The sequence below is a fragment of the Aotus nancymaae genome, unplaced genomic scaffold (genome assembly GCF_030222135.1).
Source record: "Aotus nancymaae isolate 86718 unplaced genomic scaffold, 86718_ANA_hifiasm-v0.15.2.pri h1tg000028l, whole genome shotgun sequence".
In the NCBI taxonomy this organism is placed as follows: Eukaryota; Metazoa; Chordata; class Mammalia; order Primates; family Aotidae; genus Aotus; species Aotus nancymaae.
This window is the reverse complement of record NW_026988441.1, coordinates 27,381,580-27,443,174: the sequence shown is the minus strand read 5'-3', so window position 1 is coordinate 27,443,174 and position 61,595 is coordinate 27,381,580. Positions and strand designations below refer to the sequence as shown.

Here is a 61,595-nt window from a genome sequence, read left to right as displayed (position 1 = left end):
GACCAAAATGGTGAAACCCTGTCTCTACTAAAAATACAAAAATTAGTCGGGCCTGATGACATATGCCTGTAATCCCAGCTACTTGAGAGACTGAGCCAGGAGAATTGCTTAAACCTGGGAGGCGGAGGTTGCAGTGAGCCAAGATCACGCCATTACACTCCAGCCTGGGCGGCAACAGCGAAACTCCGTCTCAAAAAAAAAAAAAAAGGTGCAACTTTAGGGCTGGGCTCAGTGGCTCACACCTCTAATCCCAGCACTTTGAGAAATCGAGGTGGGAGGATCACTCGAGCCCAGGAGTTGAGGCTAGCCTGAGCAACATGGCTAGACCCTATCTCTAGAAAAAAAAAGTTAGGCCGGGCGCAGTGGTCATGCCTGTCATCCCAGCACTTTGGGAGGCCGAGGCAGGTGGATAACCTGAGGTCAGGAGTTCAAGACCAGCCTGGCCAACATGGTGAAATCTTGTCTCTACTAAAAGTACAAAAATTAGCTGGGTATGTTGACACGCATCTGTAATCCCTGCTACTCAAAGGGCTGAAGCAGGAGAATCGCCTGAATCTGGGAGGCAGAGGTTGCAGTGAGCCGAGAACGCACCACTGTACTCCAGCCTGGGTGACAGAGCGAGACTCCATCTCTAAATAAATAAATAAATAAATAGCTGGGCATGGTGGCATGCATCCATAGTCTCAGCTACTCAGGGGGCTGAGGATGGAGAATAGCTTGATCCCAGGGGGTTTGAGGCTGCAGTGAATCATGGTCGTGCCACTGACTCCAGCCTGGATGACAGAGCAAGACTCTGTCTCCTAAAAAAAAAAATTAAGACATGCAACTTAGTTCTTCCCCACGTTTCATTTCTTAGCCTCTGAGTATTTCATTTCCTGCCCTTCCCTCCCCACTGTCGGCAAAGCCTCTGAATGTCAGTGGAGAAGATCTAATGCAAGCTACCGCGTGGATGAACCCTAATAAACATCATGCTGGCCGGGCGCCGTGCCTCACGCCTATAATCCCAGCACACTGGGAGGCCGAGGTGGGCAGATCACCTGAGGTCAGGAGTTTGAGACCAGCCTGGCCAACATGGCGAAACCCCATCCCTACTAAAAATACAAAAATTAGCCAGGCGTGGTGACATGTGCCTATAATCCCAGCTACCCAGGAGGCTGAGGCAGGGAAAATTAACTTGAACCCGGGAGGCGGAGTTGCAGTGAGCAGAGATCTTGCCATTGCACTCCAGCCTAGGTGACCGAGTGAGACTCCATCTCAAAAAAACAAAAACAAAAAAACCTCATCATGCTGGGTGGATGAAGATGGACAGGAAAGGCACACATTGTGTGACTCCACTTATGTAAAATACCCAAAATAGGAAAATGTACAGAGGCAGACAGCAGATGAGTGGTTGTCAGGGGCTGGGGGGAGGCGGGAGTGAGAAATGACTGCTGGTGTATGCGGGGTTTCCTTTTGGGGTGATGCAAATGTTCTGGAACCAGGGAGAGGCGCTGGTTGCACAACACTGTGAATGTGCTAAATGTCACTGAATCCGTCTGTTTTAAAATGATGAATTTCCGGCCGGGCACGGTGGCTCACTCCTGTAATCCCAGCACTTTGGGAGGCTGAGCTGGGCGGATCATCTGAGGTCAGGAGTTCGAGACCAGCCTGGCCAACATGGAGAAACCCCGTCTCTACTAAAAATACAAAAATTAGCCAGGCGTGGTGGCAGGCGCCTGTAATCCCAGCCACTTGGGAGCATGAGGCAGGAGAATCGCCTGAACCCGGGAGGCAGAGGTTGCAATGAGCCAAGATCACGCCACTGCACTCCAGCCTGGGCAAGAGAGAGAGAGACTCTCTCAAAAAAAAAAAAAAAGGATGAATTTTAGGTTATGTGAGGTGCATCAACTACAGAAAAAAGAAATATTCTCGGCCGGGTGTGGTGGCTCACGCACTTTGGGAGGCCGAGGCGGGTGGATCACGAGGTCAAGAGATCGAGACCATCCTGGTCAACAAGGTGAAACTCCGTCTCTACTAAAAATGCAAAAATTAGCTGGGCATGGTGGCACGTGCCTGGAGTCCCAGCTACTCAGGAGGCTGAGGCAGGAGAATTGCTTGAACCCAGGAGACGGAGGTTGTGGTGAGCCGAGATCGCGCCATTGCACTCCAGCCTGGGTAACAAGAGCGAAACTTTGTCTCAAAAAAAAAAAAAAAGAAATATTCTCAGAGTCCTGGGCAGTGAGGAGGGAGAGGGGGAGGGTCTCTCCTGGGGGTGAGCATCTGGGGAAACTGAGGCCCAAGCGGGCAGGGTCATGCCATGCGTTTCAACCTCCTGGGAAGAGACCCCTCCTCCAAGAAGCCTGGCCCCAAGGGGCAGCTGGGCTGGACAGGGTCAGGCGCCTGGCAGGCTGTGAGGTCAGTGAGTTGGGGACAAAGACTCAGTGTCCTGGGCCTGGCACAGTAAGGACGGGAACCCTGTGACCCCATACAGAACAGCCTTCTCTGGCCCCAGGGCCCAGGCCAGCGTCAGCTGGGAGATGGATGTGTGAGGCCTGGGGGAGGGACAGAGACACAGAGATACATAAAGACGGAGGAGGCCAGGCAGGGCGGCTCATGCCTGTAATTCAGCACTTTGGGAGGCCAAGGCGGGAGGATTGCTCTAGGCTAGGAGTTCAAAAGCACCCTGGGCAACATGGTGAGACCTCATCTCTACAAAAAATAAAAAATTTGCACCAAGTGTGGTGGCTCACGCCTGTAATCCCAGCACTTTCAGAGGCCGAGGCAGGTGGATCATGAAGTCAGGAATTCAAGATCATCCTGGCCAACATGGTGAAACCCTGTCCCTACTAAAAACATAAGAATTAGCTGGGTGTGGTGGCGCGTGCCTGCAATCCTAGCTACTCAGGAGGCTGAGGCAGGAGAATCGCTTGAACTCGGGAGGTAGAAGTTGCAGTGAGCCCAGATCTCGTCACTGCACTCCAGACTGGGCAACAGAGCAAGACTCGGTCTCAAAAAAAAAAAAAAATTGCTGGGCATGGTGGCAGGCGCCTGGAGTCCCAGCTACTTAGGAGGTCGAGGCGGAAGGATGGCTTAAGCCAGGGAGGTCGAGACTGCAGTGAGCTCTAATTGCACCACTGCACTCCAGCCTGGGCCACAGAGCAAGACCCTGTCTCAGAAAATAACAAGAAAGCTGGAGGAAACAGGGAGAGATTAGAGGAGGTCATGGGCCCCTGCTGACCATCCTGAGACCCCTTGAATCCACCAATACCCGGAGAATCCCTCACCTGCCCCATTTCACAGATGGGAAAACTGAGTCCAGGGACACTCAAACCACCTGAGGCCCCAGCTGGAGGTGAAGAGATGGATTCAAACCGCCCTTGAAGGAGCAGAGTTTGGCCCCTTCCAGAGTGGAGACCGTGCCTCAGGGCTTCCCCCACCCCCATAAAAGTCGGCCCCCAGAGGCCTCATCTTCCCCATCTACAAAATCGGCTGCTGTGAGTATGGAGGGCTTGGCTCACAGTGAGAGCTGCGCACCCTCTGACTAGTGTGATTAATCATTGTTTTTCCAGTGGCCTCTGTCTGGCAGCTGCTGGAAAAACTTGGAAGGGAGGGAGATACAGGGCCCAGGAGGTGAAAAGCTGGACACAGATGCCCCTAGCCCCTTGGGATCAGAGACAGGTGGAGATCGGGTGCCCTGAAGTAAAGCAAGGAGGGCTGCCTGGAGGAGGGACACTTGAGCTAGAATTTATAGAATCAAAGAGCATCTCCGGCAGAGGCCACAGCAGAGGCAAAAGTCCAGAGGAGGTGCTTTGGCAACCACCAAGATGGACACAGTGGGTCTGGGGTTCTGTGGGGCAATGGGCTGGGCCCTTCATGGGCTTTCTCCGAGGGCAGTAGGGAGTCATAGCAGGTGTGTGAGCTGGAGGGGTACCCCAGACAAAGGTGAGCTGGAGGGGTACCCCAGACAAAGGGGTATTTCTCCCCTTACCAAAGTTACAACCTGACACTCCCTCTGAAGTTTGCCACGTCCCACCTTCCCCTTGCCACATCTTAGCACACCCACCTCCTTCCCTCCCTCTCCAGGCTTACCAGGAGGCCCTGTGGTTCCCTGACGGCCCCGCCCAGTTGCCCCAGAAGCTCATCTGAGATAAGCTCCCAGGGCTGCCCCACTTTCAGATGCCCCACAGACTGGGGGGAGGGCAAAGCAGGAAGGATCAAGTCACAGGGGCCCCCAGAAAACATGACGGGAGGAACCACAGCACTTCCCCACCTCCTCGGCTTCCGCTTCTTCTCAGGGAGAGATACCTTCAGCCCAAGGAGGGCTGAGCTTCCCTCCACGTGGCCAAGAGACCCTAATGCCACGGAGGATCATCTAAAGAGGGTGTTGAAGGACGCATAGGAGTTAGCCAGGAGAAAATCCATTCATTCCTTTAAAAAACTCACTTATAGGCATCATCCATCGGTGAGAACAATTTTCATCATTCAGCCAGGACTTTCTAATGCCTCTGGGGGATCATTTGAAGATGTTTAATTTTTTTTTTTTTTTTTTTTTGAGACAGGGCCTCACTCTGTTACTCAGGCTGGAGTGCAGTGACATAATATAGCTCACTCCAGCCTCAACCTCCCAGGTTCAAGCTATCCTCCCACCTCAGCCTCTGATACTCTGATATAGCCGAGACACAGGCTTGTGCCACCATGCCCTGCTTTTTTTTTTTTTACTTTTGAGACAGAGTCTTGCTCTGTCACCCAGGCTGGAGTGCAGTGGTGTGATTTCAGCTCACTATAACCTCCACCTCCTGGGTTCAAGCGATTCTCCCGCCTCAGCCTCCTGAGTAGCTGGGATTACAGGCGTGCGCCACCACTCCCGGCCAGATGAGAGGCTGTTTTAAAGAAGACACAAAAGGTTACCAAGAAAAAAATTCATTCAACCACCACACTTCCTGATGTCCCTTATAGACACGTGAGGAAGGTTTTGATGGGTGTGTAGAAGCTCACAAGAATAAAATATATTTTTTCATTCAATACGAGGTTCTCTGATGCTTCTTAAAGAGAATCTGAAGTGGATCTTGAAGACTGTATAGGTGTTGACCTCAGAAAAATTGCATTAATTCATTCACTCATTCATTCAGTCATTCAGTCAGTCAATAAGCACTCCTTCTTGCCCATTGAGGGATCATTTGGGAGGCAGTTCCGTGTGATAGTTCCCAGGTGGAGCAGGGGCATCTGAGACCTCTCTGGTGGCTCTCTGTCCAGCAGGTTCTCATATGCACAACTCAACCCTGGTTCACGGAACCTCTCTTTCGCCAGGATTTCATTTGAAGTCCCAGGGAGGGCTCTAATAGGCTGAGCTTGGGTCACATGTCCACCTTGAACCAATCACAGGCTGAGGTGGATAACAGACTCTGGGTCACGTGTCCATCTTGAACCAATCACAGGCTGAGGTGGATAACAGACTCTGGGTCATGTGTCCACCCCAGGCTGAACTGAAGGAGTACTTTGAGGCAAAACCGCTCAGAGTCAGAACAACTGGATGCTGCAGGACATGAGCTTCTCGTCACTTGGGGTAAGCAAGCTACAGCCTGAAGTTCACTTACTGTAGGATTGCCAGGTAAAACACAGGACTTCCCCACCCACTTGGCTTCTGCCTTCTCAGAGATCTTGAGCCCGAGGAGAGGGGAGCTTCCCTCCATGCGGCCAAGAGACCCTGATGCCCCTGAAGGGTCATCTAAAGAGGGTGTTGAAGGATGCATAGGAGTGTGCCAGGAGAAAATCTATTCATTCATACTCACTTATCATCATCATTCATTAAATAACATTTTAATTAAATTCCCAGTTAAATTGGAATTTCAGACAACCAAAACATCGGTTTGTGTTTTGTTTTGTTTTGTTTGAGACTGAGTCTTGTTCTGTCACCCAGGCTGAAGTGCAGTGGCGCGATCTCAGCTATCTGCAACCCCCATCTCCCGGGTTCAAGTGATTCTCCTGCTTCAGCCTCCTGAGTAGCTGGGATTACAGGTGGGCACCACCATGCCTGGCTAATTTTTGTAGTTTTAGTAGAGACAGGGTTTCACCATGTTGCCTGGGCTGGTCTCAAACTCCTGACCTCAGAGGATCCACCCACCTCAGCCTCCCAAAGTGCTGGTATTAGACATGAGCCACCACACCCAGCCAACCCATTGTTTTTTAATATAACTATGTCCCAAGCACTGCAGGGGGCATACTTACACTGAAAAAAATATTCACTGTTTATGGACATTTAAATTTAACTGGGTGTTTGCTTTGGAAAACAGCCTGGTTGTTTCTTACAAATTTAAAACATAGAGTTGCTGGGCGTGGCGGCTCACGCCTGTAATCCCACCACTTTGGGAGATCGAGGTGGGTGGATCACTTGAAGGTCACAAGTTCGAGACCAACCTGGCCAACATGGTGAAACCCTGTCTCCACTAAAAATACAAAAATTAGCTGGGAGTGGTGGCGGGCGCCTGTAATCCCAGCTACTCAGGAGGCTCTGTGAGAAAAACAACTTTTCCCTGGCGTCCTGTATTTTTATTTGCTCAATCTGGCCACCATAACTTGGTGCCATTCTGCAGTACCTCATGGACAATCAGGCCCAGTGACCCTTCCTAGGTTCCCCTCAAGCCTGAAAACATACTCCAGGGTCCAAACTGAACAGTGGGGCGGCCAAAGAGAACTGTGGCTGCAGAGAAAGTGCCAGTCCCAGGGAAAGAAAAACTGGAGGTGCTAAGCCAGGCGCGGTGGCTCATGCCTGTAATCCCAGCACTTTGGGAGGCTGACGCAGGAGCCACACTTGAGGCCAGGAGTTTGAGACCGGTGTGGGACATGGCGGTACTCCATCTCTACAAAAAAACACAAAAATTAGCCAGGCATGGTGGCATGCACCTGTGGTCCCATCTACTCCAGGAGCTCTGGTATGGGGCCTGAGGTGGGAGGATCACTTGAGCCCGGGAGGTGGAGGCTACAGTGAGCTGAGCGCACCACTGCACTCCAGCCTGGGTGACAGAGTAAGACCCTGTCTCAAGAAAAAAAAATTTTCTTTTTAAATGTGGGTGCTGTTTTGGGACTTTGGGCTTTTCTCAGCCTCAGTTTCCCCTTCTGTAAAATGGAGTGGAACAATTATCTTCAAATATCTGTGAGAGGTGGTGCTTATGAGACACTTAGGGCAGAAAGGCAATTGTCTTCAACAAAGAAACTGACAACTGTAGTGGCTACCTGTTTTTATAATAAAGTTTTATTGGCACCAGGGCCAGGATTAAAGGGAGACAAATGAGGCTGATGGTGCAAGGACAAAGGTTTGATCATGTCTTAAGAGTTTTAGTGTTTTGTTCCAGCACTTTGGGAGGCCAAGGTGGGCGGATCACCTGAGGTCAGGAGTTCAAGACCCGCCTGGCCAACATGGGGAGACCTCCATCTCTACTAAAAATACAAAAAAATTAGCCTGGTGTGGTGGTGGGCACCTGTAGTCCCAGCTACTAGGGAGGCTGAGGCACAAGAATAGCTCAAACCGGGAGGCAGGGATTGTGGAGATCATGCCACCGCACTGTAGTCTGGGTGCCACAGCAAGACTCGCCTCAGAAATTTAAAAAAAAAAAAAGTTTTGAGCTGGGGAAGGTGGCTCATGCCTACAATCTGTAATCCCAGCACTTTGGGAGGCCGAGGTGGGCAGATTACTTAAGGTCAGGAGTTTGAGACCAGCCTGGCCAGCATGGTGAAACCCCATCTCTACTGAAAATACAAACATTATCCAGGCATGGTGGTGTGTACCTGTAATCCCAGCTACTCGGGAGACTGAGGCAGGAGAATCACTTGAACCCAGGAGGCAAAGGTTGCAGTGAGCTGAGATCGTGCCACTGCACTCCACCCTGGGTGACAAGAACAAAACTCTGTCTCAAAAAAAAAAAAAAAAAAAGTTTTGGTGTTTTGGCCATACCTGGTGGCTCACACCTCTAATCCCAACACTTTGGAAAGCCTAGGAGGAAGGGTCATTTGAGGCCAGGAGTTCAAGACCAGCCTGGGTAACATAGTGAGACCCCCCCATCTCTAAAAATAAAAAATAAAAAGTTTGATGTTTTGTTCATCATAAATGTTTTCATTATTTCTGAGTTTTTAAAATATTATTTCTCTTGATGGCTGAGTGTTTTGGGACCCCCTTAACTGTTGCACAGGGGTGAGATCCTCACTCCCCTCACCCTAGAACCAGTTCTGCTGTGTGTACTGGGCACATTTGTTGTTGTTGTTGTTGTTGTTTTGTGTGTGTGGTTTTTTTATTTGTTTTGAGACAGAGTCTCGCTCTGTTGCTCAGGCTGGAGTGCAGCCCAGCGATCTCGGCTCACTGTAACCTCCGTCTCCCAGGTTCAAGTGATTATCCTGTCTCAGCCTCCTGAGTATCTGGGATTACAAGTGTGCGCCACCATGCCCGGCTAATTTTTTTTTTTTTTTTTAAAGCAGAGACGGGGTTTCACCTTGTTGGCCAGACTGATCTCGAACCCCTAACTTCAAGTGATCTGCCCACCTCGGCCTCCCAAAGTGCTGGGATTACAGGCGTGAGCCACTGCGCCGGGCCAATGCGCTGGGCACACTGATTAACCTCTCTGAGCCTCAGTTTCTTCATCTGCAAAATGGGGCTGAATGATGCTCCCTTACTTCTGAGAGAATTCATGCAAAGTATTGACTTCTGTGCTCCGCAGGAGGGGCAGGGCCAGCTCGTCCAATGGGGGCGGGCCCTTGTGGTCTGGCTCCCCGGGAGGGGCGGGGCCAGGCCGCGTCAGCTGACCAATCTGGCCAATGGCACCCGGCGGCGGGGCCTGGCAGGTCGGGGCGGGGCCGGGGGCGGGCCTGGCGGCGAGGACTCCCGGGCCATGGACGAGTCGAGCCTCCTGCGGCGCCGCGGGCTCCAGGTGAGGCCCCTGCGCGGGCGGGCGGGCGGCAGAGGGCGCGGCCAAGTGGACGCGGCCTGAAAGGTGCCGGGGTGGGGGGGGGGGCGGGGCCTTCGCTGACTGTAGGGAAACTGAGGCAGAGGGCGGGGAACGCTCAGATCGCTTCTCTCTAACCACCAGCTTCTCAAAGTGCTTTTCTCCTGGTGGGAAGCGGGAAGGTGTCCCCCTTGGACACCTAGGGAAACTGAGGCTGCAAGAGATTGCGTGGGAGGAAGGGGCTGAGGGCTCTGCCCCTCCCCGCCAGCTGTTCTAATAATAATGCTAGCAACAGCAGCCAGAGAGCTCACCATATGTTCATGGTTGTTTTAATCCTATTACTAGTGATGTATTAATATTAGTTCATATGTATTAATACCTCCTCCGGTCGTCGCTGTCCCACAATACCCCCTCAGCTCACCCTTACGACCACCTGGGGAGGTTGGTGTCAGGCGCCCATTTGTCGGAATAAGGAAACTGAGGCTGTAGTCCCGGCAAGCCATTCTCCAGAGGTCGCCCAGCTGGGATTCGATCCTGCGCTCTTAACCAGCTCTCCTGGGGCACAAGGTGCTGCCAACTAGCAGTGTGACCTGAGGGGAGGCCGCCCTTGCTTATCTGGGCCTCAGTTTTCCAACGGGCCGTAGGGTCCTCTTTTTACCGAGTTTGTGTTTGGCGAAGGCTGTGTCACCAGGAGGTAGGGACACAGGCGTCGGGGACAGCAGAAGCCTAAGTTTGAAGCTACACAGGCTACAGGACCCCGGACAGCCACCCTTCGACTTCTCTGGGCTTCAGTTTCCCCATCATAGGAAATCAAAAATGGGAATTAAGATTTGGCCGTTCCCCTCTGGGACTTAGCGACCAAGTTCTCAGGTAGGGAACCTGGGATTCAGCATTTCCCCAATGATCATTTATGGAGCGCCTGCTGTGTGCCCTGCTCTGGAGAGGCAGCGGAGTGTTCTGCAACCTCTGAAGCCGCCCTCCTAGAAACCCCAACCTGTTGGGAGCAGCGGTGACCCCACGGAGTGGTCAGCTGTGATAAAGGACTCAGAGGAAGAGAAGGAGGCGCCTGACCCAGGCGTTGCTGGGAACCCTGGGGTAGAGGAGGCAGCCGAGGGTGGCGGGGCATTGCAGCGGGCGCGGTATTTAGGGAAATGAAAAAGGTTGACAGAAGCTAGAACCTAGGGAGGACTGCGCAGGTGGGATGGGGGTCGAGGACTGAGGTTAGCTCCGGGCGGGTCGAGGGAGTGAGGGGGATGGGGCAGGCGGGTCTCCATCCTGGAGCCGCGCCGGAGCCCATCACCTGCGGGACTGCGAACTCAGCAGGTGGTGGGAAGCCAGGTTTCGGTGTGGTCAGGGAAGGCAGGGGCTGAGCTGCAGATCAGAGACACCCCGTCTCTGGCGGGGGTGGGGCAGAACTGGAGGCGCTAAGGCCAGAGGCAAGAATGGGGGACTTGGGCGGAGAGGAGGGGGCGGGGCGGGATTGGCGAGCAGCGTGGTGTTGGGGGGGCAGCCCCGCCTCCAGCCCCAGTTAGATGCCAACCCGCCCGCGGCCTCTTAAAATAGAGAAACCGCCTCCGGGTAGGCGAATGGGGGTGCTGCTGACGTCAGGAAGTGGGGCCGGTTCCATCAGGGGGGTCAAACATTTCCTGATGATGAATTCTATGTTACAAAAAGGGAAACTGAGGTTCAGAGAAGCATAGCCATGGTCCGGGTCTCCAGAGTGTAGGTGACAGAGTCAGGCAGGATTTGAACCCAGACAGTTCCGGCTTCCTCTCCAGACCAACCGAGCGCAGGCGTCCATCCGCGGAGGTGGAGGGGTGAGCACGGATTGCCCAGCTGAATGAAGGCATTCCGGCAGAGGCCACAGTGCAGGCAAAGGCCCAGAGGCATGTAGCCTTCCCTACCTATTACATTTGGAAACTAGACTTGAACCTCGTTTTTAGCACTAGAGGCTGATGGCCAGGACTTACTGCTTCCAGGGCCTTCGGTGCTGATTTTGAAAAGGTTAGACTTTCCCCCTAGGGAAATGGGGAGCTATGGAAGGTGCTGGAGCAGGAGAGGACGTGCCCATATTGAGGGGCTGGAAAGACTCCTCTGGAGGGGTGGGATGGCGGGGTGGGTAAAAAAGGGCAGGAAACCAGGAAGGAGCATGGAATGAAAGTCTTTTTTTTTTTTTTTTTTGAGACTGAGTTTCACTCTTGTTACCCAGGATGGAGTGCAATGGCGCGATCTCGGCTCACTGCAACCTCCACCTCCTGGGTTCAAGCAATTCCCCTGCCTCAGCCTCCTGAGTAGCTGGGATTACAGGCATGCGCCACCGTGCCCAGCTAATTTTTTGTATTTTTAGTAGAGACGGGGTTTCACCATGTTGACCAGGATGGTCTCGATCTCTTGACCTTGTGATCCACCCGCCTCGGCCTCCCAAAGTGCTGGGATTACAGGCGTGAGCCACCGCGACTGGCCGGAATGAAAGTCTTAAGTGTACTAGGCATGGTGGCTCATGTAGTCCCAGCAACTCAGGAGGCTGAGGCAGAAAAATATTTTTTTTTTTTTTTTTTTTTTTTTTTTAAGAAGGAGTCTTGCTCTGGCACCCAGGCTGGAGTGCAGTGGTGCAATCTTGGCTCACTGCAACCTCTGCCTCCCGGGTTCAAGTGATTCTCCTGCCTCAGCCTCCCAAGTAGGTGGGATTATACAAGGCTGCCACCATGCCCAGCTAATTTTTGTATTTTTAGTAGAGATAAGGTTTCACCATGTTGGCCAGGCTGGTCTCAAAAGTCCTGACTTCAGGTGATCTGCCCGCCTCGGCCTCCCAAAGTGCTGGAATTACAGGTGTGAGCCACCGTGCCCGGCCAAGAAGGACCCCTTGAGTGCAGGAGTTTGAGGCTGCAGTGAGCCATGATCACCAGACCCTATCTCAAAAATAAAAATAAACGTCCCGTGGGAGAAAATTAAAATAATAATAAAATAACAGCAAGGTGGTAATAACCGTTCATAATAACAGGCTGAGCCCTCTCATGCGTTCAATTCTCCAACAGCCCGAGTACTCAGTGCTATTATTAGTCAGTTCCATTTTTCAGAGGAAGAAACTGAGACCCAAAGAGGGAAGTACCCGCCAGGAAGCCAGAGAACTGGAATTCTAACCGATCTGGCACCTGAAGGAGTTTTCCTCGTCAGCCCCAGTTTTGGGTCTCCTTTGACTGGAAACTTTGTTAGTGGTCCCGGAGCACCCCAGCCAATCAGGGGGCAGGCTGCCGGTGAAAGCCAATCAGATTTCCTGGAGGCCAAAGGCCAAAGAGTCCATTCATAACCGGTGCTGACTAGCCAATCCAGACTGATAGCCCAGGGCGTCCTCTCCCGGGGTGACACTGTGAGGCTTGCCGGTGTCTGTGTGCAGGAGAGGTCTGAAAAAGGATCCGGCCTGGCCCGCGGGCCTCCAGTTTGTGACCGCCCTGGGTCCAGGGAGGAGATGGAGACCTTTCCAGTTTGGGTTAAACTCAGCCTCGTGCCTAGCGTGTGCAGGCACTGGGTAACGTGAGCGGTTATTAATACTACTATTATCTTTTTTTCTTTCTTCCTTCCTTTTTTTATTAGAGACGGGGTTTCACCATGTTGGCCAGGCTGGTCTTGAACTCCTGACCTCTGGTGATCCACCCACCTCGGCCTCCCAAAGTGCTGGGATTACAGGCGTAAGCCACCGCGCCCGGCCTACTATTATCTTTTAACATTAATCATCTCCCACTTGGACCTTTGCTTTACACACGGCCGAATTTCAAAACGTCAGATCCCACAAGAGAGCATCCCCCGGCAGAGAAGGCGGCTAGAGCCTGCATCTGGACTTTGGCTCTGCTGCTACTGGGGTGGCTTCCCTAGGTTCGGTCCTCAAAGGGGCTCCTGCTTTCTCATGGCCAGGTTCCACTTATTTTCCTCCTCCTCCTCCTCCAGGAAGCCCTCGGGCTGGTGCAATGTGGTGCATGCTGACTTTCCTCCCATTTCACTCCAGGGACACCGAGCTTCCCATGAGGCTTAGCGTGCCCAGCAGGCTGAGTCCCATCTCCCCTTGCACGTGCTGTTTGCTGGGCATGGACTGGTGTTTTCTGTGTGCCTGCTGGCTTTGTCTGACACCCCCTACTCCAGGAAGCCCCTTAGCTCTCCTCTCTGTGCCTCCAAACTCTTTTCTCCCTTCAGGTCCCTTTTTTTTTTTTTTTTTTTAAAGAGACGGGGTTTCGCTATGTTGTCCAGGCTGCTCTCGAACTCCTGACCTCGTGATCCGCCCACCTCGGCTTCCCAAAGTGCTGGGATTACAAGTGTGAGCCACCGCGACCGGCCTTTTTAAGACAGAATCTTGCCCTGTCGCCCAGGCTGGAGTGCAGTGGTGTGATCCGGGCTCACTGCAGCCTCCATCACTCGGGTTACAGCAATTCTCCTGCCTCAGCCTCCTGAGTAGCTGGATTACAGGCTCGCGCCACCACTGCCAACTTATTTTTGTTTTGCTTTTTTTTTAAGTAGAGGTGGTGTTTCACCATGTTGGCCAAGATGGCCTTGAACTCTTGATCTTAAGTGATCCTCCTGCCTTAGCCTCCCAAAGTGCTGGGATGACAGGCGGGAGCCAGGGCACTCGGCCGCTTTGGGTTTCCCTTAACCCCTCCCATATGGGGGTCCTCCTGCTGTGCTCTGTCTTCTCCAAACTGGGATTTCCTCAAGGTGGGGCTAAAGCTTGTGGGAGAGGCAGCATCCCCCAGCCTGCAAGCACAGACAGGGATACCATAAATATTACCTTTAAAGGGCAGCTCCAGGGGGTCGGGGCCTCCCCAGCCTCCACTCATCTGGGTGGAACCACTCCCTGAGGAACAGCAGGCACAGAGGGGGCTGTGGGCGGAAGCAGATGGTGCGGGGAGTGAAGGGTCCGGGAGCGGTGCCAGGAGAGTTCCGAGTGGTCCAGCTTCCCCAGGAGACTTTGCAGGGAGCTGCTGACTTTGTCTCACCTCTCTCTGCCACTTAAAAAAAAGTAAAACATCTTCAGACAGTGGCTCACGCCTATAATCCAGCATTTTGGGAGGCTGAGGTGGGAGGATTGCTTGAGGTCAGGAGGTCAAGACCAGCCTGGCCAACATGGTGGAACCTCATCTCTACTAAAAATACAAAACTAGTCGGGCATGGAGGCGGGCGCCTGTAATCCTAGCCATTTGGGAGGCTGAGGCAGGAGAATCGCTTGAACCCGGGAGGTGGAGGTTGCAGTGAGCCGAGATTGCGCCATTGCACTCCAGCCTGGGCGACAGAATGAGACTCTGTCTCAAAGAAACAAAACCAAAAAATCTTCACATTTTTTTGTTTTTTGGAAGCAGCTTTCAACTGGTGGTTATTATTCACCTCTTGATCGTCGTCTTGACCCCCATCCGTGGAGGTCTCCTCCAGCACCAGGCCCTGAGCTTGCTGCTCATGGTCTCCTCTAGGGACCCTATGCCACTGAACCGTTTTCCAAACGAGGAAACTGAGGCACAGAGGGCTTTAGTCACTTGTCGGGGTCACACAGTGCAGGAGTGGGGAGTCAGACTGGGAGCCTAGAACTGTCAAGAGTTTTAGAAGGACATGGCTGGAATGGGGATGGGGTGCAAGTAGGACCCCCCCTCCACCAGGGTTCAAATCCCTCCCTGTTTCACGTGGGGTAGTGGAGGAAGTGGTATAAGGTCCTACAACTGGCCGGGCGCAGCGGCTCACACCTGTAATCCTGGCACTTTGGGAGGCCGAGGCAGGCAGATCACTTGAGGTCAGGAGTTCAAGACCAGCCTGGGCAACATAGTGAAACCTCATCTCTACCAAAAATTTAAAAAATTAGCCGAGTGTGGTGGCACATACCTATAACCCCAGCTGCTCAGGAGGTAGAGGTTGCAGTGAGCCAAAATCGTGCCACTCCACTCCAGTCTGGGCGACAGAGCAAGACTCTGTCTCAAAAAAAAAAAATTCCCCCAACTATTGGAAGGGGCAGAAGAAGACCCTCATGGCCACAGTGATGGTGGTGATAGTTTCATCACCATAACTGCTTGAACTAAAAGTAGCAATTTGTCTGTCCTTGGAGATATTCAAGCAGTCAGGGAGAGCTGGGAGTACTAGGTCCTTCTCCTCCCATTCTGACAGTTCTGTTTTCTGAGCGCAGAGCAGCTGAAGTCAGGCCCGGGGTGATGCCACACCCCGGCGACCCTTCCCCGCCTCTCCCGGGAGACCTTGCCCTCCCAGCTGGGTCGTCCGGCAGCCCAGCAGCTTCCGGCCCCCTCCAATTGGCTGTGGGGGCCGATGGCGTCACTGGTTGCCATGGCGAACACCGGGATCAGGACGTGGGCAGCCCGGAGCCCACCAAAGCAAAAATAGTCGTGTGTCCCCAGCGTGGTCGCCCTGATGTGTGTGCAGGGAGGGTGTCCTGAGACCCAGTTTCCTGCCTCTCACTCCACCGAGAGACGTGGGCAGCCGGCTTTCCTCTGCGCCTAAGTTTCTCCGCCAGTGAAACAGCCCCTGCCCGCGGTTCGTAGTAGGCGGCTCAGTAAATGCAAGGACATTTACCAAGTATTATAGGCCCTTGCTGAGCTCAACAGTAGTACAACAGGACACAACAGCAGGAATAGTAATGGCTGATCGTGATTAACCCCGAACCCTCCCGATGTCATCTCCAGATTACAGATGGGAAACTGAGGCACGGGGCCAGGAAGAAACAGAACTGGACCCAGATCTGGGTGTCCCCAGGTTCTGAACTTGTGCCGCATGCCATTTTCAGAATTAAAAAACCCTCTTGATTGGCCAGGCTCGGTGGCTCACACCCGTAATCCCAGCACTTTGGGGGCTGAGGCAGGGGGATCACTTGAGGTTAGGAGTTCGAGACCAGCCTGGGCAACAGGGTGAAGCCTCGTCTCTAGTAAATATATAAAAATTAGATGGGCATACTAGTGCACACCTGTAACCCCAGCTACTTGGGAGGCTGAGTCAGGAGAATCGCTTGAACCCGGGAGGCAGAGGTTTCAGTGAGCCAAGATTGTACCACTGCACTCCAGCCTGGGCGACAGAGCAAGACTCCATCTCACACACACACACACACACACAATATCTTGGTTGTCCAGGCATGGTATGGTAGCTCATGCCTGTAATCTGAGCATTTTGGGAGGCCAAGGCGGGTGAATCACCTGAGGTCAGGAGTTCGAGACCAGCCTGGGCAACATGGCAAAACCCTGTTTCTACTAAAAATACAAAAATTAGCCAGGCGTGTTGGCATGTGCCCGTAATCCCAGCTACTCGGGAGGCTGAGGCAGGAGAATTACTTGAACCCAGGAGGTAGAGGTTGCAGTGAGCCAACATTGCATCATTCCACTCCAGCCTGGGCAAAAAAGTAGAACTCTATCTCAAAAAAAAAAAAAAAAAAAAAAAAAATTAGCCAGGTGTGGTGACACATGCCTGTAGTCTCAGCTACTTGGGAGACTGAGGCAGAAGAATAGCTTGAACCTGGGAGACAGAGGTTGCAGCGAGCCAAGATCACACCACTATACTCCAGCCTGGGTGAGACTCTGTCTCAAAAAATAAAAAACCTTCTTGGGCAGGCTATGTCTGAGGATGGACTATGGGATCACAGTGGAACACAAGCTCAGGACTCTATCCTGCAGGCGGTGAGGGTACCCAAAATTGATACAGGTCGGCTTGCTGAGCTCTAAAAGGGTCCATCCATCAGCCGTCCTCCCCGTGCCCCCAGGGGTGCCCAGGTCCCAAAGCTGCATAGACTCTGCAGCGGGTGAGGAGACGCAGGAGGAGAGGGACCGCTGAGACGGGACAGGGAGAGGACAACTCAGGAATCTCTGCTTTCTCAACAGATGATTCGTTTTAGCCACTACTGACATACTTCTTCATAAATACAACTCATTTGTAATTTTAAATAAAATTATTATTTTTTTTAGAGATGAGGCCTTGCTCTGTCACCCAGGCTGGAGTGCAATGGTGTCATCATAGTTCACTTACCTCCAACTCCTGGACTCGAGCAATCATCTCACCTCAGTCTCCCGAGTAGCTGCGATTACAGGCGTGCGCCCCCATGGTGAAACCCTGTCTCTACTAAAAATTCAAAAAATTGGCCAGGCGCGGTGGCTCAGGCCTGTAATTCCAGCACTTTGGGAGGCCGAGGCGGGCAGATCATGAGGTCAAGAGATCGAGACCATCCTGGCCAACACGGTGAAACCTTGTTTCTACTAAAAATACAAAAATTAGCTGGGCATGGTGGTGTGCGCCTATAGTCCCAGCTACTGGGAAGGCTGAGGCAGGAGAATTGCTTGAACCTGGGAGGTGGACGTTGCAGTGAGCTGAGATCGTGCCACTGCACCCCAGCCTGGCAACAGAGTGAGACTCTGTCTAAACAACAACAACAAAAAATTGGATGTGGGGGCGCCCACCACCACCTGGCTAATTTTTGTATTTTTTGTAGAGACGGGGTTTCACCATGTTGGCCAGGCTGGTCTCGAACTCCTGACCTCAAGTTATCCACCTACCTCGGCCTCCCACAGTGCTGGGATTACAGGGGTGAGCCACGACTCCTGGCCTTATTTTTGAGACAGGGTCTCACTCTGTCACCCAGGCTGGAGTTCAGTGGTTTGATCTTGGCTCACTGCAACCTCTGCCTCCTGAGCTCAAGCAATCCTCCCACCTCAGCCTTCCCAGTAGCTGGGAGTACAGACTCGAGCCACCATGCCCGGCTACATTTTTTGTTGTTGTATTTTTTGTAGAGACAGGTTTTTACCACGTTGCCCAGGCTAGTTTCAAACTCCTGAACTCAAGTAATCCATCTGCCTTGGCCTCCCAAAGTGCCAGAATTACAGACATGAGCCACTGCACCCAGCCTAGTCTGGAAATTTTGTAAAATTTTTTTTGGAGAGATGGAGTCTCGCTGTGTTGCCCAGTCGAGCTCAAACTTCCAGCCTCAAGCAACCTCCCGCTTTGGCCTCCCAAAGTACCGAGATCACAGGTGTGAACCACCGGTGGCGCCCAGCTAAAATAATTTTTAATGCAGGTGTGGTAGGATCTGGGTGGAGAATTAGACTATGAATCTGGAGGGCCTCCAGGAAGAAGGGATGTTGACTTCAGACCCAGAGTATGTGCCGCAGTTAATTAGGGCTGGCAGGGAGAGAGGCCATTTTGAGAGAGCGCACAGCTAGTGCAAAGGCCCTGAGGCAGGGCTCAGCCCAGTGTGTAGAGTGAGCGGAAGGACGCATTGGTTGGGGCAGGGGTTGGAGGTTGTGGGGGTGCGTCAAGGGCCAGGGGTTCTGAGGGCTTGTCTCGCTGAGATTGATCCCCATTTCTGTCTCATTGCAGAAGGAGCTGAGCCTGCCACGCCGGGGACGTGGGTGAGTTCACCTGGGGCTGGTAGGCTGGGTGGGGCCTGGTGGTCCTGGCAGTGGAAGAAGTGGGTATTTCAGTGACAGCCGGTGAATCCTGACTGTATTGAATAATTACAGCGACACACTTCACGTTCATTCTTGTCCTCGTCTTTGCAAAGCGCTTTGCAAGCACCTGGTCCGCCTCTCGCCACACCCTGGGAGGGCATACCGGTTTGCAAATGAGGAACCTGAGGTGCAAGGGGGTTTCATCACCAGCTTAAGGGCACTCATCTGGGAAGAGAAGAAACTTGCCTGGAATCCAGAGTCCAGATGTTGAATTTCAACTGAAGTGTATTGAAACTGACTGGAATGCCTCCCATGATGGGGAGCTCACTTCCTTTTGGGGAACACCAATAGAAAATCTTCTCTCAGCTGGGCGTGGTGGCTCATGCCCGTAATCCCAGCACTTTGGGAGGCTGAGGCAGGCAGATCACTTGGGGCCAGGAGTTTGAAACCAGCCTGGCCAACATAAATAAAACCAGCCTGTCTCTACTAAAAATACAAAAAACTTAGCCAGAAGTGGTGGTGCGTGCCTGTAATCCCAGTTACTCAGGAGGCTGAGGCAGGAGATTCACTTGAACCCTGGAGGTTGCAATCAGCCGAGCTCCCGACATTTCACTTTAACGTAAGCAACAGACTGAGACTCTGTCTCAAAAAAAAAAAGAAAGAAAGAAAAAAAAGGGCCTGGCACGGTGGCTCACACCTGTAACCCTGCATTTTGGGATGGCGAGGCAGGTGGATCACCTGAGGTCAAGAGTTTGAGACCAGCTTGGCCAACATGTTGAAACCCCGTCTCTACTAAAAATACAAAAAATTAGCTGGGCATGGTGGTGGGCGCCTGTAATCCAAGCTAGCTGGGAGGCTGAGGGAGGAGAATCACTTGAACCCAGGAGGTGGAGGTTGCAGTGAGCTGAGATCCCATCACTACACTTCAGCCTGGGCAACAAGAGTGAAACTCTGTCTCAGAAAAAGAAGAGAAAAGAAACTCATCTCTCTCAGGGTCACATCAGTGTTTCTGTGGGTTGGCTTTTATTTATGTATTTGTTTATTTATTTTAGACAGGGTCTCCCTGTGTTGCCCAGGCTGGAGGGCAGTGGTGCAATCTTGGCTCACTGCAACCTCTGCCTCCCAGGTTCAAGAGAGTCTCCCCCGTCAGCCTCCAGAGTAGCTGGGACTCCAGACGGGAGCCTCCACACCCGACTTGTATGTTTAGTAGAGACAGGGTCTCACTATATTGCCCAGGCTGGTCTCAAACTCCTGGACTCAAGCAGTCTGCCTGCCTCAACCTCCCAAAGTGCTGGGACTACAGTCATGAGCCCCCGTGCCCAGTCCAGGTTACCATTTTTTATGCCCAAAGCTTAGAGAACATTTTTGTTCAATGCCTTCATTCATTTACAGATGAAAGAAAGCAAAGCCGAGGTTGGGGAGGGGTTTACCTTGAACTCGTGGTCTGGAAGTGTGTGAGTGTGGACACCCCATCTTTGGGGGCTGCTTTTGCCTGAGCTGGGGGTGAGAATGAATCACTCAATGAACATTTTTGTGAGCACCTACTGTACACTGGGTCCTGCTGAAGGCAGAAGGGATACAGAGAATTCACTCTCAGAGCAATGGTTGAAGTTTTGTACGCAGGAGAGAGATTAACCAGAGAAAGAGACAGCGAGGCGCTGGGGGTGGCTTGATCCTGAAGATCTGGGACCTCTTGAAGGAAGTGACCTTTGAGCCTAGATCTGGAAGAAGAGGAGGAGCTGGGGGGCGGGGAGTCTGGGGAGAATGGCACTCCAGGCAGCAGGAACAGCGTGGGCAAAGTTTCTGGGGTGCCAGTATGCTTGGCATTAGAAGAACAGCGTGAAGATAAGGTTAGCTGAGTGGAGTGAGTGGAGAGGAGGTTGGAAGGACAGAAGGAGGAGGTCCTTGGGGTCAGAGTGGACCCCAAGCCCAGGCCATCTGCTCCTGTTGGAGTGGAGATGATGCACTTCGCCGGGAGGTGCTTGAAGGCCCCAGTAAACTACTGGGGTTTGCCGGGGACTTGGACATTGCCCTGAGAGCGGGCACTGTTTCCAGCCTTGGCCCAAGCTGTGGGCAGTGTTGGACGGGGAATCAATGAGGACTGCGGAGGGCAAAGTCCTGGGCCTTGGGGCAGGACAAAGACTCCACAAGAAATGTCCACTCCCCGCCACCTTCCCTGTGCCCCACTGGGTCCCCCGGGACCTCAACATGGCCAGAGTGAGACACAGACACCCCTAGACGGTGGGGTTTGCTCTGAGAGGGAGGGAGGACAGGGCTGGAGGCGCCTGGCGCTGGTGGGGGTGCAAGGACAGTTTGGCGGAGGAGGGGCGGGTGGGGCTGGACTCATGTGGGTGAGGGGGACAACCTTGGTGGCAGAGGGAACAGCTGGAAGCCGGGAACTGGAGGTGTGGTCAGGGCCTCTAGTGTGCCCGGCGATGCGGAGACCCGAGCGGGGCCGGAACCTCAGTGCTGAGCGGCCGGCGGGCATGCGGGGTGGGGGCGTAGGGGTGGCGCGCGCTCAGATCCCGGCGCCCCGAGAGCCCCTGGGCTGGGGCGAGGGCTGAGGCCAGGCCAGGGCGGGGAGAGGCGGGGTCAGGCCGTGGAGCAATCGCGCCGACCGCGGAGCCAGTGACCGCCCTTCCCTTCCGGGACGCGGCTCGGGGCTCCGGAGCCGGCGGCCTCGGCGACCCTGCGGCAGATCCCGCGGCCCGCGGCCCCCTCTCCCGGTGCGCCCCCCGCGTTCGGGCCCGGCCTGCGCGCAGGTGCGGAGCTCCGAGCCCCGCCCCGAGGCGGAGCCAGCCCGGCCCCCCCGGCCCAGCCCCTGCGTCGAGTCCGCCGCACCCGCCAGGCGTCGATCCCCGCGTCCGTGTGTCCGTCCGTCGGTCCGATCGCGCCACGATCGGGGGTTCTGGGGGCCGCCAAGGGGGCGTCGATAGCCGGCCGCACGCACGCGGCCTCGGCCTCGGCATGAAGGCGCGCAGGGACAAGCTGCACATCCCGGCGCTGACCCTCGAGTGAGTGTCGGGCGGGGCGGGGCGGGGGGTTGCGGGAGGACAGGACGACGACCACCCTCCCCCACGTCTCTGTTCGTGTCGCCCAGAAACGCACCGCCGCCTCCGGGGAGCCCTCCCGGGTCATCGGTCTGGCCCCGCCCTCACGGCTTGCGCTGAACCCAGAATCCCGGGTCTTGGGCCCCTCCTCCCTGAGGGAACCGCAGCCCCCCTCCGGAGATCCGGATTCGGCCACACGAAGGGGCAGCCGCCAGTTCACCGTCCCCGGCCTCTTTCTTTGCAGTCTGTCTCCGAGCAGCCAGAGCCCGTCTCTGCTGGGTCCCAGCAGCCCCTGCAGCCCCTGTAGCCCCTCCTTGGGCCTCCACCCCTGGAGGTAAGTGACAGCGCGTGTGGGCGGGGCGCAGACTTCGCCCTGGCACCCCAGAGCCTTGGAAACCCTCCAGACTCATCACTCTCCCTAAGGTACTGTGGGTGGGTGACATTGCCTCTCTGGGCCTCAGTTTACCCCTCCACATAATGGCACTGCGATCCGTTCTAGGGGCTTAATGGGAAAATTCCATTTTCAGCCAGGCCAGCATCTGACAGGTGGCCATGGGAGGGAAGAACTTAAGCTTTGTCCAAGGACTTCCCCGAGACAGGTGCCGGATTCCCAAGCTGCTCAGGGCACTCCCTGCTGAAATCGGCCTGGACTCCTGGGTGGTGACCTCAGGGAGAAAGCTCCTCCCTAGAAACACACGCACACACCCAGGGCTGAGAGGCCACCAACAAGAGCCCTGTGAATTGAGCTTAACCTAAGTGGCACAGGGAGAAAAGAACCAGGGTGACTGAGTGCCCTATAACCCCTTCCTGATCCCCAGTTTTCCTGACTCAGTCTGTCCCCTGGGGCCAAGCATCAGGGCCAGCTTTGGCACCAGGGTATGTTGAGGGTTTGAGCCACCCTCTGTGACCAGCCAGGTTTCAGGACAGGGGGCAGTTTGGTGAGCTCCTTTCATGGTTTGGGCAAAAGTTTAGGGAGGGACAGATGTGAGGTCAATGGTGTCTATTAGAATTAGGTGGTCCATCAACCATTCACACTTTAGTTTGAATGAGCTGCGTAAATCTTTCCACAGACCTTTTTTTTTGAGATGGCGTCTCGCTATCCCCCAGACTGGAGTGCAGTGGTGCCATCTCGGCTCACTACAACCTCCACCTCCCGGGTTCAAGCAGTTCTCCTGCTGCAACCTCCCAAGTAGCTGGGATTATAGGCACCTGCCACCATGGCTAATTTTTGTATTTTAGTGGAGATGGGGTTTCACCATGTTGGCCAGGTATCTCGAACCTCTGACCTCAACTGATCTTCCCACCTTGGCCTCCCAAAGTGCTGGGATTACAAGCATGAGCCACCGTGCTGGGCCATCCACAGACCTCTGGTTGGGAGAAAAAAGAACAATATGGAGCCCGCATTTGGGTGCTGGGCAACAGGAAGGTGCCTTCATTCGGGCGACAAGCTCTTATGAGACATGTACCGAGATCCAGGTACTAAAGGCACTGCTAAGATAAACGCAGTCGCTCCATCAGTCAGCTTGGGGAATTGAGTGATAGAAGGAATGGATAAACAAGATGTATTCAGATAGCGACCTCTTGGGGAGGTGATATCTGAGCTGAGGCCTGGGCACAGCTGAAGGAAGATTGGCACCAGGCGGTGGGAGCTGCATGTGCAAAGGTCCTGTGACAGGACTGAGGTGTTTTTGTTTTTGTTTTTGTTTTGAAACAGAGTCTCACTCTGTTGCCCAGGTTGGAGTGTAGAGGAAAAATCTTGGCTCACTGCAACCGCTGCCTCCCGGGTTCAAGCTTCAGCCTCTCTGAGTAGTTGAGACTACAGGCATGCCACCATGCCCAGCTATTTTTTTTTTTTTTTTTTTGAGATGGGATCTCGCTCTGTTGCCCAGGCTGGGGTACAGTGGTGGGATCTTGGCTTACTGAAACCTCCCCCTCCCAGGTTCAAGTGATTCTCCTGCCTCAGCCTCTCAAGTAGCTGGGACTACAGGCGCATGCCACCACACGTGGCTAATTTTTGTATTTTCAGTAGAGACAGGGTTTCACCATGTTGGTCAGGCTGGCCTCAAACTTTTGACCTCAAGTGATTCTCCCACTTTGGCCTCTCAAAGTGCTGGGATTACAGGTGTGAGCCACTGCACCAGCCTGAGATTTTTTTTAAGCCTCTGTGGCTGCCTCGGGGGAGAAAGATCTGCTGGGGCCAGGAATGGAGGTGGCCAGAGACAAGGAGGTGGGTAGGACAACATCCAGGACCAAGTCGGGGCATCCAGTGGGTAACGGAGACTGCTGTCACCCTCATTTAGTGATGAAAACGGGGATACAGGACCTCAGAATGTGTCATCAGGAGCATCGTAGGAAGCTTTCAGGCCAGATGTGACTCTGTCTGAATCCCTGGCTTCCACCCCAGGTGAGGACCGGATGAAGGCAGGGACCCTTGAACTTGAACCCGGGAGGCAGAGGTTCCAGGGAGGCCTCTGAGCAGATTTGACCAGTTTAACTGGGAGAGGAGGGAGGAAGTGTTTGGGACTGAGAAAGGCCAGCAGGCTGCGTCACTGACCACCAGGGGGCAGCAGAGCCACATCGCCTTGGGCCTGGCGGGGAAAGGGGTCCCTGCTTGCCATGCCAAGCCATCCTAGGAATAAGCTCATAATTGTCCCCACAGAGTCTAGTCTCTGCAATTCCTGCCTCCTTTTCTTTTTTCTTTCTTTTTTTTTTTTTTTTTTGAGACAGTCTCGCTTTGTCGCCCAGGCTGGGGTGCCGTGGTGTGATCTAGGTTCACTGCAACCTCCGCCTCCTGGGTTCAAGTGATTCTCCCGCCTCAGCCTCCAGAGTAGCTGGGATAACAGGCATGTGCCACTGTGCCCAGCTAACGTTTGGGTTTGTTTGTTTGTTTGTTTGAGACAGAGTTTCGCTCTTGTTGCCCGTGCTGGAGTGCAGTGGTGTGATCTCAGCTCACCGGAACCTCTGCCCCTCGGGTTCAAGTGATTCTCCTGCCTCAGCCTCCCGAGTAGCTGGGATTACAGGCATCAGCCACCACAACCAGCTAATTTTTTGTATTTTTGGTAAATATGTTTCACAGTTTCTTGTCTCAAAAAAAAAAAAAAGTATATATGGGGTTTCACCATATTGGCCAGGCTGGTTTTGAACTCCTGACCTCAGGTGATCCACCCGCCTTGGCCTCCCCAAGTGCTGGGATTACAGGCGGGAACCACCACGCCCAGCCGAGTTGGGCTCTCATAGACAAAGTGTCTGTTCCTGCCTGGAACAGCATCGTCAGAGGCACATTCCTTCTGGAGCCTCAAATGCCAAGGGCAGGAAGAAGATGGATTTTCTACCTAGAACGCTGGAAGCCATAGAGAGTACGGACTGGGAGGGGTGAGGAAGATGTGTGGGCAGGTGGGAAGTGCTGGGGTAGTCAGACTAAAAAGGGGCTGGGGATGTCTGTACATCTACCTGAGACTTTGCCATTTATAGTCACAGCACAGGCAGGGAGAGTCAAATGCCAATGTCACAGAGTTTGTCAGGGACAGGGCTAGATCTGAGCTCTTGGGAGAAGGATTCACCCAGGAATGCAGTTTGGTTTGGTTTGTTTGTTTGACAAGATGGAGTCTCGCTCTGTCATGGCATGATCTCGGCTCACCACAACCTCCGCCTCCCAGGTTCAAGCAATTCTCCTGCCTCAGCCTCCCAAGTAGCTGGGACTACAGGTGCACGTCACCACACCTGGCTAATTTTTGTATTTTTAGTACAGACAGGGTTTCATCATGTTGGTCAGGATGGTCTCGATCTATTGACCTTGTGATCCATCCGCCGTGGCCTCCCAAAGTGCTGGGATTACAGGCATGAGCCACTGTGCCCGGCAGGAATGCAGTTTTGCTATAAGAGCAATAGGGAGCCATGGAGGGTGAGTGAGCAGGGGAAGGGCAGGATCTGGGGAGCAGTGGGCTGACACCAGAATTCAGTGGCTCAGCCACTTTCATGGAAGGCCTTCACTGTAGCAGCAGGCCCTCTGGATTGTCAGCTGCAGCCCTGTTTTGCAGAGGGGGAAACTGAGGCCAAATGAGCATGGGAGCAGGTCTCTCCCTGCTGTAGATGTCAGGGCAGTGGGCATATGTAATAGGGGGTGTGTAGGTGTTACTGGGTGTAGCTGTGGCTGGGGACGAGGGGCCAGCGCCTTTACTAAGTGTGTGCAAAGGTGTGTCCCCATGCATATGGGGTGGCTCAGCACGTAGTGACAGCAAGTGGAGACTGTGGCCCCATCCCCACTTAGGTCCCCAGACTGAGAAGAATCTATTCCCCAAATGAGGCTCGAGCTGCATACCTGGGAATCATAGGTGACCACTTCGAGCCTTGTCACCATCTCTGACCCCGCCTCTCCCCTGGTCTCCAAAGAAGTCCCCGATCCACCCACTTCTCCATAGCTTCAGTGTCCCCCTCCCGGACACTGTCCCAGCCCCTTACTGGCCTCCCGCTACCTTCATTCCTGCCCCCAACAGCATGCTCCCCAGAGCAGACATGAGGGGGTTTACAAACAGTCCAGATCACACCCCTTCTCTGCTCAGGCACCCTCCATGGCTCCCCAGTGCTCCTACAGGAAAATTGCACTCCTCCCTGCAGCCCACAAGGCTTATGTGGTCACCCCCACTGGCATCTTGCCCTCAGTGCCTCAGAGAGCTGTGCCCTTTGCCCGGGACCCGATTTCTGCATGGACAGCTCCCTCCTCCTCCATGCCTGGCTGGCTGCAGTGTTCTCTCCTCTGAGAGGCCTCCCAGCTAACGTCACCCTTTGCAGTGTTCCCTCCTTTCTCTTCCCTTCTCAGCCTTGGTGTTTGAAATTATCTTTTTTTTTTTTTTTTTGAGACAGCGTCTCACTCTGTCACCCAGGCTGGAGTGCAGTGGCTCGATCTCGGCTTAATGCAACCTCTGCCTCCCAGGTTTAAGCGATTCTCCTGTCTCAGCCTCCCAAGTAGCTGGGATTACATATGGGAGCCACCACGCCGGGCTAACTTTGTATTTTTATTAGAGATGGGGATTTCACCATGTTGGCCAGGCTGGTCTTGAACTCCTGACCTCAGGTGATCTGCCCACCTCAGCCTCCCAAAGTGCTGAGATTATAGGCGCGAGCCATGGCGTCTGGCCGAAATTACCTTGTTCATTGAATTGCTTCCTGTTGGCTCAGTGCAGTGGCAACACTCAAAAAAAAAAGAATTGTATCCTGTTTACTCTCTGCCTCCCCCACCAGACTAGGTGGGCCCCTGAGGACAGGGGTTTTGTGGGCCTGGTCCCTACGGGGTCTCCAGGGGGGTTCAGAACTGGAGTGAGCATACAGTATGTGATCAGTAAGTGTTTGCTGAGTGAATGAATGGCCAGATATGGGTGTTTGAACCCTGGGTCTGGGCAACCTGGGGGCCTTCCTAGAGAGATACTCACTAGGTCAGGGGTGCCTGGGTGTCTGGGACACCGGGAGATGGATATGGCAGGGAGTCTGGGAAAGCTTTGAGAAGAAGAATGGACGGGGTTAGGGTACACACCAGGTGGCAATGCGCTATCTGTGTTTCCTCAATTTTGTTTTTTTGTTTGTTTGTTTGTTTGTTTGTTTGAGATGGAGTCTCGCCCTGTCACCCAGGGTGGAGTGCAGTGGCATGATCTCGGCTCAACGCAACATCCTGCCTCAGCCTCCCAAGTAGCTGGGATTACAGGCGCCCACGACCATGGCTGGCTAATTTTTTGTATCTTTAGAAGAGTCAGGGTTTTGCCACATTGGCCAGGCTGGTCTTGAACTCCTGGCCTCAGGTGAACCACCTGCTTCAGCCTCCCAATCCCTGTGCTGGGATTACAGGTGTGAGCCACCACACTTGGCCTCACCCAGGCTGGTTTTAAACCAAGGCTGGGAAAGGCCAGATGAAGGCTGGGCATGCTGGCTCATATCTTTAATCCCAGCTACTTGCGAGGCTGAGGCAGGGGAATCGCTTGAACCCTAGAGGCAGAGGCTGCAGTGAGCTGAAACTGCGCCATTGCACTGCAGCCTGGGCAACAAGAGCAAAATTCTATCTCAAAAAAAAATCATCTCTTTAGATATGAAGGCTGGGCTCCAGTATTGGGTCTGGACTGGGTCCCAAAGTGTCCCGTGGCCCAGGAAGGGGCATCCCTCGTGATGACACTGCCCCTGACGTCCCTGGACTGTCATGACAGGAGGAAGCATTCATTCAGTGCCTACTTTGGGAGACACTTCTGCTTCCATAGTGACTTCCACAGTGAACACATATTGTGCCCTCAGCCCAGTACCAGGCTCTGTGTCTCAGAGTTTACTCTGTTTTCAGTATGGGGGTTGTTATACATGGGGAAATAGAGGCCTGGAAGTTAGCCTGATGCTATCGATTATAGATATAAACGCTATACAGATATAGAGCATATACCAGCTGCCCTTGGAAGCGCCCCCTTGCATCTGATTTGTGTAATCCTCATGTCAGCCCAGTGTTCCTCCCATTTCACAGTTGAGGAGACTGAGGCTGCAGTTCAATCAGGTGGCCGATTCCTGACTCAGGCAGGGCTGCTGGCCTTTCCCGCCACACAGAGGCAGCGCATGTCAGACGCCCCGACTGTGTTTGCCAAACACACCCTGTGTGCCAGTTCGGTGCTGGGAACTGTTGGGACCCCAAGGAGCCCTCCAACCTGGGGAAGACAGAGTCGGCCAGACACGAAAGAGGGTTTTTCAGAGGAAGGGACGCTGTCTTGCCAAGCTAGATTCCCAGTAGTGGGATCAGGGTGGGCGTGGTAGCAGGAGCCGGGCCAGGACGCTGGGTGGGTCTTGGGAGCCGCACTGAGAAGGGGTCAGTGCCCCGGGAGAGAGGAAAAGGAGGGAGGGAGTGATTAGATTAACGTGTTGGCAGAAAGGAGCCAAAAACCTTGTCCCTGGCTTGAATGCTGCCAACGCCCCGCCCCCGCCGCCCGCGGTCGCAGCAACGCCCGGCCTCAGCCGCCCGCGGCCCTAGCAACGCTCCGCCCCTCCGCCCACGGCCTTGGCAGCGCCCCGCCCACTCACCCGCTCGGGGTCCGCCGGCCGCGCTTCCGCGTCGCTCGCTCCGCCTCCCGACAGGCCCCGCCCCCAGCAGGCCCCGCCCCCGCACTCGCCTGGGCGGAGTTCCCGTCCGCGCTCGGGGGCGCGCGCTTCCTTCTCGCCGCCCCCCTAACCCCGCAGCCCAGCGCGCCCCCAACCCCGCCCGGCTCCGCGGGGCTCCCGGGCCGACCCCGCCGCCGAGGTTCGCGCCCCGCCGCCGCCGGCTGCGCCCCCGCGCCTTCCCGGCCTCGGGCGGCGGCGGCGGCACAAAGGGAAGCAGCATGTCCGACCCCAGCTACTGGACGGCGGTGGCGGCTCCCGGCCATCGCAGCCGCCTGGCCAAAGGCGCGCTGCTGCAGCGCTCCAAGAGGTAGGGGGCACGGCGCCGGCAAACGGGAGCTGCCAGAAGCGTGTCCTGGCCGCGTGGCGGGGGCCACGGCGAGCGTCTGTGTGTGGCAGCAGTGGGAAGGGGAGAGGACGCCTGTGGATCGAGGTGTCCTCTGGGGTCCCTGGCACCCTCCTTTCGCCCCTTGTTCCTTGGACTGGGGTGTCCATCAGCGTCGCAGCTGGGGTGGTGACAGAGACAGGAGTGAGTTGCGACTGAGCTAGGATTCTCGAACCGGGTGTCCAGGGCTGGACAGAACCTGGGAGGAACTTCTTGGAAAAACAGACTGATCTTTCCCTGGGGGCTCATTCAGCAGAAATGTTGGCTCAGAAGCAAATATTTACTGCACGAGGCTGGCATGTTGGTGGGGTGTCAGGAGTCCAGATAGCTGGGGGTTAACCCCCGCCAAAGCCTCACCTCTCTTAGAGTCTCAGTTTCCCCTTTTGAAAAGCCGAGAGGCTAAGTGAGGGCTGTGGATTCTAACGGACCTGGGTTCAGATTTCGACTCAGCCACTACCAGGCTGAGTGACCTCAGGTAGCTCCTTAACCTCTCTGGGCTTGGGTTTCTTATTGGTGCTGGACTGGGACAAAGTCTGGGCAGTGAGGCCAGCTACTGAAAGACCTTGAATGCTGTGTCCAGGGTTTAAACTTCCCTCCAAGATCGTGGGGAGCATTGGAGGGGGGATATGGGTGCCAGAGGGATGAGGGACAGGAGGCTGGCTGGCTTCAAGCCCCTGCTCTCTGCCACATTCTGTCTGTTGTGTCCTGGGTATCAAGAGAAGATGGTTCTCAAATGGCAACTTCTCAAGGTCTGGATCTCCTCCTGGAAGAGTTGAGCAAACAGTTGGTGCTGCATAGATGCTTGGGAAGTGAACCAATGATGCCTGGTTCTCCTTTGAGGCCTCACATTTGGCCGTGTTTTCAAGAAGACCTCGCCCTAGAACAGGAGGGAGGGCGACTAAGTGTTTTTCCCAAATGCTTCTGGAAGCAGCAAGTGCTACAGCAGGATGGGAGAAGGAGGGTGCTGGTGGTGCAGTGTGGGGGCGAGGAACCAGGTGAGGGGCTGGGAGAGGATGTGGAGACAGGCAGGTAAGCGTGCACTGGGGGGTTGGCAGGAAGTTTTGCAGGAGCCTGCAAGTTTCACTTTTGCTTCTGCAGCTCAGGCTGGGAGACCATCACTGTGGCTGTTGACATCTGTGGCCTCAGTTTCCCAGTCGGGGAAATGGGCCCAGCCAGTCTCTCCCAACTCTGGGGCTTGTTGAGATTGGTACATGTTGGGGATGGAATTCACTCAGGAGGCATTGCCTGCACTCCTGGCGTGAGTCAGGCCCTGTGAGCCATGGCCAGGCAGAGACAGCCGCATATGCACCCGAGTCCAGCCCAAAGCTGAGCCCTGCATGTAGGTTTCATCCTTCAAGGTACAGAGATGGGGAAACTGAGGCTCAAGGCACAGCCAAAAGTGGAGACATAGACAGGCTGGGCCTCTTCTCCCTGCCCACCTTGTCACCTGTGTTCCTTGACGATTGTCCGCTGATTCTCCCATGGCTTGACCTGCATTCTCCCGGGGACCCCCATTTCTGCACCTCGGAGGCCCCGAGACTTCATCTCTCCCTCCCTGCGAGGTTCTCCCGCCGCTGAGCTGCGTTGGCAGCTTGGGATGTGTGGGCCGATGCTCTTGTCGAGCAGAGCTGTTGCTGGGTGACTGCTCTGCTGGGGCGGGGGACGGTGTCGCACCCAGCTTCCTTCTGTCAAGGTGTGGGCTGGGGCTGGGGCCCAGGTGGGAGAAGAGGCCAGGCAGGGTGTGAGTGTGAAAGACCCGGGCCAGGGGTCTGGTGGCCAGACGGGAACCAGGATGGAAGGAGGAAAACACGTGGGCGAAAGTTCAGCAGAACAGGCAGGACTGCGCACGAGGTGGCACTTAGGGTTTTAGTTGGGTCGCATTGGCATTGTAGGGGCATCTTGGGAAAAAGGAGGGTTGTCGAGACGAGAGCAGAGGCTTCAGGAGGGGTGGGTAGAATGGGGTGTCTCAGCTCGTCTCTGGGCTCCAGGGTGTGGCCCCCCCGATTTGCCGGTGCTGGAGGCAGTGGCCAGGGCACAGGGAAAGATGTAGGGGTGGGACTACCGGGGCAGGGGCTCCTGGCCATATGGAGTGTCCACCGTCAGGCTAGACGCCCTTTGTGCCCTTGCTGTTAACAACACTGCCAATAGTTTGTTTTTGTTTTTGTTATTATTTTTGAGACGGAGTCTCACTCGTGTCGCCCAGGCTGGAGTGCAGTGGCGCAATCTCAGCTCACTGCAATCTCCACCTCCCGGGTTCAAGCGATTCTCCTGCCTCAGCCTCCCAAGTAGCTGGGATTACAGTCGCACACCACCACGCTCGGCTACTTTTGTATTTTTAGTAGAGATGGGGTTTCTCCATGTTGGCCAGGCTGGTCTCAAACTCCCGACCTCAGGTGATCCACCCACCTCAGCCTCCCAAAGTGCTGGGATTACAGGTGTGAGCCACTGTGCCCAGCCTTGTTTTTGTTTTTTTAAGAGACAGGGTCTTGTTCTGTCACCTAGGCTGCAGTGCAGTGGCACAATCATGGCTCGCTGCAGCCTCGACCTCCTGGAGCTCAAGCGATCCTCTTGCCTCAGCCTCCTGAGCAGCTGGAACTACACGTGTGCACCACCTCACCCAGCTAATTTTTAAATTTTGTATAGAGATGGGGTCTTGCTTGTTGCCCAGGCTGGTCTTGAACTCCTGGCTTCAGAGGATCCTCCTACCTTGGCCTCCCAAAGCACTGGGGTTACAGGCATGAGCCACCATGCCTGGCCAGCAGTAGCTTCAATAGTAAGGAATGTTAGTCAAGGGGTGACTCCCTGCGGAACCCAGCTGGGGGCAGAATGGGCGTGGTCACATCCAATGCTCCAGAGCAGGCTGCCTGTGTGATTTAGGCTTGGCACGTGGTCCTCTTAGCACAGGGGCCTGAGCAGCCCCCTGAGCCTGTCCTCTTCTCCTCCCACAGCTGCCGCAGCGGGAACCGCAAAAGCTTGGTGGTAGGAACGCCCTCCCCGACCCTCTCCCGGCCCCTGTCGCCACTGTCGGTCCCAACAGGTGAGTGCGGGAGCAGCCCGCGGACGCTATGTCCTGCCTCTGCCCCGCTGACTCAGTTTCCCCGCCTCCTCCTCAGCAGGCAGCAGCCCCTTGGATAGCCCTCGGAACTTCTCGGCTGCCTCTGCCCTCAACTTCCCCTTTGCCCGGAGGTGAGTAATTGCCGCCTTTGGGAGACAGTGCGGGCACCACGGGCAGGGGGTGGGCAGGGGCACGTGCTCGGTGGCTAGACCTGGCTCCTCATTCATTTCATTCATCTTTTCCCCTCCCCTGGCCCGTCTGGTGGTGGTCTACCCCTCTGACTCCCATCCCTACCAAATGCATGACATTTTGCAGCCACGTCCCGCGCACGGACAGGTAATTTCAACCAGCCTAGGGGGCGGGGCGTCGTGGGGGGATACAGCCCCTAAGAATCATTAACTCCCTAAAGAAATCATTCATTCATTCACTTAACAAGAGCTGATTGAGCACCTGTCATGTGGCAAGACGCTTGCATTTCATGTATTCATACAACAACATTCATTAAGCTCCTGCTGTGTGCATGCTCTCTGCTAGGGGCTGAGGGCATGGTTGCAAATGGGTGGCCTGCCCTTGGCCCCTGGGGAGTCCTCTGTTTGGTGGGGGCAGCCAGTGTGTGCCCCAGAAGCTACAAGTCAGAGGTTGAAGCTTTGACAAGGGGACACAGTGGCAGCTGAAGTCACGGGGGGCTTCCTGGAAGAGGTGCCTGAAGAGAGAGCGTGTACAGGGGACTTGGTCAGGCTGTGTCTATGTTCTTGGTGTTTTTCAAGAAGTCCTTCCTACAACAGGGCCAGAATATGCTGGCCACAGTGTCTGCTCTTGGTCCCCACAAACCGCAGGGGCCGGGCCTTCCTTCCATATGTCCTTGTTCCCCTCTCCAGGGCAGACGGCAGAAGATGGTCCCTCGCGTCCCTCCCATCTTCCGGCTATGGAACCAACACACCCAGCTCCACCCTCTCGGTACCCACAGCCCCACCTTGGCAGGCGGACAGGCAGATGCCGGGTTGTGGGGGGACATATCTTTGTGGGTTTTTCAAGGTGTTTGATAGTTGTGCAGTCAGCAAACATGCTAGATACTTCCTCCATGCCTCGTTTTGGGAAATGCAGGGGCCCCTGAGAAGACCCAGCCTTGGCCCCGAAATAGCCACCAGTCAGGGGATACAGATATCCCCAGCCTATGGGGTAAGGGCTTGGCCAGAGGGGAACTTGGGGCTGCCCAGGGGTACAGGCAACTAGGGCTTCCTGGAGGAGGGGGCATCAGAGGTAGGGTTTTGAGGGATGCATAGGAGCTAGGCAGGAGAAAGAATGTTACCGTCTGATGGCCAGCAGGCAGCCTGGGCCTGGAGGGGTGGTGCTGGGGTCCCAGTCGAAGCACTGACAGTGAACTCATGGCTCTGATCCCCACTGCTCCCTACTAGTCAAGCTCATCCTCCCGGGAACGTCTCCACCAGCTTCCCTTCCAGCCGACGCCGGACGAGCTGCATTTCCTGTCCAAGCACTTCCGCAGCTCAGAGAATGTGCTTGATGAGGAAGGCGGCCGGTCACCCCGCCTCCGCCCCCGCTCCCGCAGTCTCAGGTGGGTCCTGACCCCTGGCCCGGCCTCTCCCTGGGCTGGCTTGGAGGCCTGAGTGGCGGCTCCTCCTCCATCCCGGCCCTGACCCTACCTGCGCCTCGCCTCTGACTCTTGTCCCTCGGCCCTGGCTCAGAGCCCCCCGACAGCCTCCCCTGGGGGTTGGTCTCAGGTCCCATATCACAAGCAGCCATCTTCCTTTCAGCCCGGGCCGCGCGACAGGGACCTTCGACAATGAGATCGTCATGATGAATCACGTGTACCGGGAGAGGTTCCCCAAGGTGGGCAATGCCTGACGGCTGCACCAGCCCCCATGCTTCTCCACATTGCTGCGTCTCCGTGGCACTCTGTCTTCCTGGCTGTGCCCCCCTGGCATTCATGTCCATCTTTCCCTCCCCTTCCATTGAAAGATGTCATTCCTCCTGCCCCAGCCCTCCCATCCCATCGCCCCCATCGCCCCATCTCCTCTCTCCCCAGCCGTGCCCCTCCTGCCCCCTTCCGTGTGTGTCACTCCAGCCCCGCCCTCTGACCAGGTCGCCCCGTCTCATCCCACCCAGGCCACAGCACAGATGGAGGGCCGTCTGCAGGAGTTCCTGACGGCCTACGCGCCCGGCGCCCGGCTGGCACTGGCTGATGGCGTCTTGGGCTTCATCCACCACCAGATCGTCGAGCTGGCCCGAGACTGCCTGGCCAAGTCTGCCGAGAACCTCGTCACCTCCCGCTACTTCCTAGAGATGCAGGACAAGCTGGAGCGGCTTCTGCAGGATGTGGGTGGTTTTTTGCGTGTTGGGGTTTTTGCGTGTAGTGAGATGTGGGACAAGGGAGGGCCCCAGGCCAGACGATGCTGAGGGCTTGTGGGTGATGCCACGACCCACCTCCCCCAGGCCCATGAGCGCTCAGACAGTGAGGAGGTCGGTTTCATCGTCCAGCTTGTCCGGAAACTGCTGATCATCATCTCACGGCCGGCTCGGCTGCTGGAGTGTCTGGTAAGTTTCTTTTTGTACGGCCAGCGGGGGGTCCGGGCAGAACTCAGACTGGCCCGTGACAGTCCTGCCGAGATACAAGTGGCAGTTCCCATCGTGCAGGGCTTTGAGAGGCGCGGAGGGTGCTGCCGGGCTAGCATGGGCTTCCCCGAGGAGGGGTCAGGAGCGAAGACCCAGTGGGTGAGCAGCAACTGCCTGGAAGGGTGCTCCAGGCAGAGGGAACGGCATGTGCAAAGGCCTGCAGATGGAACCAAGCCCTGGGTGACCAGCCCTCCTGTGCCCCTAGGAGTTTGACCCCGAGGAGTTTTACCACCTGCTGGAGGCGGCCGAGGGCCATGCGCGGGAGGGCCAAGGCATTAAGACTGACCTTCCACAGTACATCATTGGGCAACTGGGCCTGGCCAAGGACCCCCTGGAGGGTAAGCCGGGATGGGAAGAAGAAACCAAGGCTGGGAAAGGCCAGATGGAGGCCAGGCGCCGTGGCTCACACCTATAATCCCAGCACTTTGGGAGGCCGAGGCGGGTGGATCGCTTGAGGCCAGGAGTTCAAGACCAGTCCGGCCAACATGGTGAAACCCCGTCTTCACTAAAAACACAAAATGTTAGCCAAATGTGGTGGCACATGCCTGTAATCCCAGCTACTCGGGAGACTGAGGCAGGAGAATCGCTTGAACCCAGGAGGTGGAGGTTGCAGTGAGCTGAGATCACGCCACTGCCCTCCAGCCTGGGTGACAAACCAAACCTACGTTTCAAAAAAAAAAAAATGTAGCTGGGTGTGGTAGTGCACACCTGTAGTCCCAGCTACTTGGGAGGCTAAGGTGGGAAGATCACTCGAACTTGGCAGGTTGAGACTGCAGAGAGCCGTGATCACACCACTGTCCTCCAGCCTGGGTGACAAAGCAAGACCCTGTCTCAAAAAGAAAAACAAAACACAGTTTCCACAAATAGCCAGGATAAGAGGAACTGAAACCTGGAACATTGAACTGGGACCTAGCCTGGTCCGGAGGCTCTGCGGGGAGGCAGTGTTCAGACTGAAGCCTGGAGCGCAGGAGGTGACCGGGTGCGGATCCAAAGGAGAGAGTGAAGCAGGCAGGGCACCGGCCTCGGCACAGACCCCGAGGTTGGACCATACCTGGAGTGGGACTGGCCTGCCACTGTCCCCATTTAAAGCTGTGGAGGCCGGGCTCGGTGGCTTACACTTGTAATCCCAGCACTGTGGGAGGCCAGTGCAGGAGAATCACTTGAAGCCAGGAGTTTGAGACCACCCTGGGCAACATAGTGAGACCCTGCCTCTATTTTTAAAACAATTAGCCAGGTGTGATGGCACATGCCTGTAGTCATAGCCACTCAGGGGGCTGAGGTGGGAAGATTGCTTGAGCCCACGGGTTTGAGGCTGCAGTGAGCTATGTTCACACCACTGCACTCCAGCCTGGGCAACATAGCAAGACCCCATCTCTACAAAAAGCATTTTTTAAAATTAGCCAGCTGTGGTGGTGCATGCCTGTAGTCCCAGCTACGCGGGAGGCTGAGGTGGGAGGATCACTTCAGTCTAGGAGGCTGAGGCTGCAATGAGCCGTGATGGCAGCACTGCACTCCAGCCTGGGTGACAGAGCAAGAGCCTGTCTCTAAATAATCAAACTCAGCCGAGCCTGGTGGTTTATGCCTGTAATCCCAGACTTTGAGAGGCAGAAGTGGGCGGATCACCTGAGGTCAGGAGTTGGAGACTAGCCTGGCCAACATGGTGAAACCCCATCTCTACTAAAAATACAAAAATTATCTGGGCGTGGTGGTGCATGCCTGTAATCCAGCTACGCAGGAAGCTGAGGCAGGAGAATCCCTTGAACTCGGGAGGAGGAGTTTGCAGTGAGCCAAGATCACACCACTGTACTCCAGCCTGGGCGACAGAGTGAGACTCCGTCTCAAAAATCATAATAAAAATTTTAAAAAGCAAAAAAAAGAAAAACAGAAAAGATAATACAAATACAAAAATTAGCTGGGTGTGGCAGCGCACACCTGTAGTCCCAGCTACTCGGGAGGCTGAGGCAGGAAAATCGCTGGAACCCAGGAGGCGGAGGTTGCAATGAGCCAAGATCACACCACTGCACTCTTGAGCCTGGGTGACAGAGCGAGACTCCATTTCAAAAAAATAAATAGATAAATAAAATAAATAATCATACTAATAAAATATAAAGCTGGGGAAACTGAGGCTCCAGGCAGATGAGGCTGAGCAGGGAATCCAGCCCAGCTGTGCCTGAGGCCAGGTCACATGTGGTCTGTGTCTGGACTGTGTTTGCTGGACATTCGCTAGGGCTGCCCCTCTGCCAAGGCCTGGGGCCAGAACGTACTGGACCCTCCACCTGGGCTGAGGAAGATGTTGGGAGCTGACACCCAGGGGGCCTGTGTCACGTCTGTGTTCAGACCTCTGGACTCCAGCCTCAGAGCCTGAGTTTGATCATGATTGCACACTTCGGAGCCGGGGCAGCCCACTGGCCCTTCTAGAAGGTTCCTCAGTCATCCAGCCTCCCAGATGTGGCTTCATGACAGCGTCGTGAGAGCTGGCCAGGAGAGGCACCGCATCCCCAGCCTGGGCCGAGAACTCTAGAGGCTTCAGGAAATTGCCGGGTGATGCAGGGTGAGGTGGGAGGCTCCAGCTGAGGCTCCTCCTTCATCTTGCAGAGATGGTGCCACTGAGTCACCTCGAAGAAGAACAGCCCCCAGCACCTGAGTCCCCGGAGGTGAGTCGCAGAGCCTGCGGGCCCCCGCCCATCTTGTCCTTTCCAGAGTGGACCGGGCACCTGAAGAAAGGGCTGGGTTTGCCGAGGTCTTGCATGTAGGTTAATTAGCATGTGTGACTTTGGAGGCAAGGTGATGGCACATGGGACTGCCCTGCCTTGGAGGTCGGGTGGGGAGGGGCACCGGAAAGGTGAGTTTTGCAGGATGTGTAGGAGTTTTCCAGGAGGAGGGCACAGCTGTGAGCAAAAAAAGCACAGAAAGTCAGAAGCTGAGTTGGAGAAGTTTGGACAGGGGAGGAGGTAGCATCGGGCACCAGGACCAGAGGTTTGGGCTTGGGGGCAGGAGCCAGGCCAGCTCTGCAGTGGGGCAGGACTTTCAGCCCTTCTCGTCCCCCAGAGCCGCACCCTGGTTGGCCAGTCACGGAGGAAGCCATGCGAGAGCGACTTTGAGACCATCAAACTCATTAGCAACGGAGCTTATGGGTGAGTCCTGCATAGACCCATTTCACAGATGCCAGAAGGGATGGTTGAGGCCCAGGCAGTTCCTGCATCCCCATCCCACCTCAGGAGGCCTCACACATTCACCATTGAATGGGCAGAGAGGCCCACCCAAGGCCTGGAGGGGGAAGTGGAGACACGGCCTCACGTGTGCTCTGTCCACCAGTCAGCCTTTACCTTAGGGCATTCTAGGGGCTTGACACGTGGGCCTTCTGAAAGGCCCTGACCCCACCTCAGAGGCCCCGCCCCAATCCACTCTGGCCCCGCCCTCCCTGAGGCCTGGTGGGCTAGATCAAGCGTGGGAGGGGGGCGGCCAATTAAGGAAGTAGATGCCCACCCAGTGGGAGTTGCACGCAGTGAGCTTTATTTAGGTGATGCTTTGAGTGGCAGGTTTGCATACAAGGGAAGTCCCTCACAGCATAAGCCCTCTGGAGACCGAGGTTCCAGGAGCCACAGTCGAGAGGGAGAGGCCGGCAAGGGAACTCCCGGGGGAGAGGGGAATCAGAGACGGGGCTTACATGTCTAGGTGATGTTCTACAGCAGGAACACTGAGTCTCTGGGTCAGAGAGTCCTGCAGGGCCGTCGCAACTTAGGGTCTTGAAATCCACAAGGTTGGCCGGGTGCGGTGGCTCACGCCTGTAATCCCAGCACTTTGGGAGACCAAGGCGGGCAGATCACGAGGTCAGGAGATCGAGACCATCCTGGCCAACATGGTGAAACCCCATCTCTACTAAAAATACAAAAAATTAGCTGGGTGTGGTGGCATGCGCCTGTAGTCCCAGTTACTCAAGAGGCTGAAGCAGGAGAATTGCTTGAACTCAGAAGGCAGAGATTGCAGTGAGCCAAGATCACGCCACTGCACTACAGCATGGGTGACAGTGTGAGACTCTGTATCAGAAAAAAAAAGAGAGAAAAAAAAAAGAAATCCACAAGGTTCATCTTATCCGTGGCTCAGAGATACAGGGTGCAGTTTCACGAGTCTGCAAAGCAAATAGGCTCTCACTGGCTAACATTTTGCTTATTCGGGCTGTGTATAAAACAATTGGAAGTATAAAAATTTGAGCTTGGTGCTAGCAGGCTCTTAAAAGAGCTGGACTGGGTGCGGTGGCACTTTGGGAGGCCAAGGCAGGAGGATCACTTGAGGCCAGGAGTCCAAGACCAGCCTGGGCAACATGGCAAAACCCCATCTCTACTAAAAATAGAAAAATTAGCTGGGCATAATGGCACATGCCTGTAGTCCCAGATACTTGGGAGGCTGAAATGGGAGGATCACCTGAGCCCAGGAGGCAGAGGTTGCAGTGAGCCAAGATTACCCCTCTGCACTCCAGCCTGGGCAACAGAGTGAAACCATCTCAAAAATAGAGAGAGAAAGAAAGAAAGAAAGAAATACACAAGCGGCCAGGTGCAGTGGTTCTCACCTGTAATCCCAGCACTTTGGGAGGCTGAGGCGGGAGGATCACTTGAGGCCAGGAGTTTGAGACTAGCCTGTGCAATATAGCAAGACCCCATGTCTACCAAAAACTTTAGACATTAGCCAGGCTTCTGATGTGGGAGGATCACTCAAACCTGGTGGCAAAGGGGGAGGTTTAAAGACTATAGTGAGCCATGATCTCACGACTGCACTCCAGCCTGGGCAAGAGTGAGGCACTGTCTCTAAAAGGTAAAATAAGATAAAAGAGGTGAGGCACAGTGGCTCTTGCCTGTAATCCCAGCACTTTGGGAGGCCGAGGCAGGTGGATCACGAGGTCAGGAGTTCAAGACCAGCCTGACCAAGATGGTGAAACCCCGTGTCTACTAAAAATACAAAAATTAGCCAGGTGTGCTGGCGGGCGCCTGTAATCCCAGCTACTTGGGAGGCTGAGGCAGGAGAATCGCTTGAACCCGGGCAGCAGAGATTGCAGTGAGCTGAGACTGTGCCACTGCACTACGGTCAGGGCGACAGACTGAGATTCTGTCTCAAAAATAAATAAATAAAATAAAAAAATAAATAAAAATGAAAGAAACATACAACCTAGAAGGCAATATACAAGGGCCATGTGCAGCTCATTTATATGACCGCTGGTGATGGTGGCTTCAACCCAAGGGTGGCCACTCTGGGAGGGGGCGTGGCCTGGGCGGGGGCACAGCACAGGCAGAGGCCAGGCAGGCTGGGATCTGGGCTCTAGCTGGGCAGCAGCGCCTGCTAGGGCCTCGATCTCAGGTCCCAGCAAACCTGGCCCCTGTCCCCAGGGCTGTCTACTTGGTGCGGCACCGTGACACACGGCAGCGCTTTGCCATCAAGAAGATCAACAAACAGAACTTGATGCTGCGTAACCAGATCCAGCAGGTCTTTGTGGAGCGTGACATCCTCACCTTTGCCGAGAACCCCTTTGTGGTCAGCATGTTCTGCTCCTTTGAGACCCGGCGCCACCTGTGTATGGTCATGGAATACGTGGAAGGTGCGGTCCCTGGGGCTTGCATGCCTCCAGCGACGGGGAGCTCACCCCTCCATACCTGGGAGAAAATTTTTAGACCATGTTGAGGTCTGTCTGTTCTGTCCTCCATGAGGTCTCATGCTGCTTTGAGGGATCCTCAGGAACCCCAGTCTGGGGTAGGGAGCACAGCCACGGGGGTTCAGGACTGGGAGAGCCCAGACAGGAGTGTGTGAGGATGGGACCCTGGAGGCAAGAGGAGGGTAGGCATCCTGGCTGGGGGGGAACTCACGGGCAGAGGCCTGGAGGCCAGAAGGGAAGGCAGGGAGATGTATGGGTTAGGCAGGGAAAGTACTATTACCAGAATACTGCCAGGCGAGACAGGGAGCATGCACTTAGGAGACACCAGCTGTGTACAGGGGAAGAGACCACTCATTAATTGCTGCCCTGCTGGGGAGAATCAGAAGGCAGGGTCTTGGTCTGACTCAGTGGCTCAGGCCTGTAGTGCCAGCAGTTTGGGAGGCCAAGGTGGGCTGATCACTTGAGGTCAGGACTTTGGGACCAGCCTGAGCAACATGGCGAAATCCCATCTCTACTAAAAATACAAAAATTAGGCAGGTGTGGTGGTTCACACCCATAGTCCCAGCTACTCGGGAGGATGAAGCAGGAGAATCTCTTGAACCCTGGAGGCAGAGGTTGCAGTGAGCCAAGATTGCGCCCTGCACTCTATCCTAGGTGACAGAGCGAGACTCCATCTCAAAAAAATAAATAAATCCCAGCACTTTGGGAGGCCAAGATGGGCGGATCACAAGGTCAGGAGATCAAGACCATCCTGGTCAACAAGGTGAAACCCCATCTCCACAAAAAATACAAAAATTAGCTGGGCATGGCAGCACATGCCTGTAATTCCAGCTACTCGGGAGGCTGAGACAGAAGAATTGCTTGAACTCTGGAGGCAGAGGGGGCAGAGAGCCGAGATTGAGTCACTGTACTCCAGCCTTGTGACAGAGCGAGACTCTGTCTCAAAAAAATAAATAAATAAAAATTTAAAAATAGGCCAGGTGGTGTCTCACACCTGTAATCCCAGCACTTTGGGAGGCTGAGACTAGTGGATCACAAGGTCAAGAGTTCGAGACCATCCTGGCCAACATGGTGAAACCCTGTCTCTACTAAAAATATAAAAATTAGATGGGTGTGGTGGCGCACACCTGTGGTCCCAGATACTCGGGAGGCTGAGGTTGGAGACTCGCTTGAACCCGGGAGGCAGAGGTTGCAACGAGCCGAGATTGCGCCACTGCACTCCAGCCTGGTGACAGAGTGGGACTCCGCCTTAAAAAATAAAAATAAGCTGGGCGTGGTGGCTCACACCTGTAATCCTAGCACTTTGGGAGGCTGAGGTGGGTGGATCACCTGAGGTCAGGAGTTTAAGACCAGCCTGGCCATCATGGTGAAATCCCATCTTTAAAAAATAAATAAATAAAATAAATAAAAATAAAAATTTTAAAATTTAAACTAAATGAAGGCAGGGTCCGCCCCTTCCCTTTCCCACGACCCTCCCCGCTGAGACAGAACAAGCTGGGGACCCTTTGCAGGAGGTGAAGCGAGGATGATGCGTAGGCTTTGGGCAAACCCTAAGGGGTGGGGCCCCGGGCCTCATGACCACATCCACCCCTCTCCCAGGCGGCGACTGCGCCACGCTCTTGAAGAACATGGGCCCGCTGCCCGTGGACATGGCCCGCATGTACTTCGCCGAGACCGTGTTGGCGCTCGAGTACCTGCACAACTACGGCATCGTGCACCGTGACCTCAAACCAGACAAGTGAGCTGAGCTAGCACGCGGAGGCCTCGGGGAGGGCGGGGCCGGAGCGGCTGGGGGCGGGGTCATGGCGGGGGCGGGGCTTAGGTGGGGCGCCCCACCTGTCAGATGCTCTGTTGGTACCTCCTGACGGGAAGGCAGGGAATGAGCACAAGGTGAACATCTTGTGTGTACAGAGGAGAGGTGAGCAGACACTTAATAGACATCTGCTGTGTGCAGCGGAAGGCCGGTGCACTTATGGAGGTGCTGCCAATCAAGGGGAGAGGGGAGAGGATGTGCACTTAGGATGCACAGACTGTATACAGAAGGGGCTGTGCACCCAGACCTGCTGCTGCACAAGGGGAGAGAACGTGCACTTATAAGGCACCAGCTATATACACAGAACAGGATTATGCAATTTGCAAGACCTTAGATGCGAAGACACTGACTGTGCATGTCTTGAGCACCTGCTGTATATTAGTGCAAGAAAGCAAGGAAGAGAACGTGTTTACTGAGAGCCTTAGGATGTTTATTTAATTCTAGTATGTAGTAAGCACCTACTGCATGCCAGATCCTCAATGGGCAACTGGGAGACACAGGGCCACCTGCTTTCAAACCCCTGTATGATTTTCTCCCCTGCATTTATTGAGCACCTGCTGTGTACAGGGAAAAGGGATGCCCATTTATCAAGTGTCCTCGAGATATGAGGCAAGAACTAACGTTTCTCACATATACGTGTGGAGATGTGAACATGAGTGTGAAGAGCCTTGCACGCAGGTCAGGCGTGGTGGTTCACGCCTGTAATCCCAGCACTTTGGGAGGCCAAGGCGGGCAGATCACCTGAAGTCAGGTGTTCAAGACCAGCCTGGCCAACATGGTGAAACCCCATCTCTACTAAAAATATAAAAATTAGCCAGGCATAGTGGTGTATACCTGTAGTCCCAGCTACTCAGGAGGCTGAGGCAGGAGAATCACTTCAACCTGGGAAGCAGAGGTTGCAGTGAGCCAAGATCGTGCCACTGCACTCCAGCCTGGGCGACAGAGTGAGACTCCATCTCAAAAAAAAAAAAAAAAAAAGAGCCTTGCATGTTTTCAGGGCATTTTGCACTTAACAAGTAGCTTAGAAAAGACATGTATTTGGCACCTGCTGTATACCTGGGCCTGTGTTCGATGCTCTGAAGAACTCAGAGGTATGAATAACTCCTTACACAGTAATGTAGGGTTTCTATATCACATTTTCTTGGCTGACATGTACTTGTTAGGCACCGGGTGTGTACAAGGTATGCAGAGCAACAATTACTAGGCAATGACTGTATACCTAGTCCAGAACAGTTTAACTTTCTTTATTTTTTTTTGAGACAGGGTCAGCCTCTGTCGCCCAGGCTGGAGTACAGTGGCGTGATCTTGGCTCACTGCACCCTCCACCTCCCAGGTTCAAGGGATTCTCCTGCTTCACCCTCCCAAGTAGCTGGGATTATATGCATGCACCACCATGCCCAGCTAATTTTGTTGTTTTGTTTTTTGTTTTTTTGTTTTTTTGTTTTTGAGATGGAGTCTCTCTGTCACCCAGGCCGGAGTGCAGTGACACAATCTCGGCTCACTGCAACCTCTGCCTCCCGGGTTCAGGGGATTCTCCTGCCTCAGCCCCCCGAGTAGCTGGGATTACAGGTGTGCACCACCACGCCCAGCTAGTTTTGTATTTTCAGTAGCGCCAGGGTTTCACCATGTTGGTCAGGCTAGTCTCAAACTCCTGACTTCAGGTGATCCGCCCGCCTCGGCCTCCCAAAGTGCTGGGATTACAGGCATGAGCCACTGTGCCGACCCAGAATTGTTTCTTTACAAAGCTTTGGCAAACAGGAGGTACTAAATACATACTTCATTAAATTATGGTTATACACACTGAATTCTCTGGAATTTTTTTTTTTTTTTTGAAGACAGAGTCTTGCACTGTCGCCCAGGCTGTAGTGCAGTGGCGTGATCTTGGCTCACTGCAGTCTCCGCCTCCTGGGTTCAAGCAGTTCTCCTGCCTCAGCCTCCCGAGTAGCTGGGACTACAGATGTGCGCCACCACGCCCAGCTAATTTTTTTTGTATTTTTAGTAGAGACAGGGTTTCACCATGTTGGCCAGGATGGTCTCAATCCTGACCTCGTGATCCGCCCACCTCGGCCTCCCAAAGTGCTGGGATTACAGGCGTGAGCCACCTCATCTGGCCCCTCTGGAATGTTGTTGTGTTTTTTTTTTTGAGACGGAGTCTTGCTCTGTCACCAGGCTGGAGTGCAGTGGCGCAATCTCGGCTCACTGCAACTTCCGCCTCCTTGGTTCAAGTGATTCTTCCGCCTCAGCCTCCTGAGGAGCTGGGACCACAGGCGTGTGCCACCACGCCCAGCTAATTTTTTTGTATTTTTAGTAGAGACGGGGTTTCACTGTGTTGGCCAGGATGGTCTCGATCTCTTGACCTTGTGATCCACCCGCCTCGGCCTCCCAAAGTGCTGGGATTACAGGCATGAGCCACCGCGCCCAGCCCCTCTGGAATGTATTTTTAAGTGGCAGATGCACCCAGAAGCTGCACAGAAATGGGACTTTATATAGCTGGTGTGTAAGATTCTATGATGTAGTGAAACATTTATATACTTAATTTCACAGGAAAACCTAAATTGCAGTGTACATGGTACACACGGAGTTTTAAAAATGGGTTCATTCAGACTGGGTGTGGTGTCTCACGCCTGTAATCCCATCACTTTGGGAGGCTGAGGCGCAGCATTGTTTGAGTTCAGGTGTTTGAGACAAGCCTGGGCCATGTAGTGAGACCTCATCTGTACAAAAGAATTTTAAAAACTAGTCCAGGCGCAGCGGTTCACGCCTGTAATCCTAGCACTTTGGGAGGCCAAGGTGGGTGGATCACCTGAGGTCAGGAGTTCAAGACCAGCCTGGCCATCATGGTGAAACCCCATCTTAAAAAAGTAAATAAATAAATAAATAAAAAACTAGCCAGGCAGCCAGGCGCAGTGTCTCACGCCTGTAATCCCAACACTTTCGGAGGCTGAGGTGGGTGAATCACCTGTGGTCAGGAGTTCAAGACCAGCCTGGCCAACATGGTGAAACCCTGTCTCTACAAAAATATAAAAATTAGCCAGGTGTGATGGCGGGTGCCTGTAGTCCCAGCTACTCCAGAAGCTGAGGAGGGAGAATCATTTGAACTCAGGAGACAGAGGTTGCAGTGAGCTAAGATTGTGCCATTGCACTCCAGCACTCCAGTCTGGGCAACAAGAGCAAAACTTCAACTCAAAAAAAAAAAAAATTAGCCGAGCATGGTGGCGGGCACCTGTAATCCCAGCTACTCGGGAGGCTGAAGCAGGAGAATTGCTTGAACCTGGGAGGTGGAGGTTGCAGTGAGCCAGGAACACACACACACACACAGACACACACACACACACACACGAGACCAGGCATGCTGGCTCACATTTGTCATGCCAGCATTTTTGAAGGTGGAAGGATTGTTTGAGGCCAGGAATTCAAGACCAGCCTGGGCAACATAGCAAGACCTCATATCTACAAAAAAAAAAAAAAAAAAAAAACAGCCCAGCGCAGTGACTCACACCTGTAATCTCAGCACTTTGGGAGGCCAAGATGGGTGGATCATGAGGTCAGGAGTTCAAGACCAGCCTGGCCGATATGGTGAAACCCCATCTCTTCTACTAAAAATACAAAAAATTAGCCGGGCGTGGTGATGTGCGCCTGTAGTCCCAGCTGCTCGGGAGGCTGAGGCAGGAGAATCGCTTGAACCTGGGAGGCAGAGGTTGCAGTGAGCCGAGATCGTGCCACTGCACTCCAGCCTGGTAACAGAGCAAGACTCCATCTCAGAAAAAGGAAAAAAAAAAAAAAAAAAGCCTTAGCTGGGTTTGGTAGTTACTCGGGAGGCTGAGGCAGGAGAATCGCTTGAACCTGGGAGGCAGAGGTTGCAGTGAGTCGAGATTGTGCCACTGCACTCCAACCTGGTAACAGAGCAAGACTCCATCTCAGAACAAGGAAAAAAAAAAAATGCCTTAGCTGGGTTTGGTAGTTACTCGGGAGGCTGAGGCAGGAGAATCGCTTGGGCCCAGGAGTTGGAGGCAGAGCTCTGCCTGTCTCAGGTGGAGCCAAGGTCTGGGGCAGAAGGAGCGGCCAGGCACCCTGGCCCCCCAGCCCTGAGCACCCCCTCGCCTGCCCACAGCCTGCTCATCACCTCACTCGGCCACATCAAGCTCACGGACTTCGGCCTGTCCAAGATCGGCCTGATGAGCATGGCCACCAATCTCTACGAGGGCCACATCGAGAAGGACGCCCGGGAGTTCATCGACAAGCAGGTGGGCACCAGGTGGGCGGGTGGCCCTGGGACGCTGCCGCCTCTCTCCTGGGGCCTCTCTTGGGCTGGGGGCGGGCCTCAGTTTCCCCGTTCTGCCTGGGTCCAGGTGTGCGGGACGCCGGAGTACATCGCTCCCGAGGTGATTTTCCGCCAGGGCTACGGGAAGCCAGTGGACTGGTGGGCCATGGGCGTCGTCCTCTATGAGTTTCTGGTGGGCTGCGTGCCTTTCTTCGGAGACACCCCCGAGGAACTCTTCGGTCAGGTGGTCAGCGGTGCGTTCCCTCCACGGGCCTGGGTTGAGCTGCAGCCCCACCGAGCTCTGGGCGGCGATCCCCCACCCGGATGTCAGGGAGAGAAGCAGGAAGAGGGGAGGGAGTTGGATGTCCAGGAGGGAGGCAGTAGGGTGCCGAGGGGGGTGGGTGGCTGGATTAATTATAGGGTCACAGAGCCTTCGCTGAAGTGACATGTGAGGCTGGGCGTGGTGCCTCACACCTGTAATTCCAGCACTTTGGGAGGCCGAGGCAGGAAGATCATATAACGCCAGGAGATCGAGACCAGCCTGGACCACATGGCGAAACCAGATCTCTACTAAAAATACAAAAATTAGCCTGGGGCAGTGGTTCACGCCTGTAATCCCAGCACTTTGGGAGGCCGAGGCAGGCAGATCACTAGGTCAAGAGATTGAGACCATCCTGGCCAAGATAGTGAATCCCGTCTTTACTAAAAATTTCAAAAAAATTAGCTGGGCGTGGTGGCACACGCCCATAGTCCCAACTACTTGGGAGGTTGAGGCAGAAGGATTTCTTGAACCCGGGAGGCAGAGGTTGCAGTCTACCGAGATAGCGTCACTGCACTCCAGCATGGGTGGCAGAGCGAGACTCTGTCTCAAAAAATAAATACATAAAAATACAAAAATTAGCTGGGCGTGGTGGCATGCACCTGTAATCCCAGCTACTTGGGAGGCTGCGGCAGGAGAATCGCTTGAACCCGGGAGGTGGATGTTGCAGTGAGCTGAGATAGCGACACTGCACTCCAGCCTGGGCGACAGAGCAAGACTCTGTCTCAAAAAATAAAAAAAAGAAGTGACATGTGGGCAGAGACCTGCAAGAACCTCAGAATGAGAGCCATAGAGACAGAAAAGGGAAAGATGCTGTGAGCACAGGGCACAGCCGTGGCGAAGGCTGGGAGCGGGTCCCGAGCCTGGCATGTTGAAGGAGCAGAGGAGGTCACTGGCTTGGAATACAGTGAAGTGAGGGGAAGTAGTGGATGGTACTAGAAAGGGGTACCCCTGCCTCTTCCTTCCTCCCTCATTTTAGATGAGATCATGTGGCCAGATGGGGACGAGGCCCTTCCAGCTGACGCCCAGGACCTCATCACCAGGTTGCTCCGGCAGAGCCCACTGGACCGTCTGGGCACTGGTATGTAGCATGGAAGGGGACCCAGGTGGGTGGCTCCCTCAGGCCCTGGGACCCAGGAAACAGAGGGAGGGATAGCACCTGGGGTATACAAGAGTTCTACTTGGGAAGCTGCATGGAGGAGGGGGCTTGCAGCTGGGGTTTTGAAGGATGCATAGGAGTTCTCCAGGAACTATCACAAGACCTTGAAAGAATTGAAAGTAGCTGGGTCTGGTGCGCACACAGAGCACTGAGCCTGAATAAGTATGTGAGGCTGTGAAGTCACCAAGACCTGTGTCAAAGGCCCAGCCTGGAAGATCCCACTGTCCCAGTTTTCCCAGCCACCGGGTGAATCATTAAGGGACCTTCTAAGACTCATGCAGCCACCCATCACGTGGCCACTACGGCTGCTGTTCATGACTGAGGCTTCGCTCTGGGGGATGGTTGGGTCCAAGGTCAGGGATTGTCACCTGCTCCTTGGAGCTGTTTACAACAGGGAGAAGCCAGGAAGGAAGACCTCATAATCTGGGCTTTCTCTAGGTGGTGCCGTCCCAGACAGCAGCAGAGAGAAGGCCAGAATCTTTGGAACCTGGGCAGCCTGGGTGCTTTTTTATTTTTTATTTTTTTCTGAGATTAGATCTCACGCTGTCACCCAGGTTGGAGTGCAGCTGCACAATCTCGGCCCACTGCAACCTCCGCTTCCCAGGCTCAAGCGATCCTCCCACCTCAGCCTCCCGAGTAGGAACCACAGACATGTGCCATCATGCCTGGCTAATTTTTATATTTTTGGTTGGGCCTCCTGGGTGTCCGGCCCTGATCAGGCACGGAGCCCTGTCTGTCATCCAGAGACGGGATTTTGCCATGTTGGCCAGGCTGGTCTTGAACTCCTGACCTCAAGTGATCCACCCACCTCAGCCTCCCAAAGTGCTGGCATGGGTTTGAATCCCAGCTTGGTCTCTCCCCAGGCTCCTAAATTTCAGCGGATTTTGTTCCCATTTTCCTGTTTTGTTGTTGATGTTTTGTTTTTGAGACAAAATATTGTTCTGTTGCCCAGACTGGAGTGCAATGGTGCAATCTCGCCTCACTGCAATCTCCGCCTCCCAGATTCAAGCGATTCTCCTGCCTCAACGTCCCTAGTAGCTGGGATTACAGGCATGCGCCACTATACCCGGCTAATTTTTGTGTTTTATATTTTTAGTAGTAGAGACGGGGGTTTTGCCATGTTGGCCAGGCTGGTCTTGAACTCCTGACCTCAAGTGATCCGTTCGCCTCGGCCTCCCGAAGTGCTGGGATTACAGGCGTGAGCCACCGCGCCCGGCCCATTTTTCTGGTTCTGTGTTGTCCCCACCCTGTGTCCAGCATGAGCAGTGGGGGGTGGGGATGGGGGTGGAGGGCATCCTGTGGTGGGTGAGGTGAGGACCCACAGGGCTCAGCCGGGCATATCTGCAGGTGGCACCCACGAGGTGAAGCAGCACCCGTTTTTCCTCGGCCTGGACTGGGCAGGGCTTCTTCGACACAAAGCCGAGTTTGTGCCCCAGCTCGAAGCCGAGGATGATACCAGCTACTTTGATAGTAAGGAGGGGCCCGCAGGGGTGGGCTCTGCCATCCCTCAGTACCTGGGGGTGGAGGGCTATATGCCAGGGATTCCACCCAAGCCTGGCACCTCACTCTAGGCCTGGAGCTTCCGACTTCCTGAGCCTTCCAAGAATCTAGGGCACGTGTGTCAGCCGCCCCTCGCTAGATTTCCTGTGCGTCTGGGTTCAGGAGGCCATAGCATCCCTCAGGCTTCAGAAGGGGAAACCAAGGCACCAAGTGTAGCAGGCCCTTGTCTGGGGTTCCCTTGTCTGGGGTTCCTCCTGGGTGTGTGGCCTTGACCGGGCATGGGCCCCATCTGTCACCCAGGAGGGTAGGGCGCCTCACCCAGCTTTAACGGAGGGGTCCCCCGCAGGGGCATGCTGTAGGTGAGTTCTGAGGATGACGCTTTCTCTCCCAACTTGGGGGTCCCGCCCTTTAGTGTCCAGCACCTCCTTCAGAACTTGCTTCCTGTCAGAGGTCTTCTCTGAGCTTCTGTTTCTTCTTCTATACAATGAGGAACATCCCTTATTTTGAGATGCACAATTTTACCTAATTCTGTGTGACCCGTTTCAAGGAATCACTGAAGCTCAGAAGCAAGAATTCCCGCCTCTGGTCCCACAACTTTTTTCTTCTTTTTTCTTTTTTCTTGTAATTTCTACTTACGTGAACCTTGCCCACAACTTTTTAATGACTTGATTTTTTTTTTTTTGAGACGGAGTCTCGCTCTGTCGCCCAGGCTGGAGTGCAGTGGCGTGATCGTGGCTCACCGCAACCTCCGCCTCCCGAGTTCAAGCAATTCTCCTGCCTCAGCCTCCCAAGTAGCTGGGACTACAGACGCGTACCACTACTGCCCAGCTAATGTTTATATTTTTAGTAGAGATGGGGTTTCACCGTGTTGGCCAGGTTCACCATATTGGCCAGGCTGGTCTCAAACTCCTGACCTCAAGTGATCCACCCGCCTCAGCCTCCCAAAGTGCTGGGATCTACAGGCGTGAGCCACCACGCCCAGCCCTTCATTTTAGGGGCACAGCTGGGGTTGATTCCCAGATTCTGCTCTGCCGCCACAGCCTCCCAAGGTCCTTAAACACACCAGGCACAGTCCTACCTCAGAGTGTTTGCCCTGGCACTGACCCCACCCTGTGCTGCCCTCCCCACGTCGCCACCCTGCCCTCGAGATCAGCTCTGGGCATCGGGCATGCTGCACCTGCCCCTCTCCCACAGCACGCTCGGAACGCTACCGCCACCTGGGCTCCGAGGACGACGAGACCAACGATGAAGAATCGTCCACAGAGATCCCCCAGTTCTCCTCCTGCTCCCACCGGTTCAGCAAGGTGGGCCGGGCCCCGGGTGGAGCCGCCGCTCAGGAAACATGGCCTGATGTTGTATTGCTTGTCTGTTTGCTTTTGTATCTGTGTTTGGTTTTGTTCTGTAGAGATGGGGTCTTGCTATGCTGTCCAGGCTGGCCTCAAACTCCTGGGCTCAAGCGATCCTCCCACCTCAGCCTCCCAAAGTGCTAGGAATTATTATTATTATTATTATTTGAGACAGAGTTTTGCTGTCACCAGGCTGGAGTGCAGTGGCACGGTCTTGGCTCACTGCAACCTCCACCTCCCGGATTCAAGCGATTCTCCTGCCTCAGCCTCCCGAGTAGCTGGCATTACAGGCATGCACCACCACGCCTGGCTAATTTTTTATATTTTTAGTAGACATGAGGTTTCACCGTGTTGGCCAGGCTGGTCTCGAACTTCTGACCTCAGGTGATCCGCCCACCTCGGCTTCCCAAAGCGCTGGGATTACAGGCATCAGTAATCACTTGAACCCGGGAAGCGGAGGCTGCAGTGAGCTGAGATCGCACCACTGCACTCCAGCCTGGGTGACAGAGTGAGATTCTGTTTCAACAATAATGATAATAAAGTAAAATAAAGTGTACAAATCGGTGGCGTTCAGCACGGTCACCATGTTGTCCCACCATAGCAAGGGCTCAGCTCACTACAACCTCTGCCTCCTGGGTTTAAGCGATTCTCCTGCCTCAGCCTCCTGAGTAGCTCGGCTTAGCTACTATGCCCAGCAAATTTTTGTTTTTTTCTTTTTTCTTTCCTTCTTTCCTTCTTTCTTTTTTCTTTTTCTTCCTTTCTTTCTTTTTTTTTTTGAGACAGAGTCTCACTCTTATTGCCCAGGCTGGAGTGCAATGGTGCGATCTCGGCTCACTGCTACCTCCACCTCGTGGGTTCAAGCGATTCTCCTGCCTCAGCCTCCCAAGTAGCTGGGATTACAGGCATGCACCACCACGCCTGGCTAATTTTGGTATTTTCAGTAGAGATGGGGTTTCACCATGTGGCCCAGGCTGGTCTCAAACTCCTGACCTCAAGTGATCCGCCCGTCTCGGCCTCCCAAAGTCCTGGGATTACAGGCTTGAGCCACTGCACCTGGCCCTGGTGTTATTTTATTTTAATTTTATTTTATTTTTTGAGACGGAGTTTCGCTCTTGTTACCCAGGCTGAAGTGCAGTGGTGTGATCTTGGCTCACCACAACCTCCGCCTTTTGGGTTCAAGCAATTCTCCTGCTTCAGCCTCCCGAGTAGCTGGGACTACAGGTGTGCGCCACCGTGCCCAGCTAATTTTTGGATTTTTAGTAGAGCCGGGGTTTCACCATGTTGACCAGGATGGTCTCGATCTCTTGACCTCGTGATCCACCCGCCTCGGCCTCCCAAAGTACTGGGATTACAGGCGTGAGCCACCGCCTGGGTGTTATTTTATAACCTCACAAGTTAACTTACATTCCCTCCTTTGTTTATGATTTGATCAAAAAACGCTCCACTCTGCTTTAGGCCTGGGCCCCAGGCAGGACTTCCTAGTCAGCAGCAAAAACGCAGTTTGGTAGCATGGCTCCTCTGAGCCTCAGTTTTTCCATCTGCACAGTGGGCTAAAGTCTGTGCTCTTTTAGGGATGTGTGGAGTGAGGATTTAGGGAAGTGACTCAAACAGAAGCACCTGGCACATAGGAAGCCCTCGACTAAGCCAGCTTTCTTTTTTTTTTGAGATGGAGTCTTGCTCTGTCGCCCAGGCTGGAGTAAAATCTCGGCTCACTGCAACCTCCACCTCCTGGATTCAAGCCATTCTCCTGCCTCAGCCTCCCAAGTAGCTGGGACTACAGGCACGAGCCACCATGCCCAGCTAATTTTTGTATTTTTAGTAGAGACAGGGTTTCACCATCTTGGCCAGGCTGGTCTCGAACTCCTGACCTCAAGTGACCTGTCCACCTCAGCCTCCCAAAGTGCCGGGATTACAGGCGTGAGCCACCGCATTCTGCTTACAATTCTTTTGTCTTGCCTCCCAGGTCTACAGCAGCTCTGAGTTCCTGGCCGTCCAGCCCACTCCTACCTTTGCTGAAAGGAGCTTCAGTGAAGACCGGGAGGAAGGGTGGGAGCGAAGCGAGGTGGACTATGGCCGCCGGCTGAGTGCTGACATCCGGTAGGTGGCCTGGGGAAGTGTAGGCAGATCCAGCTTCCAAGCCTGCTGGGAGGTAGACACAAAATCTGATGCTAAGGGAGCTTCCTAGTGGCCAAGTAGAAAAGGGTCAAACATACTGACCAGCCTAATCAGGTCTCTGACAACCTTGCTGCCTTTGGCTCTGTGTTCCGCACCATGCAAACATAAAACAGCTCTGCACCATCATGCTGCTAGGCGCGCCTTTCCTTTTGTCCAGAATGTCCTTTGCTGACTAACTCCTGTTCATTTTTCAAACTGAGACACAAGAGAAACAGTCAATGTCTGCTAGAGGATGGGTGTTGGAAGTTGGCCTTTTTAAAAACATTGCTTAAGAGATTAGTTCTGGGCCAGGCACGGTGGCTCACGCCTGTAATCCCAGCACTTTGGGAGGCCAAGGCGGGTGGATCACGAGGTCAAGAGATCGAGACCATCCTGGTCAACATGGTGAAACCCCGTGTCTACTAAAAATACAAAAAATTTGCTGGGCATGGTGGCACGTGCCTGTAATCCCAGCTACTCAGGAGACTGAGGCAGGAGAATTGCCTGAACCCAGGAGGCGGAGGTTGCGGTGAGCCGAGATCACGCCATTGCACTCCAGCCTGGGTAACAAGAGCGAAACGCCGTCTCAAAAAAAAAAATGGTGAATAAGAGGTCCCCAGGTGGACAGGACAGTGCAGACAGAGGGAACTGCTCATCCCGTCTGCAGATTGCCCTGACCGCAGACTGGGAGTTAAGATGTGGCCATGGAAGGTGACTGCGTATCCTAGGTGCAGTGCCTAGCAGCGTCCTGCAGCTTCTTCCTCCCCACAGGCTGAGGTCCTGGACGTCCTCTGGATCCTCCTGTCAGTCATCTTCATCCCAGCCCGAGCGGGGTCCCAGCCCCTCTCTCCTGAATACCATCAGCCTGGACACAATGCCCAAGTTTGCCTTCTCATCAGAGGATGAAGGGGCAGGCCCAGGCCCTGCAGGCCCCAAGAGGCCCGTCTTCATTCTAGGGGAGCCTGACCCACCCCCAGCAGCCACCCCAGTGATGCCCAAACCCTCGAGCCTTTCTGGTAAGTGGGGCCCTGAGTAAGAGGGAGGGATGATGTCATGGAAGTTTCCCAGAGGAGGGGCTATTTGAGATGGGTTTTCAGGGATGAGTAGGAGTCCTTCAGAGCCAATAAAGGGTTTAAGATAAGAGAAGCCAGGTTCCTAGAGAGACCTCCAACCCCCAAGGAACCTCAGTCTAGGGTAATTCCCCCCACCCCCAGCTTCATACAGTCAGGATGGGGCCCCTAGCTCCCAAGATGGGGGAACTAAGGGTCTAAATGGGTGTGGAGGAAGGCTTCCTGGAGGAGGAGACTTGAAGACTTTTGCATAGAGAGTAATCCTGGAAGGGAGTCCAGGAAGAGGGAACTGCATGAGCAAAGGCCAGGAGGCTGGACTGTGTAAATAGGGACCAGGGAGGAAGGGCCTTCCCCTTCCCCTTAGAGGGGCCACGTGGTGAGTTTGAGGGGCGCCTGGCTGACCCTGCTGACCTCCCAGCCGACACAGCTGCCCTCAGCCATGCCCGTCTACGGAGCAACAGCATCGGCGCCAGACACTCTACGCCGAGGCCTCTGGATACCGGCCGGGGCCGCCGCCTTGGGGGCCCGAGAGAGCCAGCCCCTGAGAAGTCCAGAGCCTCCTCCGGCAGCGGCAGTGGCGGGGGCCGTGTGCCCAAGTCGGCCTCTGTCTCTGCCCTGTCCCTTATCATCACGGCAGGTAATGCTTAAGTCCCATTGTAGCCAACAAGGTGAAGGTCTTTCCTGAGGTGGGGAGGCTGGGACTGAGCCCCGGGAGACGGGAGGCGGAGCGAGACCCAGGGAGAGCTGGGGACAGTGTTCCCGGTGGAGGGCACCGCACGTGCAAAGGCCTGAGGGGCGACCATGCTTGGGACACCGGAGCAACAGCAAAGTGACCAGGGTGGTCGTCACGGTGGGAAAGAGGGGGCCCCACGGGGGACCTGCGAGGGAGTGAGTGACCCCCTCCTGGCCCCCTGCAGATGACGGCAGCGGTGGCCCCCTCATGAGCCCCCTGTCCCCACGCTCTCTGTCCTCAAACCCGTCGTCCCGCGACTCCTCGCCGAGCCGAGACCCGTCCCCCGTGTGTGGCAGCCTCCGGCCCCCCATAGTCATCCACAGCTCCGGCAAGAAGTACGGCTTCAGCCTGCGGGCCATCCGCGTCTACATGGGCGACAGTGACGTCTACACCGTGCACCACGTGGTCTGGGTGAGCGCCAAGCGGGAAGGCAGGGACCCGGGTTCTAGTCTGACCCCGCCCGGTCAAGTCCCTTCTCAGAGCTGCATTTTGGAGTATGGCAGGATTAGGGGGACAGAGCTGGTGTCACCGAGTTCATCTCAGTCCCTGTCAGTTGGCGGGGAGGAGGTCAGATGAGAGAGACAGGGATGGATGGAGGCTAACAGACCCCAAGTGACATTAACCTCCCAGCTCCGTAGGGGGGCGCACTGGGCGTGTTATCCTCCCTCCCCCAGCCCAGGGGCATCAGTCCCACTTCAGGACATGCCCTTCCTATTGGTTGCTCCCTAAACAGACAGAGAAGCCTTTCTAGAGGAGGGGGCAGAGGAGCTGGGGCTTTGATGGGTGAGTAGGAGTTCCCCAGGATCAGGGAAACTGAGGCAGCACAAGAGGCAGCAGTTTGCTGGGGTCCCACAGCAGACCCAGCCTGAGCTGGGGTCTCCAGATGTGGGGCCCAGGCCACTGACCCCACTGTTCCTGTCTGCCCCCAGAGTGTGGAGGAGGGAAGCCCCGCCCAGGAGGCGGGCCTGCGAGCCGGGGACCTCATCACCCACATCAATGGGGAGTCGGTGCTGGGGCTGGTGCACATGGACGTCGTGGAGCTGCTGCTGAAGGTGTGTTCCCCACCACCACCCACCGTCGGGGCTCCCGGCATCCCCTGGCCACAGCTCTGGGTTTCCCATGCTTCTCCCTGTCGAGACACACAACCCCACATCCACCGTCGACTCCAGGCCTTATACGCCCTCCTCCTCCTGCCCAGAATACACATCCTTCTTCAGCCCCAGTATCACCCCTCGGAGCTCCTCCTCCAGGAAGCCCTCCCTTCTCCCTGGGTACCCTCACATCTGTTCCTCCCTCTTGCCTGAGACCTGGAGATAGGAGATGGCCTCAAGAAAGGAGGAAGGGCCGGGCGCCTTGGCTCGCACCTCTCTTACCAGCACTTTGGGAGGTGGAGGCGAGAGGATCACTTGAGCTCAGGACTTTGAGACCAGCCTGGGCAACATAGTGAGACCCCATCTCTACAAAAAATTTCAAAATAAAGTTAGCTGGGCTTGGTGGCACGTGCCTGTAGTCCCAGCTACTTGGGAGGCTGAGGTGGGAGGACTGTTTGGGCCCAGGAGGTGGAGGCCATAGTAAGCCGTGATGCCGCACTGCACTCCAGCCTGGGGGACAGAGGGAGATGCTGGTTCTAAAAAAAGAATGAAGGGCCGGCTGCAGTGGCTCACACCTGTAATCCCAGCACTTTGGGAGGCTGAGGTGGGTGGATCACAAGGTCGGGAGTTCGAGACCAGCCTGGCCAACATGGTGAAACCCCATCTCTACTAAAAACACAAAACTTAGCTGGGTGTGGTGGTGAGTGCCTATCATCCCAGCTACCCTGGAGGCTGAGGCAGGAAAATCGCTTGAACCCGGGAGGCGGAGGTTGCAGTGAGCCGAGGCCGCACCACTGCACTCCAGCCTGGGTGACAGAGCGAGAAAACACTTCAAAAAAAGAAAAGAGTGAAGGCTCCCATGTGGGCAGCTGTGTGGGTGGCTCATTGAACAGACAGACTGTGGGCATGTGTCTTTGGCCTGATGACTCCTGGGCCATTAGGTGGGTGAGTGGGGGATGGGGAGATACTGGGGTGATTAATGGATGGATACCAGGTAGGTGGGTGACAGACCCCGGGGAGGGTGGAGAGTGAAGAGGGCAGGCCTCCATGGTGCTGACCTCAGGGTGGGGGGTCCCAGCAGGAGGCCTGGTGTTCCCTGCACTGTTTGGCCGGATTTGTTGGGTAGGTCACTGGTTGGGTGGATGAATGATGTCAGGGTGGGGGGTCCCAGCTGGTGCCCGGAGTGAAGGGGACATAGCAGCTGCCAGGCAAGTGCTGGACCCTGCGAGGGCACAGAGGTAACCCCTCACCATCCTCCCACAGAGCGGCAACAAGATATCCCTGCGGACCACTGCCCTAGAGAACACGTCCATCAAGGTGGGCCCCGCCCGGAAGAACGTGGCCAAGGGCCGCATGGCGCGCAGGAGCAAGCGGAGCCGGCGGCGGGAGACCCAGGACCGGTGCGCGACGGTGGCCACCAGGGAGCGGTACAGAGGGGGCGGACCGTGGGGACACGTGGTGGGGACGGGTTTCTTTTTTTTCCTTTTTTTTTTTTTTAAATGGAGTCTTGCTCTGTCGCCCAGGCTGGAGTGCAATGGCTCGATCTCAGCTCACTGCAACCTCCACCTCCTAGGTTCAAGCAACTCTTCTGCCTCAGGCCCCCGAGTAGCTGGGACTACAGGCGCCTGCCACCATACCCAGCTAATTTTTGTATTTTCAGTAGAGATGGGGTTTCACCATGTTGGCCAGGCTGATCTCAAACTCCTGACCTTAAATGATCCGCCTGCCTCAGCCTCCGAAAGAGCTGGGTTATAGGCGTGAGCCACCGCGCCGGCCAGGAGCAGGAGTTCTGAGGCTCCCGGTTCTCTTACCCCAGGCGGAAGTCGCTCTTCAAGAAGATCTCCAAGCAGACGTCCGTGCTGCACACCAGCCGCAGCTTCTCCTCCGGACTTCACCACTCGCTGTCATCCAGCGAGAGCCTCCCCGGCTCGCCCACCCACAGCCTCTCCCCCAGCCCCACCACTCCCTGCCGCAGTCCAGCCCCTGATGTCCCAGCAGGTAGGTGCACCCACCCCTGCCAGCTACCGTAGGGGCAAGGGCTGGTGGGCCCCAGGCAGGAGTGAGCAGTCTGGGGGATGGAATGATGCGTGTTAGGGAAAGTGATGACCGGAAGGAACATCTTCCGGACTCCTGGTCTAGAAGGGAATCTGGGAGTACTCGGACACTCGTGCAGGTGCCAGGGAAGGAGGTGCCCGCAGAGGAAACATCGTGAACAAATGGGTCTAGACAGGAGGGGTGGGGAAACTGAGAGGAGGCCGGGCACGGAGGCTCAGGCCTGTAATCCCAACACTTTGGGAGGCCAAGGCGGGAGGATCACTTGAGCCCAGAAGTTTGAGACCAGCCTGGGCAACACAGAGAGACCCTATCTGTACAAAATATTAAAAAATTAGGTGGGTGTGGTGGTGCACACCTGTGGTCCCAGCTACTCAGGAGGCTGAGATGGGAGGATCACTTTGAGCCCGGGAGGTCAAGGCTGCATGCAGTGAGCCATGACTGCACCACTGCACTCCAGCCTGGGCAATAGAGTGAGATCCTGTCTCAAGAAAACAAATTTTAAAAAGAGGGGAGACACAGAGATGGCTTTCTGGAGGAGGGGGCATAGGAGCTGGGGCTTTGATGGGTGAGTAGGAGTTCACCAGATCTAAGCCAAAGAATCAACCCTGAGCAGGAGGCAGAGAAGCCTGGTATGACCCAGCCATGATGGCTCACGACTGTAATCCCAGCACTTTGGGAGGCCAAAGCAGGTGGATCCCTTGGGATCTGGAGTTTGAGACCAGCCTGGCCAACGTGGTGAAACTACTAAAAATACAAAATTAGCCAGGCATAGTGGCACATGCTTGTAGTCCCAGCTACTTGGGGAGCTGAGGCAGGAGAATTGCTTGAACCTGGGAGGTGAAGGTTGCAGTGAACCGAGATCACACCACTGCACTTCAGCCTGGGGGACAGAGCAAGACTGTTTAAAAAAAAAAAGAAAAATTAGCCAGCCATGGTGGCATGCACTTGTGGTCCCAGCCACTCAGGAGGCTGAGTTGTAAGGATCGCTTGATCCCAAGGGGTTGAGGCTATGATTGAGCCAGTGCACTACAGCCTGGGCGACAGAGCAAGACCCTGTCTCACAAACAAACAAAAAAAGCCAGGCATGCTGGGTGGCCACAGGGAAGGATATGGGCTTTAGCAGTTTTCAAGAGTCTTGCAGCTCCACCTCTGGGCTGGGGACATTGCGGCCAGCAGCCCTGACCCACCCTTATCACCCACAGACACCACCGCGTCCCCACCCAGCGTCTCCCCGAGCTCCAGCAGCCCTGCCTCCCCAGCTGCTGCTGGCCACACCCGCCCCAGCTCCCTGCACGGCCTGGCTGCCAAGCTGGGGCCGCCCCGCCCCAAGACTGGCCGCCGCAAGTCCACCAGCAGCATCCCGCCCTCCCCGCTGGCCTGCCCGCCCATCTCCGCGCCCCCGCCGCGCTCGCCCTCGCCCCTGCCGGGGCACGCGCCCGCACCTGCCCGATCCCCGCGACTGCGCCGGGGCCAGTCGGCTGACAAGCTGGGCACAGGTGAGCGGCTGGATGGGGAGGGGCGGCGCAGCCGCGGGCCGGAGGCCGAGCTCGTGGTCATGCGGCGGCTGCACCTGTCCGAGCGCCGAGACTCCTTCAAGAAGCAGGAAGCCGTGCAGGAGGTTAGCTTTGATGAGCCGCAGGAGGAGGCCCCTGCGCTGCCCGCCCCGGTGCCACAGATCGCCGTGGAGGGTGAGGAGGCCGTGCCAGTAGCTCTCGGGCCCACTGGGAGAGACTGACCCCCCCGCCTGGTCTCTCCCTGGCCTCAAAGTCACACGTTTTTTTGTGCAATGTTTTTTTCCGTAAAGTCGTGCCTGGATGGAGCCTGAGCCACCAGCCTGACACCCAGAAGGCGAGAAGCCATCTCAGTCCTTGCTGGAAGGTGGAGACATCGCTTCTGTTGTGTTCTGGTGTCAGTCAGGGGGCCGGACGGGGCAGGAATGGGGGACAAGGGTGGCTTTGTAAATAGCAGCAAATCCCTGCAACTAATTTATTACTTTATTTTTTTTGAGACTGAGTCTCACTCTGTCGCCCAAGCTGGAGTGCAGTGGCACGATCTCGGCTCACTGCAACCTCCGCTTCCCAGGTTCAAGAGATTCTCCTGCCTCAGTCTCCTGAGTAGCTGAGATTATAGGCATGTGACACCACGCCCGGCTAATTTTTATGTATTTTTAGTAGAAGCGGGGTTTCACCATGTTGGCCAGGCTGCTCTCGAACTCCTGACCTCGTGATTTGCCTGCCTCGGCCGGCAAAAGTGCTGGGATTACAGGTGTGAGCCACCGCGCCTGGCCTAATTTATTACTTTTTATAAGCGATAGCGGACTGAGCCACCCCTTGAAGGCGGCTGCCGGGTCTTGACCCAGGCACCTGGGACCCTGTTGCAGGCCCTGCCCGCTGGGCTGAGAAGGAAGCACTTTGGACAAGTCATCTGTGTTTGTGTTTTCTAGTTTTTCTGTAGTTTTTAAGTGTTTTGTGTTACCTAGTCTCACTCCCCTCCCAAGACCCACCCATTTGAGGGGATGGAGCCGAGCTCACCTGTACAGGCCCAGTTTGGATACCACCTGGAGTCCGTAAACGATTCCCCTCACCCATAAAACAGTGTAATCCCAACGATGGACTGGACTCTGAAGGCCGCTTCCCACCATCCCTGCTATAGAGTCTGCCTCTGATCCTACTAGCTTCAGCCTGCAGAAGGGATGTGGGAGCTGGGGCTTTGATGGATGAATAGGTGTTCACTGGATCTGGGCAGAGGGGTCATCCGCTCCCCAGGTGGGCACTGATGCAGGAAGGTGCAGACCTCACCTAGCTCTGCCAAGGCAGCCTCCAGAAATGCTCGGCGTCCCGGGGCACCCTCTATTCCGCCAGTCCCGCGGGACTGCGTTCGGCTGCTTCCGGAAACACTCGGCGTCCCCTCCCCTTGGGCTCCGCCTCGGCCTCGCCTTGTCCAGTCTATCCTGGACAAGATGCCGTGTGTTTGAGGCCCGGCAGAGCGAGCCCTTGACCGCGATGTGTCTGAAATACCCGCTAGGGGTTCCCTCCCTGTGTCAGAGCCTCTCTGGGATGAAGTTCAAGCCAGAAAACCCAGTCGAGGCTCAAGTTTGAATTTCAGCTTCACTGTGTGGCTCTGGGAAAATGGCTTTCCCACTCTGTGCCTCAGTTTCCTTGTGTTTACAAGACTAATCCCATTGACTGTTTATTACGCACCTACTGTGTGCCAAGCGCTTTTACTCGTGGCTTCTCCCTCAGCCAGCCTTGAGAAGGCTGGAGGTGGCGTCATCACCTCCGTTTTACAAAGCAGCTGAGACCCAGGCGAGGGGCAGAGACCTGTCCCTCGATCACCCGGCAGGAGTCGTGGCAGAACAGAGCATATCAGCCAGACCCCGTTGTGGGCATTGTCATCAAGGGAGCTTGAATGGAGGGTCTGGTGTCAGATGCAGCCCACTTCAGCCCCGGATCATCCCCCATGATGCGGTGTGACCCACTGGGCACTCTGGTGAGGGAGCTTTCCAGACACCAACAGCCCACTCTGCGTCCCTTTCTGAGTCCCCTGCGCAGCACTCCCTAGTGTTGGAGGGTAGACCATGGCTGTGCATGATTCGCCCCCTCCTTCCATCCTGGAGCTGGCAGTGAATAAAAGCCCGTATTTACAAAGATGAGCTCCAACGTCTGGATTTATGAGGGACTGGGAAGGGAGGAAGGGAAGAGTCGGGAGGGGAGCGGAGTGAAATAGACCCGTGGGTCAAAGTCATTGCAAGAGGGTTTTGAGGGCTGCACGGGAGTTCGCCCTTGAGATTCTTCCTGATGCCATTGTTAGTACCGGCCTCCTGCTACCCTCTCCCTGTGAGTACTCCATCATAGTTCTGCCCTTAAAAGCTTCCTCCAGACATCTGGGACCCTGAGCTATGGGGTG

General features: G+C 55.0%; 1 protein-coding gene across 7 annotated transcripts; it reads left to right on the top strand.

The window, feature by feature from the left end:
- Positions 1-21,245: 21,245 nt before the first annotated feature.
- MAST3 (microtubule associated serine/threonine kinase 3) lies at positions 21,246-61,341 on the top strand. Of its 7 annotated transcripts, XM_064381646.1 has the most exons (28): positions 21,246-21,327; positions 21,608-21,697; positions 31,810-31,898; positions 31,978-32,047; positions 32,232-32,252; positions 32,795-32,873; positions 33,332-33,489; positions 33,689-33,764; positions 34,041-34,250; positions 34,368-34,469; positions 34,753-34,885; positions 37,143-37,201; positions 37,596-37,681; positions 39,926-40,134; positions 41,788-41,926; positions 46,113-46,245; positions 46,351-46,516; positions 47,561-47,662; positions 49,088-49,210; positions 50,435-50,544; positions 52,550-52,683; positions 53,512-53,756; positions 54,229-54,447; positions 54,728-54,954; positions 55,473-55,595; positions 56,898-57,061; positions 57,451-57,632; positions 58,892-61,341. In XM_064381646.1, the coding sequence occupies exons 1-28, from the start codon at positions 21,281-21,283 to the stop codon at positions 59,422-59,424; spliced, it is 4,029 nt and encodes a 1,342-aa protein (XP_064237716.1). In that variant the 5' UTR covers positions 21,246-21,280; the 3' UTR covers positions 59,425-61,341. The 7 variants fall into 7 exon arrangements, with proteins under 7 accessions (XP_064237716.1, XP_064237713.1, XP_064237709.1 ...); XM_064381643.1 differs by lacking the exons at positions 21,246-21,327; positions 21,608-21,697 and adding an exon at positions 28,698-28,786 and having other exon boundaries at positions 31,975-32,047; positions 56,898-57,034; XM_064381639.1 differs by lacking the exons at positions 21,246-21,327; positions 21,608-21,697 and adding an exon at positions 28,698-28,786 and having other exon boundaries at positions 31,975-32,047.
- The last annotated feature ends 254 nt before the right edge of the window (positions 61,342-61,595 follow it).

Excerpts from the sequence above, each read along its gene's own strand:
- MAST3 (XM_064381646.1), top strand. The coding sequence starts at position 21,281 with ATGAAGGCGCGCAGGGACAAGCTGCACATCCCGGCGCTGACCCTCGA. Across the intron at positions 34,251-34,367 it reads TGGAGCGGCTTCTGCAGGAT|GCCCATGAGCGCTCAGACAG; the intron begins GTGGGTGGTTTT and ends CACCTCCCCCAG. Across the intron at positions 57,633-58,891 it reads AGCCCCTGATGTCCCAGCAG|ACACCACCGCGTCCCCACCC; the intron begins GTAGGTGCACCC and ends TATCACCCACAG.